This window comes from Nomascus leucogenys, chromosome 8, assembly GCF_006542625.1.
Source record: "Nomascus leucogenys isolate Asia chromosome 8, Asia_NLE_v1, whole genome shotgun sequence".
Lineage (NCBI taxonomy): Eukaryota > Metazoa > Chordata > Mammalia > Primates > Hylobatidae > Nomascus > Nomascus leucogenys.
In genome coordinates this window covers 42,704,668-42,775,829 of record NC_044388.1, presented here as the reverse complement: position 1 = coordinate 42,775,829, position 71,162 = coordinate 42,704,668, and the positions used below count along the sequence as shown (strand labels likewise).

At 46.3% G+C, this 71,162-nt stretch overlaps 1 protein-coding gene across 4 annotated transcripts; it reads left to right on the top strand.

The window, feature by feature from the left end:
• The first annotated feature begins 27,268 nt into the window (after window positions 1-27,268).
• Window positions 27,269-68,845, top strand: RAB11FIP1 (RAB11 family interacting protein 1). 4 transcript variants are annotated; one of them, XR_004031320.1, is made up of 7 exons: window positions 27,269-27,689; window positions 49,679-50,121; window positions 51,829-52,636; window positions 53,968-55,866; window positions 56,605-56,713; window positions 64,641-65,016; window positions 67,016-68,845. XR_004031320.1 is itself a non-coding variant. In XM_030817105.1 (6 exons), exons 1-6 carry the CDS (start codon window positions 27,319-27,321, stop codon window positions 64,857-64,859), a joined length of 3,849 nt encoding a protein of 1,282 aa, XP_030672965.1. In that variant the 5' UTR covers window positions 27,269-27,318; the 3' UTR covers window positions 64,860-68,845. The 4 variants fall into 4 exon arrangements, 3 of the variants coding, with proteins under 3 accessions (XP_030672965.1, XP_030672966.1, XP_030672967.1); XM_030817105.1 differs by having other exon boundaries at window positions 64,641-68,845; XM_030817106.1 differs by lacking the exon at window positions 53,968-55,866 and having other exon boundaries at window positions 64,641-68,845.
• The last annotated feature ends 2,317 nt before the right edge of the window (window positions 68,846-71,162 follow it).

Here is a 71,162-nt window from a genome sequence, read left to right as displayed (position 1 = left end):
TTGGGAGGCCCAGGCAGGTGGATCGCTTGAGGTCAGGAGTTTGAGACCAGCCTGGCCAACGTGGTGAAACCCCATTTCTAGTAAAAATACTAAAATTAGCCGGGCACCTATAATCTCAGCTACTAGTGAGGGTGAGACAACAGAATCACTTGAACCTGGGAGGAGGAGGTTGCAGTGAGCCAAGATTGCGCCACTGCACTCCAACCTGGGCAAAAGAGTGAGACATTGTCTCAAAAAACACAAAAAACCCACCCCCTGTCCCCCAAAAAACCAACAACGTACAAACGTGGCGAAAACCAGTAGCCTGGCAGCCACTAGAGGGGGCAAAATAGGGCTGAACGGGAGAAACTCCTTCAAGCCTCATTCCCAGAAAATTGTCATTATTTGTTTGATCTGCGTGGTGGTTCCCTGGAAGATCCCACTCATAAGGCTGTTTGACAAGAGCTAACTTGGTGCTAAGGCCTTTTCCCTGGGACATTCATCAGCAACACTGAGAGATAATGGTTTAACTTTGCAGCTGTCTAAGGCAGTGGATAACAGTTGGGCAAATGATAAGCTAACCAAAAAACTTAGCAAGAAGATGGGGAATGAAATACTGACAGGGGTTTCAAAAAGCTCAAAAATATTCCTGAGAACCTACAGGGCCACATGCATGTACAGGGTTATGCACATACCCAGGAAAGACCTAAAACGGCGCTAATCTCTCCCCTCTGGCTGACCTTGAGGCCCTGTGCAAGATGAAGTAAAGGATAAGGCAGAGTTGTCAGCTGCTCACCTGAATGATGAAGGCAGGCCTCCACATGCACACAGAGCCCCTTGGCAAAGACTGGGACACATTTTGGTTCCAAGCGCTTTAGAAAATCTCTAGTCAGTCATTAGCTGACCACTAAACTAACCAAGTAGAGACATTAGTGGCCATATATGACAAAGAATACAGACTTTATAAATTAGTTGAGAAAAGTCACTAAACAATAGCAAGCGGCAGTAATGACAATAAGCATGAGAGAATCTGATTTCTAGAGTGACCACATTGTATTACTTCAAATGTCCTCTTATAATAAAAATTATGAGAAGTACAAAGAAACAAAAAAGAATGGTCCATAAACAGAAAGAAACTCAACTAATAGAAACTGTCCCTAAGGATACTCAGATATTGCACTTACTACACAAATCAGCTATTTAAAATACATTGAAAGAGGCTGGGCATGGTGGCTCACACCTGTAATCCCAGCACTTTGGGAGGCCAAGTTAGATGGATCACTTGAGGCCAGGAGTTTGAGACCAGCCTGGCCAACATGTAAAACCCCATCTCTGCTAAAAATACAAAAATTAGCAAGGCGTGGTGGTGCACATCTGTGGTCCCAGCTACTCGGGAGGCTGAGGCAGGGGGATTGCTTGAACCCGGGAGGCAGAGGTTGCAGTAAGCCAAGCAAAACTATCTTTCAAAAATTAAGAAGAAATTAAGACATTCCCAGATAAACAAAAACAGAGTATTTGTCCCTAGCAAGTGTGTTTGTTCTACATAATAAAGGAAGTCCTTTGGGCTGAAACAAAAGGACTCTAGGCAGTAACTGGAATCCACATAAAGATCACTGGTAAAGGCAACAACACAGGTAAATAAAAAAGACATTATAAATATATTTTTGTTCACAATTCTCTTTTTTTCCTACCTTCTAGAGATAACATTTCAACTTTGCAGCTGTCTGAGGCAGTGGATAACAGCTGGGCAAACGATAAGCTTACCAGAAAATTTAGAGGAAAGCTGGGAAATGAAATTGCTTGTTTTTATTTAAAAAGCAACTTCATAGAACAATACTTATAAATCAGCATTGATTTATACACAGTATATAAAAATGCAATTTTTATGATAACAGCACAAAAGTTGGGGAAAGGAATGGAGCCATAGGCAGCTTTACTATAGGTTTACTATAGGACTAATGTTTTTCCATACAACTAAAATTAAAATGATGTATTAGTCATCTTGGCCTGCCAGAACAAAATGCCATAGAAGAGATGGCTTAAACAACAGAATTTTATTTTCTCACAATTCTGGATGGTGAAAGTCTGAAATCAGAGAGAGGGGCAGCATGATTGGATTCTGGTAAGAGCTCTCCTCTGGCTTGCAGATGGTTGCCCTCTCACTGTGTTCTCGTATGGGAGAGAGAGAGAGAGAGAGAAAGAAGGAGAGAGGGGGAGATAAGGCCATTCTTATGACCTCATTTAAACTTAATCACCTCTTAATCTGGGGATTAGGGCTTCAACATATGAATTTGGAAGTGGGGTGAGGACCCAATTAAGTCCATAGTAGATGGTATTAACTTGAACTAGATTTTTATAAATCAAGATGTAATTGTAATCCCCAGGGCAACCGATAAGAAAGTAATTTTTAAAATATAGTAAAATAAATGACAAGGGGCTGGACACAGTGGCTCATTCACTCACTTCTGTAATCCCAGCACTTTGGGAAGCTAAGATGAGAGAATCACTTGAGCCCAGGAATGCGAGACCATCCTGGACAACATGGTGAGACCTTGACCTTACAAAATAAATATGAAAAAAATTAGCTGAGTTTAGTGGTGCATGCCTGTAATCCCAGCTACTCAGGAGGCTAAGGCAGCAGGATTGCTTGAGCCCCGAAAGTCAAGGTTGCAGTGAGCTATGATCATGCCACTGCACTCCAGCCTGGGAGAGAAAGTGAGACCCTGTCTCAAAATATAAATAAAATAAAATAAAATAAAATAAAATAAAATAAAATAAAATAAAATAAATAAAAATGACAAGAGAATGAAAATGGCACACTAGAAAATGTCTACTTAACACAAAGGGGCCGGGCATGGTGGCTCATGCCTGTAATCCCAGCACTTTGGGAGGCTGAGGCAGGCAGATCACCTGAGGTCAGGAGTTCAAGACCAGCCTGGCCAACATGGTGAACCCCATCTCTACTAAAAATACAAAAAAAAAATTAGCCAGGCATGGTGGTGGGTGCCTGTAGTCCCAGCTACTTGGGAGGCTGAGGCAGGAGAATTGCTTGAACTCAGAAGGCAGAGGTTGCAGTGAGTTGAGATCACACCATTGTACTCCAGCCTAGGCAACAACAGCAAAACTCCACCTCAAAAAAACCCAAAAATACAAAAAAAGAAACCACAAAGGAAGCAGTAATAGAGGAATAGAGGAACAAAGAAGATATATAGAAAACAAATAACAAAATAGCACATGTAAATCTTAACTTATTGGCCAGGTGCAGCGACTCACATCTGTAATCCTAACACTTTGAGAGGCTGAGGTGGGCAGATCACTTGTGGTCAGGAGTTCGAGACCAGCCTGGCCAACATGGCAAAACCTTGTCTCTACTGAAAATACAAAAATTAGCTGGGCATGGTGGTGGACACCTATAATCCCAGCTACTCAGGATGCTGAGGCAAGAGAATCACTTGAACCTGGTGGGGAAGGGGTGGGTGGAGGTTGCAGTGAGCTGAGATCATGCCATGCATTCCAGCCTGGGTGAAAGAGTGAAACTCCATCTCAAAAAAAAAAATTATTCATAATTACATTAAATGTAAATGGATTAAAAACTCCATTTAAAAGGCAGAGATTTGCAGAGTAGATTTAAAACTATGATCCATGTATATCCTGTCTACAAGAGGCACAGTTTAGTTTCAAAGACACAAATAGGCTGAAATTAAAGAATGGAAAAAAGTATACATGCAAATACTTAAATCAAAATGGACATAATACCAGACATAATAGACTTCAGGACAAAAAATCAATACTAGATATAAATAATGGTCATTTAAAAAAGATAAGAGGGAATACATCCAAAATATTTAACAATTACAAACATATATGCACCTAACAACAAAGCCCTAAATTACATGAAGCAAAACTGTTGGGGTTGAAAAGAAGAATAAATAGTTCAGCAATAATAGTTGGAGACTTTTGATAGTCCAGTTTCAACAATGGGTAGAACAAAACAGAAGGTTAACAAGAAAATAGAAGACTTGGACAACATTATAAACAACCTAGACCTAAAACACATCTATAAACCACTCCACCCAACAACAGAAGTGCATGTGAACATTCTCCAGTATAGGCCATAAAACAAGCCTCAATAAATTTAGAAAGATTGAAATCATATATTCTCCAAGCACAGTGGAATGAAATTAGAAATCAATAACAGAAGGAACGTTGGGAGATTAATAAATACATGGAAATTAAACAGCATACTCCTAAATAACCAATGGGTCAAGGAAGAAATCACAAGAGAAATTGGAAAATTCTTTGAGATGAACAAATACGAAAATATAACATACCAAAACTTATGAGATAAAGTAAAAGCAGTGCTTAGAAGGAAATTTATAGCTGTAAATGTCTATTTTGAAAAAAATAAATATGATCTAGCAATTCCACTTCTGAGATACAATTCAGTCCATAGCAGTGTGGCTTATATCAGATGACATGAACTGAAGTAGATGGTAGATATGGAGGGGGGTGTTTTTGGGTTGTATATTCCTACATGGCTCTGCTAAACTAGGTGCCAGTTGTCTGTATTCACTTTCTTGCAGAAGAAATCACATGTAAGTTATGCTCAAACTGTTTCCTAACATATCAGTAGTGTTGGACAAATTCAGGTTTTCAAATCAAGCATTATAGCAGAACTGACTATACCACCAGGATTTTTTGTAGATATTGACAGCTGATTCTAGATTCATATGGAAAAGCAAAAGACCTAGAATAGCCAAAACTATCTTGAAAAAGAACAAAGTCAGAATACTAACATTACCTAATTTCAAGTCCTATAAAGCAACAGTAATCAAGATAGTGTGGTATAAACGTAGACAAACAGATCAGTGGAACAGAATAGAGTGTCCAGAAATAAACACATCTATATATGGACAACTGATTTTTGACAAAGATACAAAGGCAATGCAATGAGTAGTGCTGTAAAAATTGGATAAACACACGCAAAAAAGAAAGAAATTCAGAAAGGAAAAGAGAAAGAAAAGAGCTTTAATTCATACCTTGCACCATATATAAAATTTAATTAAAAACTGATCATAGACCTAAATGTAAAACATAAAATTATAACACTTCTAGAAGAAACGATAGGAGAAAACTTTCGTGACCCTGTGTTAGGCAAATATTTGTTAGCTACAACATCAAAGTATGATCCATGAAAGAAAAAAATAGATACATTTGATCTATTTTATCTATTTAATCAAAATTTAAAATTTCTGCTCATTGAAGTCATTGTTAAGGGAATAAAAAGATAAGCCACAGAGTGGAAGAAAATATTTGTAAATGATATGTCTAATAAAGGGCTTATATGCAGATTATATAAATAACTCTACAAACTCAGTAAAAAGAAAACAACACAATTTTCAAGTGGGCAAAAGATCTGAATAGACACTTCACTGAAAAAAGAAAAGATAAATGACTGGCAAATAAAGCATATGAAAAGCTGCTCAACATCAGTAGTCAATAGGGAAACAATTTTTTTTTTTTTTGAGACAGGGTCTCACTCTGTCACCCAGGCTGGAGTACAGTGGTGTTCTCTTGGCTCAGGCTTACTGCAACTTCCATCTCCTGGGCTCAAGGGATCCTCCCACCACCACGCCTGACTAATTTTTTCTTCATTTTTGGTGGAGACAGGGTCTTGCTGTTGCCCAGGCTGGTCTCAAACTCCTGGACTCAAGTGATCTGCCCGCCTTGGCCTCCCAAAGTGCTGAGATTACAGGTATGAGCCACCATGCCTGGCAGGAAATTAAAATTAAAAGACCAATCATACCAAGTGTTGGTGAGGAAGTGGAAGAACGGGAACTCTTATACACTGCTGCTGAGAATGTATAATGATGCAACCACTTTGGAAAACAGTTTGGCAGTTTCTTAAAGAGCTAAACATATACCTACCATATGATCCAGCTATTTCACTACTAGGTATTTACCCAAGAGAAAAGGAAATATATGCCTATACAGAGTCTTGTATATGAATGTTTATAGCAGTTTTATTTGTAATAGCCAATAACTGGAAACAACTAAAACATCCAACAGAGGAATGGATTTGACTAGGTTAACACATTGTGGTATATCTATAAATGGAACACTACTCAGCAACAAAGAGGAATAAAGTGTTGATACACATAGCAACATGAACGAATCACAAAATAATTATGCTGGATAAAAGAAGCCAGACAAGGCTGGGCAAGTGGCTCAAGCCTGTAATCCCAACACTTTGGGAGGCTGAAGTGAGAGGATTGCTTGAACTCAGGAGTTCAAGATCCGCCTGGGCAATATAGTGGGGTGGGGTGTTGGGGAGTGGGGCACCAAAGTGCAGTAGGCAACACCCCAGACCTGTCGTCAGGGAGGTTGGTCTTCAGGTGAATCCGCCTTTGAAAGTGTCTGGTGGCCAGGCACGGGGGCTCACGCCTGTAATCACAGTACTCTGGAAGGCCTAGGTGGGTGGATCATCTGAGGTCAGAAGTTCGAGAACAGCCTGGCCAACATGGCGAAACCCTGTCTCCACTTAAAAAAAAAAAAAAAAAAGTTCCTGGCAGTTCCAAGGTTCTCTCAGTGGGGCACACTGGGATTCCAGAGGGTTCCAGAAGATGCTGGGGACTTGTGTCCCCAGTTGGGCACTTGAGCCCAGCAGTTTGTGGGTGTGGCACTGGCCTTCCCCAGCATTTCTTGGGCTGGTGAGGTCTTCACATCCTGAACTCTCCCTTAGACACTTAAGTCAGCTGCCTTCAAGGGGCAGAATGCCTGGGCCCTCACACAGGGCCTGGCACTCAGAACAATAAATACTGAGTTCTGAGTGGGGGCGGGCCTCCCACGGCTGCCTGGGCTATCCCCTCTTTGAGACACACTCAGCACATCCCAGAGTTCCTGCAAAACTGGTCCCACACCACAGCACTGAAGCTGTCATGGGAACATGGAGAAGTGGATTACCCCATATGGGAAATTTAGTAAATCCCCACTAGACTCCCCTGATCTACCAGCAGCCTTGTTTTCCTCCTCTTCCTCTTGCTCGTTTCTGTTAGAATCTCTCACATCTCTTAATGGCCTTAAACAGATCAGCTCAGACCCCAAGCTTGTACCGTCCCTTCAGTATAATCCTGCCTTTAGAAGGCAGCTGGGAGAGCACGCCCTCTGGGGGTGTCACTTCCCCGGATACACAGCTGAGTGGCTTAGTTAGTATTCCTCCAATGAAAGTGGATTTCCTTTGTCAGTGGGAGTATATTCTGTGCTTAAGAAAAATTAGCATTTCTCCATTTTACTACAATTAAAAAGGATAGCCTAGTGGTTAGGAGACTGTGCTTTGGCCTGAAACAGACCTGAGTTCACATCTGTGTTCTGCATTGATCTGTGGAGCCTTGGGCAAGTTCTCTATTCTCACTAAGGCTCGGTTTTCTCCTCTGTAAGATGGGGATAAAAATCCCTACTTTAAGGCCGGGCATGGTGGCTCACGCCTGTAATCTCAGCACTTTGGGAGGCCGAGGTGGGCAGATCACCTGAGGTCAGGAGTTGAGACCAGCCTGACCAACGTGGTGAAACCCCATCTGTACTAAAAATACAAAAATTAGCTGGGTGTGGTGGTGGGCACCTGTAATCCCAGCTACTTGGCAGGCTGAGCCAGGAGAATCGCTTGAACCTGGGAGGCAGAGGCTGCAGTGAGCAGAGATGGCACCACTGCACTCCAGCCTGGGTGACACAGTGAGATTCCATTTCAAAAAAATAAAATAATTTAAAAAAATCCCTGCTTTTATGGGTTGTGGTGACGATGAATAAGATCATTTATGTAAAGAGCTTGGCACAGCTGGGCACAGTGGCTCACGCCTGTAATCCCAGCACTTTGGGAGGCCGGGGCTGGTGGATCACTTGAGGTTAGGGGTTTGAGAACAGCCTGGCCAACATAGTGAAACCCTGTCTCTACTAAAAATACAAAAATTAGTCAGGCATGGTGGTGCATGCCTGTAATCCCAGCTACTTGGGAGGCTGAGGCAGGAGAATCGCTTGAACCCAGGAGGTGGAGGTTGCAGTGAGCTGAGATTGCACCATTGCACTCCAGGCTGGGTGACAGCAAGACTCCATCTCAAAAACAACAACAACAAAAAAAAGAGCTTGGTACATGATAAGTGCTCAGTAAGAGTTATTATTAGCAGAAATCTTCCAGAATTTCCAAAAGGTTCATTCATCACTAAAGTCCCCGGGAGGGAACTCAAGAAGCCACCACAGCCACTGTGGGTCATGAAAGGTTGCTGTGTAGCCTCTTCATTTATCTGGCTCCCCAAGAATGTCTGCAGATGAGAATCCTTATCTCACGATCCCACTCAATCTTTCTTCCTAGCCCTTTGCTTAAATTTCCCTTTTGTGATGCCCCTATACTTTCTAATGTCCTCACTCTCTCCCTTCACAACCATGGGCACATACGAAGCAGGGGGTACCACTGGGCATCATGTGGTTCACAGCCCTCAATTGTTCAAGGAAGGAGCTAGATACATGGAAGTCCTGATGCCAGTCTCCAATGGTGGATGTCAGTGGCTCTTAACGTTTTCTGGCTCAGAGACCCTTTCAGAATCTGATGAAAGGTAGGGACTGTCTCTCTAGAAAGATATATATTCTCACATGCACACGAAACTTGCCTACAATCTCAGGGGCTCTTGGATGCAGGGACGCCCTTCCAATGCCACCTAAGTGTTCCCAAGGCCCAGGTAGCCCAGATGACACCTTCAGTACCTTCCCGGGCAGTGTCTCACAGAGCTTCAGCAACAGAAAAACAGACCTCAACTCTTTCCCTTTTTCCTGCCTTCCCTTTGTCAGGAGGTGCCAAGAGAAGGAAATAATAACTGCTCTAAGGGGGTCAGGGAGAGAAAGAAACAAAATCAGGCTGGGCAAGGTGGTTCACGCCTGTAATCCTAGCACTTTGGGAGGCTGAAAGGGGTGGATTACTTGAGTCCAGGAGCTTGAGACCAGCCTGGCCAACATGGTGAAACCCCGTCTCTACTAAAAATACAAAAATTAGCCAGGCGTGGCAGCGTGCCCCTGATACTCGGGAGGCTGAGATATGAGAATTGCTTGAACCCCACTGCTCTCCAGCTTGGGCGACAGAGCAAGACTCCATCTCAAAAAAAAAAAAAAAAAAAAAAAATCAGCCAGTACTTAAAGTCAGTCTGTGAGCAGTGAGAAATGACTAAGTGGACAGGAGCGTGCTTTGTGAGCTTCACCAAGATTCATGGTATCAATGAAAGATATATGGTGACCAAGAAGAACTCTGTGGATTGCATGAGAAATAGAGGTTGGAATGGGAGGAGCGGGAGAATGGCCTAGAAATGTTACTGGGGCTAAGAGGAAAAGAGCTCTGGAGATTGGTTACACAACATCAGTGTACATAACAATACTGAACTTAAATGTAAGACACTTAAATGCTAAGACAAAATCTCACTCTGCCACCGAGGCTGGAGTGCAGTGGCACGTTCACAGCTTACTGCATCCTCGACCTCCTGGGGTGAGCCCAGGCCAGGCTAATTTTTAAATTTTTTTTAGAGATGGGGTCTTGTTATGTTGCCTAGGCTGGTCTCGAACTCCTGGCCTCAAGTGATCCTCTTGCCTTGGTCTCTCAAAGTGCTGGGATTACAGGCGTGAGCCACTGTGCCTGGCCTTTACCATAATTTTTAGTTACTGGCCATCATGTCCTCTATGAGAATGTTTAGGGTCCACCCTGCCAGACCCTGGGCAGTTACCCATCCCTACCTTCTAGAAAGTGCAGAAGCTCAATGACAGACTTTGGTCTAGGGCGTGTTTTGTCAATGGCAAGTTAATGATGGTGGGATCATTGATGGTGCCAGTGGTGGAATTAGTGTAAAGCTATAGAAAATGGGTAAGTTTAATTGAAGGGCCATCGCTTCTCGGCCTTTTGGCTAAGATCAAGTGTAATTGAAGGGCCAGGCACAGTGGCTCACGCCTGTAATCTCAGAACTTTGGGAGGCTGAGGTCAGGAGTTCGAGACCAGCCTGGCCAACATAGTGAAACACTGTCTCTACTAAATATACAAAAATTAGCTGGGCGTGGTGGGATGTGCCTGTAATCCCAGCTACTCTGGAGGCTGAGGCAGGTGAACTGCTTTGAACCCAGGAGGCGGAGGTTGCAGTGAGCCGAGATCATGCCACTGCACTCCAGCCTGGGCAACAGAGTGAGACTTGTCTCAAAAAAAAAGAAAAAAGAAAAGAAAAAAAAGAAAAAAAGAAAAAGACAAAAAAAGTGAGTTTAATTGGAAGGGCAGGAGGAGGGAGCACAAAGCTGGCCTGCAGGTGTATTCTGCCCTCTGCCTTTCAGGAGAGTCTCACGGGCGCACCCTAATTGGGAACCTGGAAGGTTCACATGTGCATTGCTACTTTCCAGTTGCATGACTTCTGAGGCAGCAGGTGGTGCTGTTTAGCAAACTTGGGCGCCAAGAAGAGGAAACCTGGACTTTTAACTTGAGACGTCAGCCCCTGCACCCAAGTAACTCTCCCTTCCATTTGCCAGGGCAGAGGAAGGTATGGGAGGTGGGAGTCTTCTTCCTCTTTAAGCTCCTTAGAGCTCCTCTGCTGGCCCCAGGGAGGAGAGAGGGCTGAGATCTGTTTTCATGTGTGTTTCCCACGTGTGTTGGTATCCCAAACGTCTCTGGAATGCGGCTCAGGTGCAGCCTTTCTGGGAGGGGTGAGGAAATTCAAAGGCATCCTCACACAACTCTCCATCGACTGGGCTGACTCACCCTCTCCTCAGCTCAGGGTAGCTTCAACAGCTTTATGAGCTCCTCCTGACCCTAGGATTGCCTCCTTAGGAAGGTGGAATTGCTCTCAGGTTTCTGGGGCTCCACAGTAAAACAGACAAAACACTTGAAAAACCTCTCCTTACATGCATTTTTAAATTTCATATTTTAATCCAGTGAACTACACAGGTTCCAGAACTGTGGTGCTTTCTGTGTGGGTTAGAGCGTGGGATTAGGGAGGAGGTCTCCTTCTACCCTGGGGATCAGTATTTGATTGTTTCACTGGGCTTTGCCCCCAACAATGCTAGGATTCTGGGATGTGAAAACACAACACTGGTTTGGCAGCTTCAGCAAGTTTTAAAATCCCTGCACTCCAAAGCCCGTGGAACCTCACTGCACGCTGGTGTCACTCGTAGCATACCTCTGTATCCCTACCCTTGTTTTCCCTTGGCCTCACCTTTCTCATGGGTTCTAATTTATGTTGTTTAACTTCATTTATGTAGTGTTGTAAACAACCTTAAATCTTTTTTGAAACAGGGCAGGGTACAAATAAATAGAAAAACACAGCTCTAAAAGGTTAGATGTTTTGGTATTTGCTGAACCTTGTGCTGATGTAAGAAAATTACTACATCCCTCAGGGACTATAATATCTAGAAGCCTCCAAGACTGGTGGGAGAGGGATGAACTCCTTATGGGAAAAGGCAGCAGAATCAGATAGCCATGACTTTGGGCCCCTGGGATTCCCGATGTCTCCCCTGGGCTTTTTTCTAGGGTTGCTGCTGTTACCACCAAGTTTTCAGGTGGGGTGGAGTGGGATGCTTTAACCGTCTTGTCGTTATGGACTCATGAACTTTCCCTTGATGCTTTAGAAGCAGAGCTGCTAAAGCTCTAAACTCATAAGACTGAAACTTTATTTATTATTATTATTTATTTAGAGATGGGGCTTGCTCTGTCCCCCAGGCTGGAATGCAGTAGCATAATCATAGCTCACTGCAGCCTCCAAATCTTCAGTTCAAGCGATCCTCCTGTCTCAGCCTCCCGAGTAGCTGGGACCACAGGCATGTGCCACCATGTCTGGCTAATTTTTAAATTTTTTTTGTAGAGATGGGGTCTCGTGTTGTCCAGGCTGATCTCAAACTCCTGAGCTCAACTGATCCTCTTGCCTCGGCCTCCCAAAATGCTAAGATTACCAGCATGAGCCACTGTGGCTGGCTAGTTGATTCTAAAATGAATATGAAAATGCAAAAGTCCAGGTGGGGCGCAGTGGCCCATGCCTGTAATCCCAGAACTTTGGGAGTCTGAGGCGTTTGGATTGCTTGAACGCAGAAGTTTGAGACCAGCCTGGGTAACGTGGTGAAACTCTGTCTCTACCAAAAATATAAAAGATTAGCTGGGCGTGGTGGCACTCACCTGTAGTCCCAGCTACTCGGGAGGCTGAGACAGGGGGATTGCTTGAGTCCCGGAGGATGAGGTTGCAGTGAGCCGAGATTGTGCCACTCTACCCTGGACTGGGTGACAGAATGAGACCCTGTCTCGAAAAAAAAAAGAAAGAAAGAAAAAAGAAAAAAACGAAAAAAAGAAATGCAAAGGTCTAAGAATAGCTGGTAAATCTTAACAGAGGAAGTACAAAGCTGAAGACTTTACACTACTAGATATTAAGATGTGTCATGAAACTGTGGTAATTAAGACAGTATGGTATTGGTTCAGTAATAATGAAATAGACCAGGGAACAGAATAGAGTTCAGAAACATGATACTGATGAGCCAGTAGGGGAAAGCTGGGTCATTCAATAAATGGCACTGGGTCTATGGATATTGTAGGAGCTGAGGAAAAACTTTCCCTCTACCCTCTGAAAGTTCACTGAAAAATAAACTCACAAAATGCAGATTAGGAAGAGAAATGGCCTACAAATTTTTTAACGTGAACAGAAATCTTACCAAAATATAAGATCTCTAAGAAAAATATCATTGATGCTTTTATACTATCTTGAAGTTACAGAAAGAATAGGGGCTTGGATTCATGGCAAAATAGGTTATGGGAGGGAGAGAAGAGAGGACTGGCTAGCAAAGTTGTCTTGCTATATGGAGGTGATCTCACAGGTCGGAGCCTTCAGAAAGAATAGGTGGTAAATGTTTCTTTCAGACCTTTAATGGTGTCAGACTCTCAGTTCATCTTTCCTGGATCCAGGCAAGGGAGGATCTCAGAGAAAGCCTGGCTGCATCACGCAGATTCTCAACAGATGCAAATCTCCCCGATGAAAGACAGCTTGGGGCTGGGCGCCGTGGCTCATCCCTGTAATCCCAGCAGTTTGGGAGGTCTAGGCAGGCAGATCACTTGAGGTTAAGAGTTCGAGACCAGGGCCGGGCGCGGTGGCTCACACCTGTAATCCCAGCACTTTGGGAGGCCGAGGCGGGCAGATCACCTGAGGTCGGGAGTTCGAGACCAGCCTGACCAACATGGAGAAACCCTGTCTCTACTAAAAATACAAAATTAGCTGGGTGTGGTAGCACATGCCTGTAATCCCAGCTGCTCAGGAGGCTGAGGCAGGAGAATTGCTTGAAAACCCAGGAGGTGGAGGTTGCGGTGAGCCGAGATTGCACCATTGCACTCCAGCCTAGGCAACAAGAGTGAAACTCTGTCTCAAAAAAGAAAAAAAAAAAAAAAGAGTTCGAGACCAACCTGACCAACATGGTGAAACCTCATCTCTACTAAAAATACAAAAATTAGTCAGGTGTGGCGGAGGACGCCATAATCTCAGCCAGTCAGGATGCTGAGGCAGGGAAAATTGCTTGAATCTAGGAGGTGGGGGTTGCAGTGAGCCGAGATGGTGTCCCTGCACTCCAGCCCGGGCAACAGAGTGAAATTCCATCTCAAAAAAAAAAAAAAAAAAAGACAGCTTGGTAGGACTCCTTCTGTCCACAGGTCCTCTGAACAACCATCTCAAAATATGTCAAACTAGGCCAGATGTGGTGGCTCATGCTTGTAACTCCAATACTTTGGGAGGCTGAGGTGGGAAGACTGCTGGAGCCCATAGTGAGCTGTGATCTCATCTCTGCACTCCAGCCTGGAGGACAGAGAGAGATGCTGTCTCAGAAAAAATTTAAGGCTGGGCCCGGTAGCTTATGCCTGTAATCCCAACAGTTGGGGAGACCAAGGCGGGTGGATCACTTGAGGCCAGGAGTTTGAGACTAGCCTGGCCAGCATGGTGACACCCTGTCTCTACTAAAAATACAAAAATTAGGCCTGGCACAGTGGCTCATGCCTGTAATCCCAGCACTTTGGGTGGCCGAGGTTGGCGGATCACCTGAGGTCAGGTATTCATGACCAGCCTGGCCAATATGGTGAAACTCCATCTCTACTAAAAATACAAAAATTAGCCAGGTGTGGTGGCTCATGCCTGTAATCCCAGCTACTTGGGAGGCTGAGGCAGGAGAATCGCTTGAACCCAGGAGGCAGAGGTTGCAGTGAGCCAAGATTATGCCACTGCACTCCAGCATGGGCAATGACAAAAAAAGCGAGACTCCATCTCAAAAAAAAAAAATAATAATAATAATTAGCCGGGTGTGGTGGTGCACACCTGTACTCCCAGCTACTCAGGAGGTTGAAGTGGGAAAATCACTTGAACCTGGAAGGCAGGGGTTGCAGTGAGTGATGGTGCCACTGCACTCCAGCCTGGGTGACAGAGTGAAACTCCGTCTCAAAAGATTTTTTTAAGTGTCAAATTATATTTTGGAGTGAAATCTTTTGGGTTCCTTCAGTATTCATATGGGGCAAAATGAATCTTGATCCCAACAGATACTATATGGTAGGGAAAATTTTGTGCTTCAATGGAAAACTGCATTATCTATAGTACATTCTCTGGATTATCTGATTTTGATTCTATGGTAGCTATTTTACAGCTCTGTGTCTGGTAGACAATTGAAAGCAATGCAAAATTCATAAAAGCAAATTGTCTAGTGGGGGGACACTCCCTGCCCCCGCTCCAGAAAAACCAGCTTTGCCCCATTTGCATACTCATTTCAATATTTCTGGTCTCTAAATGCGTCTATTCTTTGGATTCACCTTTGAACTGGTTGTAACACCTTACTAGTTTTTCTTAATAATAAGTGAAATAAAATTTTAACATGTTTATTTTTATGTCTGTATGAAAGTTCATAATTTTATGTTTTTTAAAAAATTAATTTTTGGGTTGGGCGCAGTAGCTCATGCCTGTAATCCCAGCACTTTGGGAAGCCGAGGGGGGTGGATCACCTGAGGTCAGGAGTTTGAGACCAGCCTGGCCAACATGGCGAAACCCCGTCTCTACTAAAAATACAAAAATTAGCCAGGCGTGGTGGCTCATGCCTGTAATCCCAGCTACTCGGGAGGCTGAGACAGGAGAATTGCTTGAACCCAGGAGGCAGAGGTTGCAGTGAGGCGAGATGGAGCCACTGCGCTCCAACCTGGGTGACAGAGCAAGACTCCATCTCGAAAAAAAAAAAAAAATTAACTTTTGGCCAGGCACAGTGGTTCACGCTGTAATCCCAGAACTTTGGGAGGCCAAGGCAGGTGGCTCACTGGAGCTCAAGAGTTTGAGACTAACCTGGGCAACATGGAGAAACCCCACACCTACAAAAACTACAAAAATTAGCCAAGCATTGTGGCTCATGCCTATAGTCCCAGCTATTAACACTTCAGAGGCTGAGGTAGGAGGCTCACTTGAGCCTGGGAGGTTGAGGCTGCTGTGAGCCATGATCATGCAGCCTGGGTGACAGAGCAAGACCCTGCCTCAAAAAAAATTAACTTTGAATAATACAAAAAAGTAGGTGGATTGCTAATATAAAGGTGGAAGGCAAATCAAAATGCTTTTAGAAGACAATAAAGGAGAATATATTCATGACTTTGGGACAGCAATGATTTCTTAGAAAGGACTTAAAGCACTAACCATAAAAGAAAAGATTGATCATTTGGGTGTCATTAAAATTAAGACTGCTTTTCATCAAGAAACACCACTAAGAGAGTGAAAAGGCATGCCGCAGAGTGGGAGAGGATACTCGCATTACATTATAGACTTGCTATCTCTATCTTTGTAATGACATCTACAAATCAATACAAAGACAGAAGAAAAATGGGCCAAAGATATGAATAGGCCCATTATGAGAAAACCATATCCAAATGGTGAAAAACCTTAAGAAAAAGCATACAGCCTCATTAGTCACCAGGGAAATAAAAATTAAAACTATTGCACAGCCGCCAGAAGGGTGAAATACAAAAGACAATACTAAATGTCTTCGTCTGCTTGTGTTACTGTAAGGAGTACCCAAGGCTGGGTAATTTATAAAGAAAAGAGGTTCATTTGGCTGCTGGTTCTGCTGGCCATACAAGAAGCACGGCACCAACATCTACTTCTGATGAGGACCTCAGCCTGCTTCCACTCATGGCGGAAGGCAAACGGAAGCCTGCGTGTGCAGAGACCATAGGGTGAGAGAGAAAGCAAGAGAGAGAGGGGAGGTAGCAGTCTTTTTTGTTAATAACCAGCCCAGGCTGGACACGGTGGCTCATGCCTGTAATCCCAGCAATTTGGGAGGCGGAGGCGGGTGGGTCACTTGAGGCCAGCAGCTCAAAACCAGCCTGGCCAACATGGCGAATCCCCGTCTCTACTAAAAATACAAAAATTAGCTGGGCACAGTGGCAGGAGCCTGTAATCCCAGCTACTGGGGAGGCTGAGGCAGGAGGATTGCTTGAACCTGGGAGGCGGAGGTTGCAGTGAGCTGAGGTCGCGCCACTGCCCTCCAGCCTGGTTGACAGCGAGACTCTGTCTCAAAGAAAGACAAACAAACAAACAAACGAAACGGAAAAAAAAGCCAATCAGCCCTCACAGGAACTTACAGAGCCAGAACTTACTCACTACTTCCAAGACTGCACCAAGCTGTCTTGAGGTCTTGAGGGATCCGCCCCCATGACCCAAACACCTCCCATTAGGTCCCACCTCCCACACTGGGGATCACATTTCAACATGAGGTTTGGAGGGGTCAAATATTCAAACCATAGCACTGACAACGATGTGGAGAACCTGGATCTCAAACATTGGTGGGAGTATAAATTGCTATAACCTCTTTAGAAAATTGTTTAGCAATATCCCTTAGTGCTGAACATACACCCACCCTGTGATCCAGCAATTCCATTCTTGGGTGTGGGTGCACACTTAATGTCTATGCACTGAAAGACAGAAGAGAATTTAGAGCGATTTTATTCCCCATACCCCTGTATTCGCTTCCTGTGGCTGCTGTCACAAATTACCACTAACTTGGTGGCTTAAGACAACAGATGGCCGGGTGCAGTGGCTCACACCTGTAATCCCAGCACTTTGGGAGGCCAAGGCGGGAAGATCACCTGAAGTCAGGAGTTCGAGACCAACCTGGCCAACATGGTGAAACCTCCGTCTCTACTAAAAATACAAAAATCAGCTAGGAGTGGTGGCGGGTGCTTGTAATCCCAGCTACTTGGGAGGCTGAGGCAGGAGAATTGCTTGAACCTGGGAGACAGAGATTGCAGTGAACTGAGATTGTGCCACTGCACTGCAGCCTGGGTGACAAAGCGAGGCTCCATCTCAAAAAAAAAAAAAAAAAGGCAACAGATATTTATTTTCTCACTGTCAGTTCTGGAGGTCGAAAGTCCAGAATGAAGGTGTCAGCAGGGTTGAACTCTGTCCAGAGGCTCTAGGGAGGTGTTGTCACTCGTGTCCTCTGGCTTCCGGAGGCCTTGGGCATTCCTTAGTTTGTGGATGCATCAGTCTCATCTCTGCCTCCTCCTTCTCAGGCCTTTCTCCTCTTGTTTGTGTAGTGTTGCTCTGCCTTGTTCTGTTAGGACACTTGTCACTGGAGTGAGGGTCCTTCTGGATAATCCGAGATGATTGTGTCATATCAAAGGCCTTAATTTTATTACATTGGTGAAGACTCTTGTTTATATATATATATATATAAAATTTATTTTAGAAATAGGGTCTCACTATGTTGCCCAGGCTGGAGAGCAGTGGCTGTTCACAGGTGTAATCCCACTACTGATGAGCACACGAGTTTTGACCTGCTCCTTTTCCAACCTGGGATGGTTCACCCCTCCTTAGGCAACCTGGTGGTCCCATGCTTCCAGGAGCTCACCATATTGATGCTGAATTTAGTGCAGACACGAAATCAGCCTAGTGCACTACAGCCTAGAACTCCTGGGCTCACGCAATCTTTCAGCCTTAGACTCCTGAGTGGCTGGGACTACAGGTGCATACCACCATTCCCCATGAGACTCTTATTTCTAAACAAGGTAGCATTCACAGGTCTGAGGAATAAGACATGGACATATCTTCTGGAGAGCCATCGTTCAGTCCACTGCAGGCCCCAGACTACAAATAACTTGAATGTCTATCAGCTTTAGAATGGAAAATAAATTGTGGTATATTCATACTGTGGAATACTATAAACCAATATGAATGAAAAAATTACTGCTACAGGAACAGCATTAGTGAATCTCATAAACATAATGCTGATTGAAAGAAGCCAGACTGGCCAGGCGTGGTGGCTCACACCTGTAATCCCAGCAGTTTGGGAGGCTGAGGTGGGCGGATCACCTGAGGTCAGGAGTTCGAGACCAGCCTGGCCAACATGGTGAAACCCTGTCTCTACTAAAAATACAAAAATTAGCCAGTCATGGTAGTGTGTGCCTGTAATCCCAGCTACTCAGGAGGCTGAGGCAGGAGAATCGCTTGAACCCAGGAGGCGGAGGTTGCAGTGAGCCGAGATTGTGCCCTTGCACTCCAGCCTGGACGACAGAGCAAGACTCTGTCTCAAAAAAAAGCCAGACCCAAATGTCTGATAAATGTCTGATTCACTTATGTTTAAAAACAGCAAAACTAAGCAGGGTGAGGTGGCTCACACCTGTAATCCCAAGTACTTGGGAGGCTGAGGTGGGAGGATCACTTGAGCCCAGGAATTTGAGGCTGCAGTGAGCTATGATTGTGCCTCTGCACTCCAGCCTGGGTGACAAATGAGACCCTGTCTCTTAAAAAAAAAAAAAAAAAAAGCAAAACTAATGTATGAAGATAGAAATTAGGACAGGGGGCTGGGCCCAGTGGCTTACGCCTGTAATCCCAGCACTTTGGGAGGCCGAGGCAGGCGGATCACGAGGTCAGGAGATCGAGCCCATCCTGGCTAACACGGTGAAACCTCGTCTCTACTAAAAATACAAAAAATTAGCCAGGCGTGGTGGCGGGTGCCTGTAGTCCCAGCTACTTGGGAGGCTGAGGCAGGAGAATGGTGTGAACCCGGGAGGCGGAGCTTGCAGTGAGCCGAGATTGCGCGCCACTGCACTCCAGCCTGGGCGACAGAGTGAGACTCCATCTCAAAAAAAAAAAAAAAAAGAAAGAAAGAAAGAAAGAAATTAGGGCAAGGGTAACTTTTGGAGGGGAGGGGGACTGGGAAGGACTCACAGGCAGATTTCTGTAGGTGCTGATACTGTTTCTTTACCTGGGTGGCGAAAATTCACCAAACCAAACATTTTGGTACACTTTTTCTGCCTAGGATGGCTATAATACATTTTTCTTTTCATCCTCTTTCCTTTATTATAGCTATGATACATTTTAATGAAGTTTGTTTTTAAAAGTCTTGTTACTGGCTGGGTGCAGTGGCTCATGCCTGTAATCCCAGCACTTTGGGAGGCTGAGGTGGGCGGACCACCTGAAGTCAGGAGTTCGAGAGACCAGCCTGGCTAACATGGTGAAACCCTGTCTCTACTAAAAATACAAAAATTAGCCGGGTGTAGTGGTGTGCACCTATAATCCCAGCTACTCAGGAGGCTGAGGCAGGAGAATTGCTTGAACATGGGAGGTGAAGGTGGCAGTGAGCCAAGATCGCATCATTGCACTCCAGCCTGGGCAATAGAATGAATGAGACTCCATCTCAAAAAAAGAAAAAAAATTTTACTATACAGGTGTGAGCCACTATGCCTGACCTACAATGAACAGATACATTTTTAGCATCAGAAAAAAAAATATATATGTATATATACATATTGAGATGGAGTCTCACTCTGTTGCCCAGGCTGTAGTGGAGTGGTACAATCTCAGCTCACTTTAACCTCCACCTCCTGGGTTCAGGCGATCCTTTTGCCTCAGCCTCCTGAGTAGCTGGGATTACAGGCACCCACCATCACGCTGGGCTAATTTTTATATCTTTTTTAGTAGAGACAGGGTATTGCCATGTTGGCCAGGCTGGTCTCAAACTCCTGACCTTAAGTCATCCACCCTCCTCAGCCTCCCAAAGTGCTGAGATTACAGGCGTGCCCAGCCAAAAAATAATTTTTAAATTTAAAAATAGAGATGGGGGGGTCTCACTATGTTACCCAGGCTGGTCTTGAACCCCTGAGCTTAAGGGATCCTCCCACCTCAGCCTCCCAAAGTGCTAGGATCACATGCATGAGCCACTATGCCTGGCCTAAACCTTGTATTTTAGAAAGCTAATTATACAGGGTGTAGTGCTAAAGGTGGCAAGGATTGAATGGACAGATGCTGAAGCTTTGCAAGTTATTTGTGTCTGTTCTACTTAACTTGAACTGCCTTCTATTTACAAAGAATCAGGAGAACTAGAAATGGTGATACAAAGGTCAAGTACTGGCCTGGTACTGTGGCTCATGCCTGTAAGACACTGATTTGGGAGGCCCAGGTGGGAAGTCGGCTTGAGGCCAGGAGTTTGAGACTAGCCTGGGCAACACAGTGAGACCACATCTCTACAAAAAATAAAAAGTTAGCCAGGCATAGTGGCACACAGCTGTAGTCCCAGCTACTTGGGAGGTTGAGGCAGGAGGATCGCTTGAACCTAAGAGTTCAAGGTTGCAGTTAAGGTAGGAGAATAGGGAATTAGGGTAACTAAGGGTTAAGGCATAAGCAAAAGAACAACAGGTGCAGCCAGTTCTAGGCAAGATTGGGCAGCATCCAGGCCACATCCTTGCTCCTGTGATAACACTTCAGACTCCAATTGGTTGCGTGCCAATCCTTCATAGGGTGTAACCAATGGAGGCCTCTAAAGGGCACCTGGGGTGTTACCAAATTCTCTTATCTTAATAAAAACCCTAAAGAACATGGCAATCGGGGCTCTTGGGCCGCTTGCTAGAGCCTGCTCCCACTCTGTGGCATGCACTTTCACTTCAATAAATCTGCACTTTCATTGCTTTTTCCTTTTGTTGCTTTGTGTGTTTTGTTCAATTCTTTATTCAATGAGTCAAGAACCTGGACAACTCACAGTCAAGACTTCCCATCCGATAACACAGTGAGAGATGATTGCATCATTGCACTCCAGTTTGGGCAACAGAGTGAGACCTTGTCTCTAAAAACAAACTAACAAACAGAAAAACAAAACAAGAAACAAAGGTGAGGTGCCCATTTCCTGCTTTTGAGATGATTCCAAGTGAATAAAGCAAGTCCTGAATAAAGCATAAGAAATAAGCTAGGAAACAGAAGCAATCTGGCTAGGAGAGGCCTAAACGAAGGATTTGTGCAGTGGGAAGGGAAGGAAAGGGGTGCACATTTTCTACTACATTGTATTTGTGGGATCCAGGGGTCTTCTTTGAGGGGACCTGACAAATTGGAAAGACAATACCTTTGCATTATCTATAACATAAGCTTTGTTCAACAAAGCCATGCTCTTAACATGGTTGCAGGGGAAATAGTCACTTGCCTGTTGAGATCATTTCTGTCCAGTTTTCTGTCCATGCCGAAGGTTTGCATGTCATTTATGGGTCCTCTACTTACCTTGAACTGCCTTCTATTTGCAAGCAATCAGGAAAGCTAGAAATGGTAACACAGAGGTGCAGTACTGGCTGGCACGGTGGCTCGTGCCTACAAGCCACTGCTTTGGGAGGCGGAGGCAAGAGGATTGCTTGAGCTCAGGAATTCAAGACCAGCCTGGGCAATATAACAAGACTCTTGTCTCTACAATAAAATTTAAAAAATTAGTCAGGCATGGTGTTGTGTGCCTGTAGTCCCAGCTACTTGGGAGGCTGAGGCAGGAGGATTGCTTGAACCCAGGAGTTTGAGGCTGCAGTGAGCTGTGATTGCAGCACTGCGGGGAGTGCAGTGAGTCTCAGGACAATGTGTTCTGCCTTGGTGAAGGGGAGAAAACAGCCACCAAGGCGCCTGGGCCATGGTTTCGACCTCCACATTGCCACAGCTACTGGGGCAAGGGAAAGAGAACCTGAAGTCAGGCACTTTGACCTCCCTTCTTCTCACTGACCCCACAAGGCAGGAAGCCCTTGCTCCTCAAACCTACACCTGAAAGATGCCCACGGCCAACCAAGCGGGCAGGAGGCTGAGGCAGCTGGACACGGGGAAGCCCAACGGCTGTTTAGAGCCAGGTGAGTGAATCACCCTGTGTGGACGTTTTTCACCACACCCCAGAGTCTGAAGCAAAGCAGAAGGTCAAGGAGCCATTTCCAGCCCCTTTCTGCTCCTCCATGGGATAGCACAAGAGCCCACCTGGAGTCCCCAGGGATGGTTTCTGAGCTAGTGTCCCTGCAGCAGGGGGATCAGGGACACTGAAGGGCTCTGGGGCAGTGACTGTCAGGAGGGTTCTCTCCCTGGAACCCCTTTTCTCCTCTCCCCCAGCGTGGCCCCAGGGACTCTCTTATGGAAGAGGTGCTTCCTGCTGGCTTAGACACAGCCCTGCCTTCTCATCAGCTCTAACTGCACAGCTCGGCTGCCCAGGGCCATCCAGGTGGCTGGGAGTCCTGGCACTCTCTGCTCTGCTGCTTTTGAAGGAGGACAGGTGTTTCACCTGTCCAGTCTAACCTGCCAGGCTTGTCCACATGCTCAGGGCTGATTGAAACTCTTCCTCTTTCAGTCCGAGCTGGAGGCAGGGCAGGGTGGGAGGAAGGAGCAGCCTTCCTGTTCTGCCGCACCCTGGCTGCGGGAGGTATTTACAAACACTCCTGGAACTCAGTGACCCTGCGCGGGTTCAGCTGGCCAGCATAGCCTGGCCTTTGGGAGCGGGGAGGGGCGGCCACAGTGGAGTCTTCCCAGGGCTGGTGGGGAGCCAGGGGCCTGCAGGGTGCCCCCCCTGTCACTGCCCTTGCTGTTGTCCCTGTGCATCCCCAAGCCTGGATTCTGGGTCTGGAAAATTGGGAGAAGACAGAGGGTGACTCCTGGGCAGAGAGTCATGGGGACAATGTGCTTTGGGCTGGTGGAGGGGAAAAAACAGCCACCAAAGCAGCTGGAGGCAGCAAGGCAGCTCTACGGCACACCTGGTGCTGGGGCTCCCGCCTCTCCCTTCTCTGAAAAATTTCCAGTTCCTGCCTTGGGAAGCCCCTACTCCTTTGAGCTAACCCCTGCCAGTGGTCATTGTCTGATGAGAGTGGTCTGGATTTCTTCTGGGTGGTGAGGCAGCTGCGCCTGCCTCCAAACTACCACATTTGCTTTCACCAAAGTCTATTTGTGTCTCACAGAAACTCAAACACATGAGGTCACAGGTGCTTCCCCACCCTCTTTGTCCTCTAATCCTTTCCATGAGTGGAAGACATGCTTTGTTTCATACTCAGCTGGGGAGGCTGTCCAGCTAGGCTTTATGCCTTGTTCTCTTTATTGGGGGAGCAGCACTAAAAATGTGAGTGTTGGAGAGGAGAGGGAACTAGAGCTGAAAAACTTCCTCCCAGGCTGAGTTGTTTGTTTGTTTGTTTTTAAAGACAGGGTCCCACTCTGTTGCCGAGGCTGGAGTGCAGTGGGGCAATCATAGCTCACTGCAGCCTTGAACTCCTGGGCTCCAGCAATCCTCCCACCTCAGCCTCCCTAGTAGCTGGGACTACAGGTGGACGCCACCACACTCAGCTAATTTTTGAAGTTTGTTTTATAGAGACAGAATCTCAGTATGTTGCCCAGGCTGGTCTTGAACTCCTGGGCTCAAGTGATCCTCTAGCCTTGGCCTCTCAAAGTGTTGGGATTACACGTGTGAGACGCTGTGCCCCCCCTCCCCAGGTCAGTTTTGAACTGAAATCTATTACTTTGTTCAGCTGGTGTGTAGTAGAACATTGGACAGGTAGCATAATCAAGAGGAAAGTGTATACCCTCTTATTTAATTCGGTACCAACTTAGAAGAGACTCCAAGATGGGGAAGGGGTAGGCAGATTGGGGCAGAAGGCAGACAATCCCCAGGTGAAAATGAATGAAGGCATCTGGCTGTGACCTGCCTGCCAAGCTGTTGGCTGCTGGACTCCTTCTGCTCATACCTCCCTTGCAATTTGAGAACAGCCTAACCAGGTCATTGCTCAAAGTCCTCTGAAGTCCGGCTCCCCTGGTCTCACACTGTGGCATAAACTCCTTAGCCTGGTGTTCATGGTCTGAGCCCAGCCTGTCTTATTCCTGTCTTATTTCTACCACTCATTCTCAGTGGCCTCCTAAAGCATCCTACACTCCACCCACAATTGGGTATGTGAAACCTGGAAACGCCACGACTCTCTGGTCCCCATATCTTTGCGTAGGCTATTCTCCTGTTCTCTCCTGAAATGCTCTTCTCATATGTCTCCTCCTCTTTCTGTCAAATCTGATATATCCTTCAGGGCCCAGCTGAGCCCCTCCTTCACAAAAACCCACCAACTTACAGAAATCATTCTCTCCTCAAAACACCCAAAGCATCATAGTAATCAGGACTTCCTTTAGATGATGATGGAGTGCCTTGGAACTGAGTCTCATTCAGCTTTGTGCCCTTGGTAGCACCTGGCACATGCCTGGCACAAAGTAAGCGCTCAACAAATCGTAACAGGGTCTCGCTCTATTGCCCAGGCTGGAGTGCAGTGACATAATCATAGCTCACTGTAGCTTCAAACTCCTGGGCTCCAGTAATCCACTCACCTTAGCCTCCTGAGTAGCTGGGACTATAGGTGCGCACTACCATGCCTGGCTGATTATTGGTTTTATTTTTTATCTTTTTGTAGTAATGAGATCTTGCTGTGTTGCCCAGGCTGGTCTTGAAGTCCTGGCTTCAAGTGATCCTCCCACCTTGGCCTCCCAAAGCACTGGGATTACAGGTGTGAGTCACTGCATCTGGCCTCAAGAAGCCTTTATGGAAATTAACTGAGTCATAATGTTGAATGAGTATAATGGATCATCCAAAAGGGAAAATGGCACCAAAACAACACAGTTCTGTTAGGCTTTCTTGCCCCTTCTATGCCTGCTGGCTGCTTTCCCCCACTCCTCCCATCATCTTTCCAACGTGGCCGGGTGCAGTGGCTCACACCTGTAATCCCAGCATCTTGGGAGGTCGAGGTGGGCAGATCACTAGAGGTCAGGAGTTCGAGACCAGCCCGGCCAACATGGTGAAACCCCATTTCTACTAAAAATACAAAAAGTAGTAGGCATGGTGTCGTACGCCTGTAATCCTAGCTACTTGGGAGGCTGAGGTACAAGAATTGCTTGAACCTGGGAGGCAGAGGTTGCAGTGAGCCGAGATTGTGCCATTGCACTCCAGCCTGGGAGACAGAGCAAGACTCTGTCTCCAAAAAGAAAAAAAAGAAAAAAAAATATTTCCAACATACTAAACAGGCCTTTCCCACACTGCAGCTGCCCTCAGTTGCAAACCTGAGGCATACCTCTGTCTTCTAATTTCCTACATGGTAAAAGGAAACACTTGGTCCTCATGGTTGGCCGACTTAACCTGCAAACTCTTGAGTTCAATAGCACTTCCCGGGTACCTACTGTGCACCCAGGTTTGTGCTGGAGGCTGTGAAGGAGACAAGTTGAATAAGTCACTACCTGGTCCCTGCCCTTAGCAGGGCATGAGAAGTCAAACCTCAGAGAAATACGAGTGAACCCTTGCAGTGGGAGGTTGGCAAAGACAGTCAAGGGTACAACATAAAGGCCTGGAGGTAAAAAGTGTCTGGGCCACAGGTTTGTTTGTTCTGAAGATAGAGGAGAATGAGGTAGGGTGGGGACAAAAGGAGTGCCTTGAAATCTCTGTTGAGTCCGAAGGTAATGCGGTTGCTGGTGAGGCAGCCAGCAGGTTAGTGAAGCAATGTGCGGTGTGGACCAGAGGGAGGAGAGCCTGGAGATCGGAGGGACACGAGTAGCCATCCACGATTGGGGTTCTGTGGATCTGGAAGAATCAAGAGATGCATTGAACAGCTGATTGGGAGTCAGGAGACTGGGATCCCAGTCCCAGCTCTGCAGAGGGACCTTGGACATGTCACTCCTCTCTTCTGACTCTTTCCTTAACGGTAAAACTTTAAAACCTTCCAAGTGACCTTTCCAATCTGATGACTCAGTTGAACAGCTGAGCCTTTGAACTAGGACCTGTGAAATGAAGGGAAGCAGCCGATCTATTAGGCATTTGGAACAAGAAAGGGACTGCCTGGGAGCCCAGGGATAGAGGCAGGGAGAGACTAAAGAGGGCCTGGCAAGGGAGAAATGGGGAACTGCGGGCTGGGGGCCTGTCACTGTCCCGATGTTTGATTTGGCAATCCCATTTTCAGTTCCTCCTTTCTTCCCTTTTTCTAACTCAGCCTCACCTTATCTGGTGGGGGGAGGGCAAAATAGGATACTCCCACATTGAACTCATGCGCCCCAGGATACCTTCCCCTTTTCCGGCCCTCACAAGGTCCTCACCTTCCTCTGCAGCTGCCTTCCTCCAGAGCAAGGCTTTCCAGCGGGAGAAGTAGAAAGCACAGTGAATTGGGTGGGCATCTTCCTTAGCACCCTCCTAGTTACTAACTTTATTTTTTTGAGACAGGGTCTTGCTCTGTTGCCCAGGCTGGGAGTGCAGTGGCACGATCTCGGCTCACTGCACCTCGACCTCCTGGGCTCCAGAGATCCTCCAGACTCAGCCTCCCAAGTAGCTGGGACCACAGACGCTTGCCACCACTCCCATCTAATTATTTTTAATTTTTTTTGTAGAGACGGGAATCTGCCTATGTTGCCCAGGCTGGTCTTGAACTCCTGGGCTCAGGAGATCCTCCGGTCTTAGCCTCCCAACGTGCTGGTCATGGTTATTTACTGACAACTCACCACGAGCCAGGCACTGGGCCAAGAACTGTAATGCGTTATTATTATTTTTTACAGCAATCCTAGGAGGTGATTGTCAGGTGAAGAAATTGAGACTTGACGTTAGGTAATCCGCGCAAGGCCACGAATGGCGATGTGACCTTGGAAATGAGGTCTGACTTCCAAGTCAGTGCTTCGGCCAGCTCCTTCCCGCCGTGCGACCTTTGGCAGCCCGGGACCTCATCCGTCACCTAACGCTAACACCTCTCAGATCAGATTCTCGATGCGCCCGCCCCTGCGCACGTGATCCCCTGCCTGCCTGGCCGCGCCAGCCCCGCCTCCGGCGCCCGGGTGCCCGGAGCTGCCCGCGCTGCTGAGGCCGGCGGGGCGGGGCGGGGCGGGGCGGGGCGGGGCGCGGCGCGGCGCAGCAGGTGGAGCAGGCGGCTTGGGCAGGGGCGTGGCCTTGGCCATGAGGGGCGTGGCCTTGCGGGGGTGTGGCCGGAAGCCTTAAAGTGGCCTGGTCGCCGGGGCGGGCCGTAGAGGCCGCCAGTCGCGGCGATCTTCTCCTAGCATCTGGAGTGTTATCGTCACCATGTCCCTAATGGTCTCGGCTGGCCGGGGCCTGGGGGCCGTGTGGTCCCCAACCCACGTGCAGGTGACGGTGCTGCAGGCGCGGGGCCTGCGGGCCAAGGGCCCCGGGGGCACGAGCGACGCGTACGCGGTGATCCAGGTGGGCAAGGAGAAGTACGCCACCTCGGTGTCGGAGCGCAGCCTGGGTGCGCCCGTGTGGCGCGAGGAGGCCACCTTCGAGCTGCCGTCGCTGCTGTCCTCCGGGCCCGCGGCCGCCGCCACCCTGCAGCTCACCGTGCTGCACCGCGCGCTGCTCGGCCTCGACAAGTTCCTGGGCCGCGCCGAGGTGGACCTGCGGGATCTGCACCGCGACCAGGGCCGCAGGAAGACGCAGTGAGTGCGGGCGGGGAGGGGAGAGCCCGGCCTGGGGGCGCGGACCCCTCCAGCAGGGCGGTCTGGGCGCTGGACCCTTCGAGAGTAAGCCGGGCAGCAGCGGGGAAGGCCTTTCGGGACGGAGCCCTCGGCCGGTGCTGGTGTTCTCACCTGGCTTCCCCTTCTGCAGCTGTCCCGCCCAGCTCTCCCAGCTTTGGGTCTTTTTGGAAAAAGGGGCCGTATCTGGGGCGCTTTTTTTTAAGACAGAGTCTCTGCTGCCCGGGCTGGAGTGCAATGGCAATGGCACGATCTCGGCTCACTGCAACCTTCGCCTCACAGGTTCACGTGATTCTCCTGCCTCAGCCTCGCGAGTAGGTGGGATTACAAGCGCGCACCACAACGCTCGGCTTTTTTTTTTTTTTGAGACGGAGTCTCACTCTGTCGCTAGGCTGGAGTGCAGTGGCACGATCTCGGCTCACTGCAACCTCCGCCTCCTGGGTTCAAGCTATTCTCCTGCCTCAGCCTCCCGAGTAGCTGGGACTACAGGCGTGCGCCACCACGCTCGGTTAATTTTTGTATTTTTAGTAGAGACGGGGTTTCATCAGATTGGCCAGGATGGTCTTGAACTCCTGACCTCGTGATCCACCCACCTCGGCCTCCCAAAGTGCTGGGATTACACGCGTGAGCCACCGCGCCCGCCCCGCCCGGCTAATTTTTGTATTTTTAGTAGAGACGGGGTTTCACCGCATTGGCCAGGCTGGTCTCGAATTTCTGACTTCAGGTGATCCGCCCACCTCGGCCTTCCAAAGTGGTGGGATTACAGGCGTGAGCCACCGCGCCCGGCCTGGGGCGCTTTTGAATCTGCAGGACGCCCCTCAGCGTCTGGCACACAGTAAGCGCTAAGTGAATTTTAGATGAATTCCAACTATACGTGGGCAGGTGCCTTCTTCTTACTAGGGTGGTAGCCCGTGTTTGATACTCGCCTTCGCTTGGGTGGAAGGCCTCCTGGGTATTTCACTGAATAGAAGAACACTTCGAGCCGAGAATGACTAGGCCAGGGCGCAGGGCAGAGGAACTGGAGGCATGAAACCAGCTGACACCCCCACCCTAAAGGCTAACCCCGGGCGCAACGCCTTTACAATGCAGGGCGGGTGGAGGTTGGGGGAGGGGAATGGCGTTTGCCGGCTGTCACATGACTGCTAACCCCTTCCCCTACCTCGTACTTGCCTTGGGGGTTGGTGAGAGAATTTTCCCCTACAGAAAGAATGTTACAACAGTGTGGTGTGTGCCCTGGGCCCAATGTTAGTAAAGATTTCTCCGGGTTGGAAGGAGCCTGGGTGGGCCCTTGGCCCAGCAGAACTGGGCATTGTTTCCTTTTGGAGTTGGTAGAGTTCTTCTCTCTGGTCCTGATCCTGGTGGATGTCTGCTCACCTGTAGCTCCCAAAGATTGTGTCAAGGTATTTCACTTCCGCAGTAAAAACTGGGCAAAAACCATTCACTCCATGATATTACCGAATTATTTGTTTCACAGGTGTTCGGAAAGGGCAGTGATTCACCCAAAGGAACTTTTGATTATGTTCAGCTAGTGTACCAAAGCTAGCCTCGATTAGCTTAGCTGGTTACTTTGTTAGATCTTAAATATGCAGGCCAGTCAGTTAGCACCGAAAGCCTACAGTTTAGGAAGCACACTGATTTGCTTTGTGTGTTTTAGAGATACATAGCCTTTTAACTTTCCCTTGTGAGGGAGACAGGAAAAGCCAGAGGGTTTGTCCTCTGGAGGCTCCCTTTACTGTGGGGTGGGTTCCATTTCAGCATGTAGGCTTGCAAATGGAATATCTGATGATGCACTTACCTGGCTAAAGATGAATAGGCATTTTTGAACTCACATCAGATAAAACTAGCCTTGATGTGAGTGAGGATGGATGGGGTATCTCACAGCATCAATTTACAAGCCATAAGGTGAGCAGTGTTTTTGCTACGGAGGGGCTGCAGCAATGCTGATCTTCCATCTGATTAAATGACACTGGGGGTGGTGGGTTGGCTTCCCTTCCAGCTTCAAATGGGTGCTGTTGGCCATCCGTTGTCTTGCGCCATCCCAACATGTGTGTATTCACTTCCTTCTCTGCCACCTGTTTCTTATGTGGACATTTTATCCCCTTGAGAGGTAGATCACATCTCCCTGCCAGAGACGGAGATTCCAGAGTCCTGGGTCCAGTGCCCACAGCAGCCCTGACTCATTGTTGGGCTTCTCTGTCCCTAAACACCCAAGTTTCCCTATTTGTAAATAGAGCATGTTGCCAGACTTAATTGATGTTTGTAAGATGTTTCTGGGTTCCTGGATTAATAGGGCCAATGTATCCAAGAAGTGATTGAAAAGGTTCTGTAACTGCTTTGTGAGAGATTGAAACCTCCTTGAGCTCTCTTTTTTTCCGGAAGAGTTCAGTCTCTGCATCTTCATTTTTCTCATTTTATCCAATGTAACCCTAAACCTACACGATAACTCCCACCTATTATGGGAACCGATTACCACCTAGTCACAGTATTGACTTCCAGGAAAATGGTGCTTAGTTGATTTTTTTTTTCTTTCTTAAAATAACTGCAAAGGAAGGCTTCTTTGCATCTCTGTGGGTAGATGAAATTGCAAGCTTTCCACTTTCCATCTATAACTTTCTGGGACTTTCCAAGGTGCCAAGGGTGCTGTCTGATGCCCTGGTGCCCAAGATAGCTGAGATTTAAAGAATAAGATATGCATTGAATGGTGGAATTTTTTTTTTCTTTTTTGAGAGGGAGTCTCACTCTGTCCCCCAGGCTGGAGTGCAATGGGACGATCTCGGCTCACTGAAACCTCTGCCTCCTGGGTTCTAGCAATTCTCCTGACTCTAGCAATTCTCCTGCCTCAGCTTCCTGAGTAGCTGGGATTACAGGCGCCTGCCACCACGCCCGGCTAATTTTTGTATTTTTAGTAGAGATGGGGTTTCACCATGTTGGTCAGGCTGGTCTCGAACTCCTGGCCTCAGGTGATCCACCTGCCTCAGCCTCCCAAAGTGCTAGGATTATAGGTGTGAGCCACCATGCCCGGCGAAAGGTGGAATTTTAACAGAAGGAAATGAGCTGTGGTAGAAAAGTCATTTGAACTGGTTATTAATGGTTTGGCTCCACTTCAGACATAAAAACAAGAAACAAAAGCTAAAATCTTGGTCTATAGATAGTGTGTGTGTGTGTGCGTGCGTGTGTGTGTGTCTGTCTGTCTGTCTGTCTGTCTTTGTCTTAATCTCTAGCAAAGAAGAGTTGCTGCAGCAGAGTATGACTTTTGTCTTGGGTCCAGAAGCTGAAACTCAAGGAGTTAAGAGCTAACTGTGCAAATATTTCCATTTGTTTTCTTGATAAGGCCCCAGTGTCATTTATTTAGAGCCAAGATGTGATGACATATACTCTTAAAACACCAGAGGCTAACATATAAATAGGATATATCTAGTAGGGAAGAATGTGTGGCCCATTAGGAAAAATCGAAATGAATTGACTTTGCACTTACACATCTGTTAAGGATCTGGGGTCTTAGTGGGTCTCAGATACATGGGAATCAGTTAAGTACTGTTACTACAAAACAGACATGAATCTAAGAGGTAGAATCGGGTGACCATTATGAGGGATTCTCTGCACAACTCTCTAGTCTCATGTAGTTTGGGATCCTAGACTGATAGAAACCTTTTTAGGAGGCTAGATGTGGTGGTTCCTACCTGTAATCCTAGCACTTTGGGAGGCCGAGGCAGGAGGATCACTTGAGCTCAGGAGTTCGAGACCAGCCTGGGTAACGTGAGACCCAAACTCTATCCAAAAAAAAAAAAATATACATATATATATATAATATATATTAAACTTGCAGTTCTTCCAAGTATCTAACCCTTTATAATACCTAAGTCCTTTCATATGCAACCAAATTCCCTCTTGAGTTTTAATAGATATAAGAACATGGCCCTTCATCACTCACACTCTCTCTTCATGTGGGGAGGACTATCGCAATATTAAGTTTCATGGTGTTTAATTACACAACAGCCCTCTAGTCACCAGGCTGCATAAATATTTGTTTTAATCTATACTTAAGAAATTATTATTTTATATATATATATATCCGGGCATGTTGGCAGGCACCTGTAGTCCCAGCTATTCTGGAGGCTGAGGTGAGAAGATCATTTGAGCTCAAGAGTTAAAGGTTAGGGTGAACTGTGATCAGGCTACTGCACTCCAGCCTGGGCAACAGAGTGAAAGCCTGTCTCCAAATATACATACATATATATACACACACACACATATACATATATATATATGGCTAGGCGTAGTGGTTCACGCCTGTAATCCCAGCACTTTAGGAGGCCAAGGCGGGTGGATCACCTGAGGTTAGGAGTTCAAGACCAGTCTGGTCAATATGGTAAAACCCTGTCTCTACTAAAAACACCAAAAATTAGCTGGACGTGGTGGCGGGTGCCTGGGTGGGTACCTGTAATCCCAGCTACGCGGGAGGCTGAGGTAGGAGAAATGCTTGAACCCAGGAGATAGAGGTTGCAGTGAGCTGAGATCGAGCCACTGCACTCTAGCCTGGGCGACAAGAATGAAACTCCATCTCAAAATATGTGTGTGTGTATATATATATACATATATATATAAATCAAAATGAAAAACCTTCTTAGGATACTAAGAGCAACAAACTTTAGGGAAATAATTTCTTAAGTATAGATTAAAACAAATATTTATGCAGCCTGGTGACTAGAAGGCTGTTGTGTAACTAAACACCATGAAACTTAATATTGCGATAGTCCTCCCCACATGAAGAGAGAGTGTGAGTGATGAAGGGCCATGTTCTTATATCTATTAAAACTCAAGAGGGAATTTGGTTGCGTATGAAAGGACTTAGGTATTATAAAGGGTTAGATACTTGGAAGAACTGCAAGTTTAATAAGATGCTGAAATAAGTTGCCAACAGAAATGTGGGTTATTAAAAAAAAAAAAGCAAGAGCTAGATAGTTGTTTTTCTGGGAGAGTTGGATGCAGAAAAACGACATAGATGACCATAGAGGTCCATAATTCACAAATTATAAGCAATGGGTGTTTGTTTTTATACCTTTAGGTTTCCTAAGAACATTTAGATTTTGCTTAATAGGTTGGAAAATTCGAGTAATATTATTACTGATTACATTTTTCTTTTCTTGGGATTTCCCTTAAAGATAATATTGAGCCTTACTGGAAATCTCCCCAGGTCTTACGAAGCCACAGTCCCCTCCCACTCTAGTGTAGGAAACTGAGATAGCTCAGTGCTCAAGCCTGAATTCTCTGTAGGTTCTAGAATAAACAGCCCTAAACTGCTTATAACAAAGGAATGAAATGACTAAAAAGGATGAGAGTCCTTCAGAGTTGTTCTGGTGACATGGAAGATATTCCCTCATGGTTTTTTTTGATGGTATTTTTTATGATTTCATCTGTAAGACATTCAGTTAGTATGGAGAAAGTTCTACCTGCTTTTTTTCCATCTTCTTGTTTCTAAAGTTTATCCTTTTTTTTTTTTTTTTTAGAGACAGGGTCTCATTCTTTCCCAGGCTGGAGTGTAGTAACATGATCACAGCTCACTGCAGTCTCAACTTCCTGGGTTCAAGCAATCCTCCCCGATCAGCTTCCCGAGTAGCTGGGACTACAGGGGTGTGCCACCACACCAAGCTAATTTATTTTTTGTTTTTGTTTTTGTAGAGATGGTTCTCTCACTATGTTACAGGCTGTGCTTGAACTCCGGGGCTCAAGCAATCCTCCTGCTGTAGCCTCCTGAAGTGCTGGGATCACAGGTGTGCGCCACCTTGCGCAGCCTCATCCATTCTTGTAGTCAATATTTTTTAATGCCTACTATGTGCCAGGTGCTGGATATACAGTGTAAACAATGGTGAAGAAAACAGGGATGATCCCTGCTTTCAGGAAGCCCAGAGCCTTGTAGGGGAGTAGGCATTAAACGAATGAACATGTAATCTCAGCACTTTGGGAGGCCGAGGCAGGCGGATCACGAGGTCAGGAAATCGAGACCATGGTGAAACCCCGTCTCTACTAAGAACACAAAAAAAATTAGCCGGGCGTGGTGGCGGGCGCCTGTAGTCCCAGCTACTCGGAGAGGCTGAGGCAGGAGAATGGCGTGAACCCGGGAGGCGGAGCTTGCAGTGAGCCGAGATTGCGCCACTGCACTCCAGCCTGGGCGACAGAGCGAGACTCTGTCTCAAAAAAAAAAAAAAAAGAAATAATCATATATTGTGGTGAGTACTGTGGAGAAAGAGGATGGTATTATAGAAGAAAAGGGCAGGAAGGACATGATTTAAAGAAGGAGATTACAGGTAGCCTCTCTGAGGCAGAGAGCTGAAGAAAGAAGAGGAATTTTTCTAGTGAGGAGTGGAGGAAGGGGGCCTGGTGGAGGAGTAGCAGCCTGTGCAAAGGCCCTGAGGCAGGAATACCTGGGAAGTGGGGGAGTGCTTGTGTAAGATGAGGCTGAAAAGGAAGTCGGGGCTTTACTTAGGAGGAATGGGAAGCCACTGAATGTTAAAATTAAAAGCAGTGGGGGCCGGGCGCGGTGGCTCACACCTATAATCCCAGTACTTTGGTAGGCCAAGGTGGGTGGATCACCTGAGGTCAGGAGTTCGAGACCAGCCTGGCCCAACGTGGGCTCTACTAAAAATACAAAAATTAGCCGGCTGTGGTGGCGGGCGCCTGTAATCCCAGCTACTCAGGAGGCTGAGGCAGGAGAATTGTTTGAACCTGGGAGGCAGAGGTTGCAGTGAGCTGAGACTGCGCCATTGCACTCCAGCCTGGGCAACAGGAGCAAAACTCTGTCTCAAAATAAATAAATAAATATAAATAAAAGTAGTGGGTTGATACGGTCCAATTTATTTGTCAGAGATCACCATGGCTCTTGGGTAGAGAATGGATTTGAAGCTGGCCTGACCTAGAATTGGACAGACAAAATGGGAGGCTGTTGCAGTAATCTAGATGGTGGATGGTGGTGGCTTGGACTAGAATGATGTCCAAGCCACCTGTGGAGGTGGACAGAGGTGGGTGGATTTAAGAAATATCTTGGAGGTTCAACTGACCTGACATGTGATGGATTGGATATGGTAGGGTGAGAGGGAAAGGAAGTCATAAGAATGAACACATAAAATCAGGAGAGCTTGGTGTTGAAAGTGAACCAGGAAGTGGCAGCTGCTTTCTTTCCCTTACAGCCACTGTGATACCCGGGTGAGGTCACCATTACAAAGACAGCTTTGGGCTGTGACACCTGTGAGTGGAGATTTCTGTTGGAGTGAATTACTAGGAAATGCCATTGAAACCAGGGCGTGTGTGTATGTGTCTGCAAGTGATTACCCACTCAGTACCGCCAAGTCTTTGTCTTGTAACAGCAGAGCTGCTGTGATCTCATTGATTTGCTGTCACACAGCAGATGAAGTCACTGCTTTAAAGGATATAGGACTAAGAAAAGGAGAACATAATATATAACATTAGTAAAGTTAGACCCATAAATGAAAAAAATATTCTCAAGTAAGTGAACCAGTTAAATGTTTTTTGCATTATGAACTGTAAGCATAGAAAAGAGTCTTGTGCCTTTTTCATTTTACTTAAACTGCCTTTGGTTACAAAGACTTCTATTGTATTTCTGTAACTCCCATCAGAGGAAGGTTTTTATAAATAGTATCTGATATGTCATTTTAATTGTAGTTATTAACTAAAAAATGTTATAATTACATTACAAGCAATCCACATGCTTATTAAAATGCCATCAACTCTAACATGTATTTGCTGACATTACTCTTCCTCTCCCTTAACAATAGTCTTACACATCCATTAAGATACTATGGTTTTCATTGCTATACGCCCTGGAAAATTGTGCTTCTTACCCTATACTTTCGAAGGAGGGACAGCTAGCTCTGGCTTAGCTCCAGAAGGATTAAGAAGCTCTAGCCTTGAATAGAGAGAGTGATGGGAGGTCATTTTAGGCCTTATCTTCATCTCAGAGCACTTCCTAGGTGGCGTTTGGTTCTGGGTCTGGCACAGATCTCTAGACCTAAGGGTCTCTGGATTCCAACAAAATTAACTCCCAGACCCTTGTATTGGCAAAGAGAGAGGTTCCGCTCTCCATAAGGTGTGCTGGTTCAGATCTCATGCCCCAGCTGGCTCAGGAGGAGACCAAGCCTGACTTTGCCCTGTTTTCCTCTGGGGCAGGGACCACGTCTGTCGTGTCCTTTGCTGTGTGACCCAGTGTAGGGGCTCAATAAATGCATTTGCGAGGGAGGCAGTGGTTGTGGTTCCTGTAGGCACAGGGCAGGCAGTAGATTGCCTGGGTGAACGTGGAGAAGCATTTAATCTTATGTTTTAGCCGGGTAGATTACAGACTGGGGATGTCTGAAGTATGAAATCAAAGCTCTGCTTCTTTCGGTTTCCCAGTTTGGGGTATGGCTTTGTGGTCAGTGCCCTTTTCTTTCTTTTCTTTTTTTTTTTTGTCAGAATTTTGCTCTTGTTGCCCAGGCTGGAGTGCAATGCCACAATCTTAGCTCACTGCAACCTCCGCCTCCCAGGTTCAAGCAATGATTCTCCTTCCTCAGCCTCCTGAATACCCTTTTCTTCTTGAAGAAGCAGGTTACCTTCTGCGACTTGCTAGCTAATGATGCCTTTGGCAAAGGAGGCAGTTTTCACCGCTAATGAGACAGAATTCCTCTCCTGCAGGGAGACGCTTGTTGATAATCTGTTAGAGGAAAATCAAGGGCTTTAGTCTCCAGGGTGTTCCTGGGGGACACATTTAGGAATGTGCCTGTGGAGAGACAAAAGGCAATGGTAATTAAGTATCTTTTCCTGAATGCTGGCCTTTGAATGGAGTAGAGGGAAGGCATTTATAAGAAATCCCCCAAAAATATTTCTAGAGGTGTGACTGCCACACACACTTCACTTTTTAAAAAGGATGTGGCTAGCGTCTAGGTAGAACAATTAAGGCCTCTAGAAAGCCTGGTCTAAAGAGATCTCTGGTTATTATAAAAGAATGGGCATCCTGTGTGAAATACAGTAGCAGCCGGCTGGGGCCCCAGATGTTTCTTCAGTCTGCTCCTTTCCCATGCAGAGAACTGTGCCATGTGGTTCACTAAAATAGAACTTTTCATTTGTACTAATCATTTGTTATTAAAACATGATTTAGAAATGCTTTTGGTGAGGCCAGGCTCATGCCTGTACAGAATCCCAGCACTTTGGGAGGCCGAGGTGGGTGGATCACTTGAGGTCAGGAGTTCGAGACCAGCCTGGCCAACATGGTGAAACCTTGTTTCTACTAAAAATACAAAAAATTAGCCAGGTATGGTGGCGGGCACCTGTTATCCTAGCTACTCAGGAGGCTGAGGCAGAAGAATCACTTGAACCTGGGAGGCGGAGCTTGCAGTGAGCCGAAATCCTGCCACTGCACTCCAGCCTGGGTGACTCTAGTCTCAAAGAAAAAAAAAAAAAGAAATGCTTTTGGCGTAATTATTTTCCCTTCCTTTGGACTTACCTTGCTTATGGAATAAATCACAGATACTCTGCTTCCTTGCCAGGAACTCTCATAGCAAGAAGTGTGGGAGTTTATGTGGTGAGGAAGGGCTGAGTGTTCTCCGATGTCAGTCATGCTGAAGTTTGTTTTCTTTTGTCCTGGTTAAGGGGTGGTGAACCAAACTATTGCATTTTATTTTTCCATTCTTAAAGTCTCTGTGTGTGAGGACCCCATGGTTGCCACAAGACAGTATTCTTTGACAGAATAAATAAATGCATCAGTGGCATTTACATTTGAGCAAGAGGTTGGATACTGGATTTGATGGTAGAATATTAACATGTGTGGCTTTTTGGGATAGGATCGAGCTTTGTAAAGAATTGGTAAGTCATGATGGTGGGTGTGGTAGATGTAAATGTTTAAAAATGAGTTGATTTTTCTAATTCTTAGAGAATTGTTAAAATAAAGATGCTTGGCATTTCCTTTAGTCTTCACCTACAAGAAATTTAGTATTGCTCTCCACTTAGAAAACGTATCTTGATTCATAGACTTAATTATGTCATCTTGGCCTATTTCTGAGAGTTCGAGAGCCCTGTTTCTTGTCTCTTTCTTTTCTGTGTAGAAACCCTGAAGGGGTCCATGAGGATCATGACATCTCTCAATAAATTGCAGAAAGTAAAGCCGGGTGCGGTGGCTCATGCCTGTAATCCCAGCACTTTGGGAGGCCGAGGCGGGTGGATCACGAGGTCAGGAGATCGAGACCATCTTGGCTAACACGGTGAAAACCCGCCTCTACTAAAAATACAAAAATTTAGCCGGGCACGGTGGTAGGCGCCTGTAATCCCAGCTACTCAGGAGGCTGAGGCAGGAGAATGGTGTGAATCCAGGAGGTGGAGCTTGCAGTGAGCCGAGATAGCGCTACTGCAGTCCGGCCTGGGTGAAAGAGCGAGATTCCGTCTCAAAAAAAAAAAAAAAAAGTTGCAGAAAGTTTACACTGAGGGGCTGGGTTCAGTGGTGGCTCATTCCTGTAATCGCAGTACTCTGAGAGGATCACTTGAATGCAGGAGTTTATAACCAGCTTAAGCAACATGATGAGACCCCGTCTCTACAAAAAATAAAACCTTAGCAGGGTGTGGTGGTGCACGTCTGTAATCCTAGCTACTCGGTATGCTGAGGTGGGAGGATTGCTTGAGCCTGGGAAGTTGAGACTGCAGTGAGCCATGATGGCATCACTGCAGTCCAGCTTGGGCAACAGAGCCTGTCTGAAAAAAATAAAAACAAATACCTTTTTTTTTTTAAAGAAAGTACACACTGATCATGGTTTGTTAAAAATTTTATATATTTTTTAAGTTTGGAAATGTAGCTAGGTGCAGTTGCTCACGCCTGTAATCCTAGCACTTTGGGAGGCCAAGGGGGGCGGATCACCTGAGGTCAGGAGTTTGAGACCAGCCTGGCCAGCATGGTGAAACTCCGTCTCTACTAAAGATACAAAAATTAGCCGGGTGTAGTGGTGGGTGCCTGTAATCCCAGCTACTCAGGAGGCTGAGGCAGGAGAATCACTTGAACCCAGGAGGCAGAGGCTGCAGTGAGCTGAGATTGCGCCACTGCACTCCAGCCTGGGCGACACAGTGAGACTCTGTCTCAAAAAAATAGATAAACAGATATATAATTTTGGAAATTATGTAATACAAACCAATTTTGGAAGTGAGTAATTTCTGTTCCCTTCAAATGCAAACCATTGTTATTTATATTTGGTCGATAAGTTAGGGTGGTTAGTAATACAGTGTGTCGAAACTGTTAAAATCCTAAGTTCCCTTTTGAGAATCATCTGAATGGGTAGATAAACTATGGCGTATACCCACTTCACGGAATATCATTTAGCCATTCAAAATTATAAGTTTGACGATTATAAGCCAATAATGTATAATGCACTACAAAGAAAATTGCATATGTACAGCTAAGTAGGAATTATAGCTAAGACTTATGGCCAGGTACTGTTCTAAGCACTTTGCATACATTAAACCATTTAATCTTCCTAACATTCTTATGAAGTGGGTGTTCCTAACCCTGTTTCAGAAGAGGATCTTGTCCCACAGAGAGGTTAAATATCTTGTCTAAGGTTTCTCAGCTACTAGTTGTTAAAATGTATGGGAAAAAGACTTCAAGAAGATTTACAAAAAGGCAGTCGTCAGATTAGCATGGGACTAAGTCAATTTTTGCTTTTTTTTTTTTTGAGATGGCGTCTCCCTCCGTCACCCAGGCTGAGTGCCGTGGCGCGATCTTGGCTCACTGCAACCTCCGTTTCCCAGGTTCAAGCAATTCTCATGCCTCAGCCTCCCGAGTAGCTGGGATTACAGGTGCGCACCACCACACCAGGCTCATTTTTGTATTTTTAGTAGAGGCGGGGTTTCACCATGTTGGCCAGGCTGGTCTCGAACTCCTGACCTCAAGTGATCTGCCCGCCTCAGCCTCCCAATGTGCTGGGATTACTAGGCGTGAGCCTCCGTGTCTGGCTGTCATTTACCAGTTCTTAGAATTCAGTTTGGTGGCTACAAACAGCCTTTCCATGCTGCTGGAGTGGCTGTTTTGGGAATTAAGGTCAAAAAAACGAGCCATGACCTATTTGCTACTCTTATGATTTACCAGTTTTTCCAAGTAGCTGACAATGGGCAGAGGGCAAGGTCTAGGGAGGCAAGGTTGGCTGATGGATAATAATTCTGTGTTCAGAGTTAGGTTATGATGACTAGCTACCTTCTTCAATACCAGCGCTCGTTAAACTGCATAGTTTCTGGAAGGTACACAGCACAAACATTTTATAGGTCATAAACATTTCTGTCTGTTTGCTGTGCATTGCTTCTAGGTGACCAGAAGAAGAGACTGGACGTCTTATCCATATGCAATCACTCCTTTTCAGATCCTTTTTAAAAGATGTTCTCAACTGCTAACCACATGATTTGCAGCCTGATTTTTTATTTCCTGGGGAAGACAGTTCATGGACTGCTTTTAAAATTTCTTCATCTAAGAAAGGTTAAGTGTGTCCTCTGTCCCACACTAGGTCAGGGGTGGTTCTGTTCTTCCTGCTTCTTTCCTCACTCGAGACCATCATCCCCTGTGTCATGATGCCTGGTTAACATGGAGATGACTCATGCTGTAAGTCAGGATTGGGATTTTTGTATAGCCAAGGAAGTAGGCAGTCCTCACCGAACCCGGAGTCCAAACTGGATATAGAAACAATGATCCCTTGAAATTAACACTGACACATGTAAAGTGTTGAGGTAACCCAGAGAGCTGGTGGTCCTCCTTGCCTGGCCTTTCCTGGAGACTCCTGTGTTTAATACGGGGATGCAGTATTTATTCACTTGCTGAACGGTCCCTAGATAGGTGGTTCTGATAGCCTGTTGGGGCTTAAATGACCTGAAACCTTATTTGTACGTGAGTCATTTGTGATGAAATTGTGTACTTCAGCAGGAGTTTTACCTGTAATTAATTTCTCTCATGCCTGAAAGTTAGAAAGTTGGAAGCAGCTGCCCCAGTGTAACAAATGCTTTGTGATCTTGGGTGAGCTTGTTTCCCATCCCATTGCAGGGTAAGCTTTTTAGTCCTCTTCATTCTCTGTATTTCCAGCGTCTGGCATGTAAAAACGTTGGAACTGAATCTCCGAAGGCATCATTTCTCTGCATATGTCTGCTCTCTGGAATGTTCTAAAGGGAAAAAACATGTTTATTTCAGCTGCAGAAAGATTATTTTTGAGACATCCCAGTCAGTCCTTTACCAGCGTAATCGTGAATATCTGCAGGGCTGCACGGGAAGGCTTTTCATTTCCCTATAGCAAGAGCCATGCTGCCCTGACCCTGCCACATTCCGACAGAAGGCCCCCTGGGATCAGCTCTGGGTATGTTTGGGAAGCCACTCCATGTTCTGAGGCACACCAGCCCTGAGGATAGGGCATGGTTGAATGGTCTTAGCTGTTCCAAGAGGACTGAAAAGCCCAAGAGATTTCACAGTATGGATGCAGGCACGGGCTTCCCAGCGGGCCACTCAGGAGGTGGGCTGGTGCCCTGCACCCCGCTCTTGTGTGTGGGCACAGGCTCATGTTTTTTTCTGCACTGTATTTAGTTCATTCTTTTTCTGTGTTCCCTTATTTTTCTTCATAAAACATCTTTTTGAAAGTGTAGAAAACTTAAATGACTTTTTGTATACTTTTATCTGTGCCTTGTCTTGTGTTTGACCAAAAAAAATAAAATCTCCAAAAACAAAAACTGCAGGGTAGCCTATTTGGATAATACACAGTTTTGCTTGTCTGTGGCGAGACCACCATTTGGGAGGGTGTATAAACTGATAATAGTGGTTGTCTGTGGTACGGAGACTGAGGGGTATGGGATCAGGAGGGGTGAGAAGATGGAATTTTTCATCCTATACCATTTTGTCTGATTTGAATTTTTACCCAATGCCTGTTATTACTTAAAAATATAGGCTGGGGGCTGGGCCTGGTGGCTCACGCCTGTAATCCCAGCACTTTGGGAGGCCAAGGTAGACGGATCATCTGAAGTTAGGAGTTCAAGACCAGCCTGGCCATCATGGTGAAACCCCGTCTCTACTGAAAATACAAAACTTAGCCGGGTGTGGTAGCACACGCCTGTAATCCTGGCTACTCAGGAGGCTGAGACAGGAGAATTGCTTGAATCTGGGAGGCAGAGGTTGCAGTGAGCCGAGATCGTGCCATTGCACTCCAGCCTGTGTAACAGAGTGAGACTCCATCTCAAAAAAAAAAAAAAAAATTAAAAAATATAGGCCGAGTGCAATGGCTCACACCTGTAACCCCAGCACTATGAGAGACTGAGGTGAGAGGATTCTGTGTGGCCAGGAGTTTAAGACCAGCCTGGGCAGCATAGCAAGACCCTATCTCTAAAACAAAACAAAAGACTAGCTGGCATAGTGGTTCACACCTGTAATCCCGGCACTTTGGGAGGCTAAGGCAGGCAGATCACTTGAGGTCAGGAGTTCAAGACCAGCCTGGCCAACATGATGAAACCCTGTCTCTACTAAAAATACAAAAATTAGCTGGGCATGATGGTACATGCCTGTAATACCAACTACTATGGAGGCTGAGGCATGAGAATTGCTTGAACCCCGAAAGTGGAGGTTGCAGTGAGCCGAGATCATGCCACTGCACTCCAGCCTGGGCAACAGAACAAGACTGTCTCAACAACAACAACAACTAGTTGGGTGTGGTGACACATGCTTTTAGTCCCAGCTCCTCAAGAGGCTGAGGTGGGAGGATGGCTTGAGCCTAGAACTTCAAAGCTGCTGTGAGCTATGAATGTACTGTACTCCAGCCTGGACAACAGAGCAAGACCCCGTCTCAAAATATATATGTGTGTGTATATAGTTTATAGAAATTTTATTTTATTTTATTTTTTTTGAGATGGAGTCTCACTCTGTCGCCCGGGCTGGAATGCAGTGGTGCGATCTTGGCTCACTGCAAGCTCCGCCTCCTGGGTTCACGCCATTCTCCTGCCTCAGCCTCCTGAGTAGCTGGGACTACAGGTGCCCGCCACCACGCCCGGCTAATTTTTTGTATTTTTAGTGGAGATGGGGTTTCACCGTGTTAGCCAGGATGGTCTCGATCTCCTGACATCATGATCCACCCGCCTCGGCCTCCCAAAGTGCTGGGATTACAGGCGTGAGCCACCGAGCCCGGCAGTTCATAGAAATTTTATGTTGGCCGGGCGTGGTAGCTCATGCCTGTATTCCCAGCACTTTGGGAGGCCGAAGCGAGTGGATCATGAGGTCAGGAGTTCGAGACCAGCCTGGCCAAGATGGTGAAACCTTGTCTCTACTAAAAATGCAAAAATTAGCCAGATGCAGTGGCATGCACCTGTACTCCCAGCTACTCAGGAGGCCGAGGCAGGAGAATCGCTTGAACCTGGGTGGCGGAGGTTGCAGTGAGCTGAGATCGTGCCACGGCACTCCAGACTGGGCAATAGATAATAGAGTGAGACTCTGTCTCAAAAAAAAAAAAAAAAATTATGTCACTTTCTACATATCCAGAGATCCTTTTAATTCTTGCAGGACTGAGTTTAATGATAAGCAATAATAATTTGCTTATTCAAGGGATCATTTGATTTTTACTTTTGATAGGTGGCAAGATTTTTTCAGAATATGGGCTTAAAAATAAACTTGTCACGTTGGGATTATGGCTCTCTTTTTCTGCCCTTTGGACTAGGGAAATGGACCCAACCCTGATTTCTGAGATAATTCAAGCTTTCCGGGCCTACGTGAAAGATAATACTGGAACACACCCACGCCGCCATCACATGCTGTGTTGCTAGGCTGGGACTTTATTATTTATGAGCTACTTCTGTGAGGTGCAGGAATTAAGTGAACTGAAAAACACATGGGCAATAACACTTAGAAACTGAGTTGATCTTAAACATAAAAATCCACAGATGTGTTCTTCTGGTTTGGGATTTCTTAGGGCAAGATATTCAAGCACTGTGGTTTTCACTGTCTTATCAAAGTATGCTTCTATCAAACATCCCTTGCTTAAACTGTTTTTGAATTTGAGGATAATATTGCTAGTAAAAGAAACAATTATTGGCTGGGCACAGTGGCTCACGCCTGTAATCCCAACATTTTGGGAGGCTGAGGCAGGCGGATCACCTGAGGTCAGGAGTTTGAGACCAGCCTGGCCAACATAAAATTAGTTGGGCATAGCTGCTCACGCCTGTAATCCCAGCTACTCAGCAAGCTGAGGCAGGAGAATTGGTTGAACCCAAGAGGAGGAGGTTGCAGTGAGCTGAGATCACGTCACTGCACTCCAGCCTGGGCGACAGAACGAGACTCAGTCTCTAAAACAAACAAAAACAAAAACAAAAAAATCTAGAAAAAAAAAGAAACAATTCTTGTTTTCCTTTCCAGCTTTAATACATCGAGCACAGATTTGTAAATTCTGCCCCTTTGCCTGGGCTGTTTCCCTGCTGGCCTATGATTCAGCCTGTTTCATATCCTTCAATAGCCCCGTGGCTGGTGCCTGGCTACCTGGTGTTTGGTTTTAGGTTTGCTTGTGAAATTAAGCAGCAAGAACAGTTGGTGATGTTTTTATTTGCACTTCCTAATGGTGTTGGAAGTTTCCAAAGCAAATCCCACTTTAGGACCCAGGGATTGGACCTGAGGATCAGGTAATAATTGGTCCCGAGGGAGGATTCTGGAATCGGTTGTAGTTTTGCTCAAAAACCATTAGGAAGTGCAAACAAAACCTCACTGATACTTTTGGAAAGGCAAGGCTGGCCCTTGGAATTGTCAACTGGCTGTGTTACAGGAAAGGAGTCCTGATCCAGACCCCAAAAGAGGGTGTTTGGATCTCCTGCAAGAAAGAATTCAGGGCAAGTCTGCAGTGCAAAGTAAAAGCAAGCTATTAAGAAAGTAAAGTATTGAAGATACAGCTACTCCATAGAGTAGGACGTTCCCGAAAGCAAGAGGAGGAACGCATCCACTCTAGGCACTATGCTTATTTATACACAGGATAAAAAGATCATTGAGAGATGTGCCCTACTACAAGGGTTTGTGATAAAGGATTAATTTTCTCAATTACTATATTTTGTGAGAATCAATATTATTATCTTCAAAGCAAAATTAGGATTGCCTTTGTTCTCCAGATTTTGGGATATTGGAATACTCCCAAGTCCGGGTCTGTTTGGTAAACATTATCCATCTGTTCCCTTACCCATAAACATCTAGAGGCTAGGAATACCTAACTTTCTGGGAATGCAGCGCAGCAAGTCCCAGCCTCATTTTCCTAGCCCTCACTCAAGACGGAGTTGCTCTGGTTTGAATGCCTCTGACAGCTGCTTTGGAGGCCTGTCACATTTTTGCATCCCTGTGGAGGGCTAATAGAAGGGGCTATGTGGAAGAGCTGTGGAGAAACCCCTGCCTGATGCTCCTGCCCTGGGCGGGGAGGTGAAGCATGCTGCCCGCCTGCGGTTGGCGAGGTCATCGAAACCTCCTCAGTCAGCGTTCAGCAACTTCTCCTTTTCAGGTGCCTGCAACTGGTATTTACAAAAGCTAAACACCCTTCATCACCAAGGCTACCATTTACCACATGACTGTCAGAAGAGAAAAATATAAATAATCCTCTCAAAATCAAAGTGACAAATATGCAAACGATTCCAGGCCAGGCCCTGCTGGCAAGGGTGACATTGTCTATAAAGACCTTGCATTTTCCACTTGAGCCCAGGAGTCCAGGGCTGCAGTGAGCTATGATCGCACCACTGCACTCCAGCCTGGGCAACAGAGTGAGACCCTGTTGCAAAAAATAAAAAATAAAAAAAGACCTTGCATCTTGCAACACGCACCACTCCCCGCCTGCCCAGCTCTGGATTGAGGTTATAAAAACCATAAAAGATTTGTCTCCTAAGGGTCCAAAATTATAGCTCATATAATTTTATCCTCTCTTTGCTGTATTTTGTGAATTCATTTTAAGTTCTTCTTGATGACTTTGTATACTGGCCTTTAAGTAATCTCAACGATTTATGACTGATGGCAAGCTATGTTAGTTTCCTTCCTTTCATCTTTGGACATTTAAATGAGAAGCTTAAATGTTTCTCAAAAAGAATTTAAATTTGAACCCTCATTTCTCTATGTTACAAAAGATGGCCCATCCAAGATAAATTAGGAGAGAATTTAAAGCAGGAGTCTTGGTGTAGGGGAAAGAATAGAAGAAAGAATAGGGGAAACTGATTTGGAATCCTAGCTGTACCCCATAGTGGTTGCAAGACCTTGTGCCAATTTTCAGACCTCTGAGCTTCAATTTCTTCATCCATAAAATGGGTATAATATCTACTCCGTGTCATTCTTGTGAGGCTGAAATGAGGATATCTCTGTGCGTATGCAGTGTCAGGTATGCCACAGGTGCTGTTTAGGTGTTAGGTTTTGACTTTCCCCTGTGCGTTTCCTCTAAGTGTAGAAGGAGCCTTAGCAGTGGGGGCAGGGATCTGCCCTGTGAGCGAGCCACCAGCCATGGCTGAAGGTGAAAGAGGAAGTTGTGCTCATTTGGGCAAAACCATCATTTCCTTTAAGTCCACTACCCTCAGCTCTTAAATAGGTCACCGAAAAGAACTTCAGAATGTGAGTTCTCAGTTTGTGAGGGTGACCTGGTGGACAGCTCGCTATAGACCAGGTATTTGGAGTTATTTGTCCCATTGTATGGTCTTGCTACAAACTGGGCTCATATATATATATATTTTTTTTAAAGAGATAGGATCTCACTCTGTTGCGCAGACTGGAGTGCAGTGGTGCAATCATAGATCTTACTACAGCCTTGAACTCCTGGGTTCAAGTGATCCTCCTGCCTCAACCTCCCAAGTAGCTGGGACTATTAAGTACGCACCACTGTACCCAGGTAATTAACAAATATATTTTTAGCCACGCTTGGTGGCTTATACCTGTAATCCCAGCACTTTGGGAGGCGAAGGTGGGTGGATCACTTGAGGTCAGGAGTTTGAGACCAGCCTGTCTAACATGATGAAACCCTGTCTCTACTAAAAATACAAAGAATAGCTGGGCATTGTGGCATACACCTGTAGTCCCAGCTACTCGGGAGGCTGAGGCAGGAGAATCACTTGAACCCGGGAGGCGGAGGTTGCAGTGAGCCGAGATCGCGCCATTGCACTCCAGCCTGGGGGACAGAGTGAGACTCTGTCTCAAAAAACAAAAAATTTTTTTTTAGAGAATGAGATCTTGCCTTGTTGCCTATGCTGGTCTCAAACTCCTGGATCCAACCAATCCTCCTGTCTCAGACTCCCAAAGCACTGGGATTACAGGTGTGAGCCACTGTAGCCGACCTGGCTCACATTCTTACAGTTCACCAAAGGTATAGGGCTCCTAAATGGAAAATGAATGCCATGAGATCTCCTTTTTCTGAAGCTTGTCTCTCAGTGGAGTTGGACTGGTATAATGTCATTTTTCACATCTTGAAGTGGGTTGCAAATGACCAAGTGTAATTCTTGGATAGTGTTTGAAATGTTCCTTTTTCTGATTATTAAGCTAGGGAAGAAGGCTTCCTTTCCAACTAACCATTTTTTTTTATTGTGGTAAAATATACATAACATTAAATTTACCATTTTAACCTTTTTTTTTTTTTTTTTTTTTTTTTTTTGAGACAGAGTCTCACTCTGTCACCCAGGCTGGAGTGCAGTGGTGCGATCTTGGCTCACTGCAAACTCCCCCTCCTGGGTTCAAGCGATTCTCTTGCCTCAGCCTCTAGAGTAGCTGAAATTACAGGCATGTGGCACAACACCCGGCTATTTTTTGTATTTTTAGTAGAGATGGGGTTTCACCATGTTGGTCAGGCTGGTCACAAACTCCTGACCTCAAGTGATCTGCCCGCCTTGGCCTCCCAAAGTGCTGGGATTACGGGCGTGAGCCACTGCGCCTGGCCCCATTTTAACCATTTTTAAGTGTGCAGTTCAATGTCATTAAGAATATTCACATTGTTGTGTGACCATCACCGCCATCCATCTCCAGAACTTTTTCATTTTCCGCAGCTGAAGCTCTATGCCCATCAAACATTAACTCCTCATTCTCTCCTTCCCCTCCTCCGGCAATCACCATTCTACTTTCTAACTGGATGAATTTCACTAACCCAGGAACCTCACATAAGTGGACTAATACAGCGTTTGTCATTTTCGAACTGAGTGATTTCACTCTTTTTTTTTTTTTTTTTTTTTGAGATGGAGTCTGGCTCTGTCGCCTAGGCTGGAGTGCTGGAGTGCAGTGGCATGATCTTGGCTCACTGCAACTTCCGCCTCCCGGGTTCAAGCAATTCTCCTGCTTCAGCCTCCTGCATAGCTGGGATTACAGGCGCTCGCCATGATGCCCGGCTAATTTTTGTATTTTTAGTAGAGACGGGGTTTCGCCATGTTGGCCAGGCTGGTCTCGAGCTCCTGACCTCAGGTGATCTGCCTGCCTCGGCCTCCCAAAGTGCTGGTATCACAGGCGTGAGCCACTGTGCCTAGCCTGATTTCACTCTTTTAAAAAATTTTTTATTTTTATTTATTTATTTTTAGAAACAGAGTCTCGCTTTGTCACCCAGACTAGAGTGCAGTGGTGCAATTATAGCTCACTGCAGCCTCGAATTCCTAGGCCCATGTTGAGTTGCTGGGAGTATAGGTGCACACCACCATGCCAGCACATTTTTAAATTTTTTATGGAGATGGAGTCTTGCAATATTGCCCAGGCTGGTCTTGAACTCCTGGCCTCAAGTGATCCTCCTGCCTCAGGCTCCCAAAGCTCTGGGATTACAGGTGTGAGCCACCATGCCCAACCCCCTCCCCACCTTTTTTTTTTTTAAATTCTGTGTTGTATTATTATTATTTTTTTACTCCCTGGCAGGGACCATTCCTTACTACAAACTTGATTTTCTCTGAGATTTAATTATACATCATTTGCACGCTACCCTTCTTAGCTGTTTGTGTATGATCTTTGCTTTTTTTTTTGTTTGTTTGTTTTTGAGATGGAGTCTCGCTCTGTTGTCCAGGCTGGAGGGCAGTGGTGCGATCTTGGCTCACTGCAACCTCCGCCTTCTGGGTTCAAGTGATTCTCCTGCCACAGCCTTCTGAGTAGCTGGGACTACAGGTGCCCGCCATCACACCCGGCTAATTTTTTATATTTTTAGTAGAGATGGGGTTTCACCATATTGGCCAGGCTGGTCTCGAACTCCTGACCTTGTGATCCACCCGCCTCAGCCTCCCAAAGTGCTGGGATTACAGGTGTGAGCCACCGCGCCGGCCCTGGTCTTTGCATTTTTACCCTACTGAAGGAAAACATCACTCATCGGAAGTGATTCCATGGAATATTTTTTTTTTTCTTTATTTTTAGAATGAGGTCTTCATTGAATCAGGATTTGAGGTGATTATATGCTAAGCACAACACTGGATCCTATCTTTGTCTAGCGCATATCTTCTCAAAAATAAAAGTGCAAAATAAAAAACAAAACAAAAGAAATAAAAGTGCAAATTCTGCTCTCAGCCAGGCGCAGTGGCTTACGCCTGTAATCCCAACATTTTGGGGGGCTGAGGCGGGCGGATCATCTGAGGTCAGGAGTTCGAGTCCAGCCTTGCTAACATGGTGAATCCCCGTCTCTACTAAAAATACAAAAATTCGCCGGATGTGGATGTAGTGATGCGCTCCTGTAATCTCAGCTACTCAGGAGGCTGAGGCAGGAGAATCACTTGAACCCAGGAGGCAGAGGCTGCAGTGAGCCGAGATGGCAGCATTGCACTCCAGCCTGGGTGACAGAGCAAGACTCTGTGTCAAAAAAAAAAAAAAAAAAAAAAAAAAATTCTGCTCTCTTCTACCACTTCCCGAAGAGAATGTATGCATTGAAGAGGCTGCTGGTAGCAGAGAGGAGAGGCCAGTTCATGGGGATTGTGAACATTGTTGCAGTTGCTTCCATTCAAAGGTAACTCTGCAGCCTTTCTCCTTTCAGGTGGTATAAGTTGAAATCCAAACCAGGAAAGAAGGACAAGGAGCGAGGAGAAATTGAGGTTGACATCCAGTTTATGAGAAACAACATGACTGCCAGCATGTTTGACCTTTCTGTGAAAGACAAGTCTCGGAATCCATTTGGAAAACTGAAAGACAAGATCAAGGGGAAGAATAAGGACAGCGGGTCAGACACCGCCTCCGCCATCATCCCTAGCACGACACCTTTGGTCGACAGTGATGATGAGTCTGTGGGCAAAGACAAGAAAAAGAAATCAAAGATCAAGACCTTACTTTCCAAGTCGAATTTGCAGAAGACGCCTCTTTCCCAGTCCATGTCTGTCCTGCCGACTTCAAAGCCAGAAAAAGTGCTGCTTCGTCCCGGAGACTTTCAGTCCCAGTGGGATGAAGATGACAATGAGGATGAGTCCTCCTCGGCCTCGGATGGTGAGTTTCTGCCTCTTCCTGCTTGACCTCTCTTCTTCCACTTACCATGCTTCGTTCTGAGAGAGAAGAAACAGACAAATCTCAAGAGAAAGAGTTTAATTCAATTCCTCAGTTACAAAATCATGGTGGTGGGGGTGATGATAGTGGTGGTTAAGATGCTCTCTCTAAGGCCAGGCGTGGTGGCTCATGCCTGTAATCCCAGCACTTTGGGAGGCCGAGGCAGGCAGATCGCTTGAGCCCAGGAGTTTGAGACCAGCCTGGGCAACATGGTGAAACCCTGTCTCTACAAAAAATATAAAAATTAGCCAGATGTGATGACACACTCCTGTAGCCCCAGCTACGCAGGAGGCTAGGCTGGGAGGATTGCTTGAGCTCAGGAAGTAGAGGCTGCAGTAAGCTGTGATCGTGCCACTGCACTCCAGCCTGGGTGACAGAGTGAGACTCTGTCTCAAAAAAAAAAAAAAAATGCCCTCTCTGCTTCTTTTTTTAAAATATTTTTTGTTTGTTTGTTTTAGAGACAGGGTCTTGCGGAGTGCAGTGGCGCGATCATAGCTTACTGCAGCCTCCAACTCCTGGGCTCAAGGAATCCTCCCACCTGGGCCTTCTGAGGAGCTGGGACTAAAGGTGTGCACCATCACACCTAATTAAAAAAAATTTTTTTTTAAGAGATGAGGTCTCACTATGTTGCCCAGGCTGGTCTGAAACTCCTGGCTTCAAGTGATCCTCCTGCCTCAGCCCCTCAAAGGGCTGGTATGACCAGCGTGAACCACTGCCCACGGCTGAGATGCCCTCTCTATTTCTAAGCCCTCTGGTTTATTTCTTTCTTTCTTTCTTTTGAGATGGAGTCTTGCTCTGTCACCCAGGCTGGAGTGCAGTGGCGTGATCTCGGCTCTCTGCAACTTCCACCTCCTGGGTTTAAGTGATTCTCCTTCCTCAGTCTCCCAAATAGCTTGGATTACAGGTGCCCGCCACCACACCCGGTGAATTTTTGTATTTTTAGTAGAGTTGGGGTTTCACCATGTTGGCCAGGCTGGTTTTGAACTTCTGACCTTAAGTGATCCACCTGCCTTGGCCTCCTGAAGTGCTGGGATTATACCCTCTGGTTTCTAAGAATGTATAAATTCCTTTTCCAGAGTTCCTGGCTCTATAAATGATGCCCACTAGTACAAGCTTTTAGAGCTAACAGAATGAGTGTCTTGCAAGTTTTTTTTTTTTTTAAGGGTAAAACCATGGAACCTGATAGTAATTCTGATATTTCATTAATTCATCAGGTAGTTATTGAGTTCCTGTGATGTGCTTAAGCCTCGTGGGATATAGCCTTATCAGAAGCCAAGGAATCTGGTTCCTTTAGCTCTGAGTTAATTATGTATTTTGAACTTCAATTTCAATGTCTGAATCCCTCCCATTGGCCGGATTCTGCTACTCTACCAAGAGTGCTGCCCTTTTCATTGGTTTAATCCAGAGTTTCTCAACCTCAGCACTGTGGACAGTTTGGACTAGACAGGCCTTTGTTGTGAGGGGCTGTGCTATACATTGTAAGATGTTCAGTATCATCTTTGTCCTCTACCTGCTGGATACTAATAGCAGCACGCCCCCTCTAAGTTGTGACAACCAGAAATGTATCCAGACGTTGACAGATGCCCCTACACTGCAAACCACCCATTTAACATCTTATCCCCTTTCTGTTCTTTGTTTTTCTTCCCAAAGTCATGTCTCACAAGAGAACAGCGAGTACGGATCTTAAGCAACTGAACCAGGTCAACTTTACCCTTCCCAAGAAGGAAGGACTTTCCTTTCTTGGCGGCCTTCGGTCTAAGAATGATGTCCTTTCCCGCTCTAATGTCTGCATCAATGGGAACCATGTTTACCTGGAGCAGCCAGAAGCCAAGGGTGAGACCAAGGACAGCAGCCCGTCCTCCTCCCCATCCCCCAAGGGCTTCAGAAAGAAGCATTTGTTCTCTTCTACGGAGAACCTGGCGGCTGGGTCTTGGAAGGAGCCTGCTGAAGGAGGTGGGCTGTCTTCTGACAGACAGCTCTCTGAATCTTTCACCAAAGACTCCTTGAAGTCTATGACCCTGCCATCCTACCGACCTGCCCCACTGGTCAGTGGGGACCTCAGAGAAAACACGGCCCCCGCAAACTCGGAGGCCACAAAAGAAGCCAAGGAGAGCAAGAAGCCAGAGAGCAGGAGGTCCTCTTTGCTGTCTCTGATGACGGGGAAGAAGGATGTGGCTAAGGGCAGTGAAGGTGAAAACCCTCTCACAGTCCCAGGGAGGGAGAAGGAAGGCATGCTGATGGGGGTTAAGCCGGGGGAGGACGCGTTGGGGCCTGCTAAAGACCTTGTGAGAAGATCCGAGAAAGATACTGCAGCTGTTGTCTCCAGACAGGGCAGCTCCCTGAACCCCTTTGAAGATGTGCAGATCACAGAACCAGAAGCTGAGCCAGAGTCCAAGTCTGAACCGAAACCTCCAATTTCCTCTCCGAGGGCTCCCCAAACCAGAGCTGTCAAGCCCCGGTGAGTTTTGGCTCTTCTCGTGCAGGGCATTTCTGCCTCGCCATTGGTGGTTTTCAGGCTTACGTTAGACCAGCTCTTGCTGGTTCCATGATATCATAGTACCCGTATATGCCAAAGGTTTGCTGGTCTAAATTATTTTTTTAACCAGTCCCTACTGCCAGCTTGGCCTGCCCTGTACAAATTGCAGTGATGTTTCCTAGCTCAGAGCTACTGCCCAGCAGGCATGGTCTGTCCTTTCAGTCAGCTTATCAGATCTCAGTGGAATGCAGTGGTTTGTAGCAGATTGTGAGTGTTGCAAGTTGGGAATACTGAGTTTGGGTTGTAGTGTATGCAGAACCTGTGTTTTCAAAGTTCTTATCTCACATTTCCCTTTGAGCCAGATGTTATCCTGCCTCCTTGCCTTTTGGCATTGGTTTCTGGTATGAGAGACCCTCGGCCCTCTCTCAAGTGACAGTAACGGTTCTCTGTGTCCACTCTGCCCCTTGTTGTAAGAGCCGGCGTGAGCCTTGGGGACTGGCCTTGGGGACTTCTGCTTTTTGGTGTGACTCACGTTCACACTGACAATATTTCTGTGGTCTGGGGAGTGAGTTTTTTTTTTTAGAGATTCTGCTTACTTTGATATGCACACACACACACATACACACACATACAAACTGTTCCTCTTAAACTTATCTGTGCCTGTTGCTTTGTGTTACATCTTTAACCACTTTAAACCTTTTAGGTGCATTTTGTCCTGTAATAATCAAATGCTCGGACCTTGTGTTAATCACCACAAGAAACCGGAGGCTATTGCTTTACTGGGATCTTTTCATTTCTATTGCAACAGACTTTTGTGTGACAGATTTGCTTGGTTATAAAAGTGTCTATTGTGTATGCTAAGTGTCAGTGTTCCTTTTTTTTTTTTTTTTTTGAGACAGTCTCCCTCTATCGCCCAGGCTGGAGTGCAGTGGCACGATCTCAACTCACTGCAACCTGCACCTCCCAGGTTCAAGCAGTTCTCCTGCCTCAGCCTCCCGAGTAGCTGGGACTGTAGGTGCACACCACCACACCTGGCTAATTTTTGTATTTTTCAGTAGAGATGAGGTTTCACCACGTTGGCTGGGCTGGTCTTGAACTGACTTCAGGTGATCCGCCCGCCTCAGCCTCCCACAGTGCTGGGATTACAGGCGTGAGCCACCGCGTCCAGCTAGTGTTCCTTTTTTAACTTCTTAAGGTACTGCCCCATGTGTAAAGACGTTCTCCCCTGGTGAATGACTTGTTTTTGTGTATTTTCTTTGTCTCTCATGATGCATCTGCACTGACCTGCAGATTTCATTTTGTCCTTTTTGCAGACTGGAAGTGTCTCCGGAGGCGCAACCCACAGCCAGGCTTCCTTCCCCCACTGACTCCCCTTCCTCTCTTCCTCCTCTCCCTTCTAGTTCTGGCCAGGCACCTGTCCCCTCTGAATTGGGACTTGGTGCAGACACACAGTCCTCTGAGAGTCCTTCTGTCTTCTCCTCTCTCTTATCTCCCATAGCAGCTCCCATTTCCACATCCACTCCAATTGAAAGCTGGCCTCTCGTAGACAGGGGCCAGGCCAAGTCTGAAGAACCACCCTTGCTCCCTAAGGCAGAGTTGCAAACTGAGAGTTTAACACCGGTTCCAAATTCTGGTTCTTCTGCCCTGGGATCACTTTTCAAACAGCCATCCATTCCAGCAAATAAAGGGACAGAAGATTCTCTGATGGGCAGGACCCGTGAGACAGGCACAGAGAAGAACACCAGCAGCCTTGAGTTGGAGGAGTCTCTCCCAGAGCAGCCTGAAACAGGGCGACAAGAGGAAGAACTTCCGAGATTCCCCCGCAAAAAACAAGACTGTAGCCCATCATTTGGAGAGGCCCAGGAAGTACCATCTGCCCTTTCACTCAGCAGTGATGGAGCTGCGAGCCCCGTTGGGGAGCTTGTGGCAGGAGGAGACAGAGACTTGGAGAGTCAGGCTGGGTCTCTTGTGGAGAGCAAAGCTAGGGATGCAGTTGAAGAAGTGGCGCCCCCTCTTCCCATGGGAGAATCGGTGCCTTCCATTGATTCCACGATGCAGAAGCTGGAAGAGATGGGTCTGAACCTCCGCGAGGGCCAGAAGAAAACCAAGAAGCGTATGTCATTTTCTGAGCAGCTCTTCACGGAAGAGGCGGTGGAGAGGGCCACCCCGCTGGTGGAAGGACACAGCAGTTGTCCGCAGGAGCTGACCGCTGCATGGGCTGTTGCTGGAAACGCATCTGATGGAGAGCCTCCTGAGTCTCCCCATGCAGAGGACTCAGAAAGGGAATCGGTGACCACACCTGGGCCAGCGACGTGCGGTGCGCCAGCCTCCCCAGCGGATCACCTTCTCCTCCCCTCCCAGGAGAGTTTCTCCGAAGGCCCCACGAGTGAAGCAAGCTCAGCGAAAGACACTCCACTCTTTAGGATGGAGGGAGAGGATGCCCTTGTGACTCAGTATCAGAGCAAAGCTAGTGACCACGAAGGTTTATTGTCTGACCCCTTGAGTGACCTTCAGTTGGCCTCAGATTTTAAATCTCCAATCATGGCTGATCTAAACTTAAGCCTTCCTTCCATTCCTGAAGTTGCATCAGATGATGAAAGAATAGATCAGGTTGAAGATGACGGAGATCAGGTTGAAGATGATGGAGAGACAGCAGAGTCATCAACTCTGGACATAGGAGCTTCGTCCTTGGGCTTGGTAGTCTCCTGTCCTGAGAGGGGAAAGGGGCCCAGTGGCGAGGCAGATAGGTTGGCACTGGGGGAGGACCTGTGTGATTTCAGGCTGCAAGCACCCCAGGCATCTGTGACAGCTCCTTCAGAGCAGACCACAGAGTTCGGAATTCACAAACCACATCTCGGCAAGAGCTCAAGCTTGGATAAACAGCTGCCAGGCCCCAGTGGTGGCAAGGAAGAAAAACCGATGGGAAATGGGAGTCCAAGCCCGCCTCCTGGCACATCCCTGGACAATCCTGTACCCAGCCCCTCCCCTTCTGAGATCTTTCCTGCCACACACTCTTTCCCCAGCTCTGCACATTCTGACACTCACCACACCAGCACAGCAGAATCTCAAAAAAAAGCCACAGCAGAGGGCTCCGCTGGTAGAGTTGAAAATTTTGGCAAGAGGAAGCCACTCCTCCAGGCCTGGGTCTCACCCTCGGAGACACATCCAGTCTCAGCTCAGCCAGGCGCTGGAACTGGGTCAGCCAAGCACAGGTGAGAGATGGGGGAGATCATCTATGTAAATGTGAGCAATGTCCCCCTTTGCTTCCTACCTGCAGAGGTTACGGCTTTCTAACCACACAGACGTCTGATGTGACAACCCTCCTGTCACTCTCCTGCTGGTAGGGCTGCCCCTTGTGGTGGTAATACCTCAAGACACTGCTGCGTTTATAGCAAGAACATAATAGTAGTCTGTAAATATAGCCTAGGAATTGTTCTGCACAGCCTCTCACATTGCAGAAACGCAATGCCACCAGTATCTTAACAGTCTCAGAACTAACTGGCATTGAGTGGTAGTAGTATCTAGCAGTGTCAAAAACTGCTTCAAGCACTACCCAACGTGAAGCTTGTATGTTTGTTTTGAGCTGTCTTTACTGTGGAGGGACGGAAGCCTCTGCAGAGTTTTACAGTGAATGCCTAGGCTCTAGTTGACTTCAAAAAATAAGACATTGCCTTTAATGTTCTGATGTTTGTAACAAGACCAAGGGTCCCGTGAAGACATCAGGACATCTGGACAAGGACATGCTTTACTGGCTTGCATGTGGCAGCCCTGTCCTGACTGCTTTTGTTTCCACAGGAACTGAGACATTGGAGTGAGTTGGCCCAGAGATGAGGGCAGCATGTGACCCACCTGCCCCTTGTCTGGCTTACTGGCTGCCATCTTTGCAGTGGGCAGTTGCTCAGTTTTGCCATGACCGGAGGGTCTAAAGATCCTTTTCCCCTTCTCTTTAGACTTCATCCTGTGAAGCCAATGAATGCAACGGCCACCAAGATTGCTAACTCCAGCTTGGGAACTGCCACCATCATCAGTGAGAACTTGAACAACGAGGCCATGATGAAGGTATGTCCTCTGAGAAGCTGGTGCGTTCGTTAGGAATTGACAAAACACCCATTTCCATAGTCACCATCGTATACCTCTCCCTGGGCAGCCGGTGGTGCCAGGAGCACTTAGTCATACATCTTGAGTCTTTGAGTAAACTTTGGAAGCCCCCAGACATTCCATTGGATAATTACTTTATTCCCTTATACTTGTTTAGTTATTGTTAATTTTTTTTTTTTTTTGTCTCAAGCAACATGATTGACACTGGCCCTTCTTTTTTAAAAAAATTATTTAAAAATTTTCCTTCTTAATGGAGATGGGATCTTGCTATGTTGCCTAGGCTGGTCTTGAAATCCTAGGCTCAAGTGATCCTCCCACCTTGGCCTCCTGAAGTGCTGGGATTATAGGCGTGAGCTACCACACCCAGCCTGGTGCCTCTTTTTAAGGAGAAGAAAATGTCACCCACAGTCTGGCCCATTCAGGTCAGGTATTTTCTTTTTCCCTCATGTTTCCTTTCCTTTGGCAAGAATGTAAAATTCTGATAATTGCAATCATTGCATAGATATACTTTTTTTTTTTTTTTTTTTTTTTTTTTTGAGGCGGAGTCTTGCTCTGCCGCCCAGGCTGGAGTGCAGTGGCGCGATCTCGGCTCACTGCAAGCTCCGCCTCCCGGGTTCACGCCATTCTCCTGCCTCAGCCTCTCCGAGTAGCTGGGACCACAGGCGCCTGCCACCACGCCCGGCTGATTTTTTTATATTTTTAGTAGAGACAGGGTTTCACCGTGGTCTCGATCTCCTGACCTCGTGATCCGCCCGCCTCGGCCTCCCAAAGTGCTGGGATTACAAGCGTGAGCCACCGCGCCCGGCCGCATAGATACACTTTTTTGATAACTTTATTTTGAAATAATTTCAAATGTTAAAAAAAAAGTTGCAAGAACAGTACAAAGAACTCCTACAAACCCTTCCTCCCAGTTCTCTAGTGGTTAACATCTGACCACATTTGCCCATCAGTCTCATCCTCTCTGCTTCCTCTCCCCCACCTTCTCTCTTTCTGGATATACACACGCAGGTGTATGCATAATTTTTTTTTTAATCATTTGGAAGTAAGTTGTGTACCTCACGTTCCTTTTAACCCTAAATACTTAACTATATAATTCCTAACAGTAAGGACTTATTAAAATCCTTTAATTACTATGTAATTTCCTAACAGTAAGGATTTATTAAAATCAGGGAACTTTTTTTTTTTTTTGGAGATGGCGTCTCACTCTGTCACCCAGGCTGGAGTGCAGTGGTGCAATCTCGGCTCACTGCAACCTCCCCCTCCTGGGTTTAAGTGATTCTCCTGCCTCAGCCTCCCAAGTAGCTGGGACTATAGATGCACACCACCACGCCTGGCTAATTTTTGTATTTTTAGTAGAGACAGGGTTTTGCTACGTTGGCCACGCTCATCTCGAACTCCTGACCTCAGGCGATCCACCTGCCTTGGCCCCTCAAAGTGCTGGGATTACAGGGATGAGCCCCTGTGCCTGGCCTACCTCATGCTCCTTTTACCCCTAAATACTCCTAACAGTAAGGACATTCATCAAAATCAGGAAATTTTTTTTTGATACAGGATCTCACTCTGTTGCCCAAGCTGGAGCAGAGTGGCATGATCACGGCTCATCATAGTCTTGACCTCCTGGGCCCAGTCAATCCTCCCACCTCAGCCTCCCAAGTAGCTGGGACTACAGGCGAGCGCCACCATGCCCAGCTAATTTATGTATTTTTTGTAGAGATGGGGTTTCATCATGTTGCTCAGGCTGGTCTTGAACTCCTGGGCTCAAGTGATCCACCTGCTTCGGGCTCCCAAAGTGCTGGGATACAGGTGTGAGGAGGCAAGATGCACAGCCTGTTTTCTGTTTTTCAGTATGAATTAATATCATAGTCAACAACTTCCTATATGGAATTTTTTCTTCTCTTTAGATTATTTCCTTAAGGTAAATTTCCAGGAAGTATCTTGCTCATTTGGAGGGTCTCTAAAAGTATGGGCTAATATTAAAAAACAACTCCCCACAAAACAAAACCAGCCTCCCAGATGAACTCTGCCTAGGATTGTCTTCATCGTGCTCTTTCTGGTTCTAGAATCTGAAGGATTTAGAATATTGCCTTGCTGCAAATCCCTGGTCTTCAACTCATTATCTGGACTAGAAGAGAATGATTTACTGAGGGACTGGTGACCTTTAGTGGGCAAAGATATATTGTATTTCAAATATGTAGAGAGGGACTTCCCAACTGACACTGGGAACTGCAGTCTATAGAAAAAAACTTTGTTTTTATTTTAGTTTAGAGGAGCTAAAATTTCATTCCATCATAGATTTTACAGTCCCATGGACTCTGGATATTGAATAGTTTTCTTTTTTGGGTTTTTTTTTGAGATGGAGTTTTGCTCTTGTTGCCTAGGATGGAGTGCAGTGGCACCATCTTGGCTCACCGCAACCTCCACCTCCCGGGTTCAGGTGATTCTCCCCCCTCAGCCTCCAGAGTAGCTGGGATTACAGGCGCCCGCCACCATGCCTAGCTAATTTTTGTATTTTTAGTAGAGACAGGGTTTTGCCATGTTAGCCAGGCTGGTCTCGAACTCATGACCTCAGGTGATCCCCCCGCCTCAGCCTCCAAAAGTGCTGGGATTACAGACGTGAGCCACCGCACCAGCCTTGTTTTGTTTTTTAATGGTGATGGGGTCTTGCTCTGTTGCCTAGGCTGGCGGGCAATGGCTATTCACAGGTGCAATCATAGCTCTTCGCAGCCTCGAACTCCTGGGCTCAAGTGATTCTCCTACCTCAGCCTCCCAAGTAGCCGGGACTACAGATGTGCCACCATGCTTAGCTGAAAGTGTTTTTCAAGTGCTGGGTACTTGTTATTCCCTCTGGCTTCACTGCATGTCTACCAGTAAGAGCTGGGATAAAGGTTCACAGGACGCTGGAGGTCCAAGTTTTTGGTAAAAGAAGCGAAGTAATCATAACTGATGATTGCTGAAAACAAGATAGCATCTTCTTGCTGTCTTGCCCCACTTTTTTCTTTCCTTCCTTCCTTCCTTCCTTCCTTCCTTCCTTCCTTCCTTCCTTCCTTCCTTCATTCCTTCCTTCCGTCCTTCCTTCATTCTTTCCCTCCCTCCCTCCCTTCCTTCCTTTTTTTTGATGGATTTTCGCTCTGGTTGATCAGGCTGGAGTGCAATGGTGCGGTATCAGCTCACTGCAACCTCCACCTCCCAGGTTCAAGCAATTCTTATGCCTCAGCCTCCCAACTAGCTGGGATTACAGGCATGCACCACAACACCCAGCTGATTTTTTTGTATTTTTATTAGAGACGGGGTTCTACCATGTCGGTCAGGCTGGTCTTGAACTCCTGACCTCAGGTGATCCACCCGCCTTGGCCTCCCAAAGTGTTGGGATTACAGGTGTGAGCCACTGCGCCCGGACCCCACTCTTTCTTTGTAGGACACATTGACAGGGCAGGTGGTAAGCAATTGTCTCAAGATTATCAGCCACAGCCAGAATTGTGTACCTACTACATTTCAGCCCTAGCCTAAAAATGTACAATATGTCAACCAGCTTGCCTGGCTTCTGTGTGTTGCAGATAGATGAGGCAGCACTTGTTTTCCTGGAATTAATGATATTTATCAGGAAATGAGATAAAAGGACAGCATAAAGGGACATCAATGAAAATTAAGAGTCATTCGGCCGGGCGCGGTGGCTCACGCTTGTAATCCCAGCACTTTGGGAGGCTGAGGCGGGCGGATCACGAGGTCAGGAGATCGAGACCACGGTGCAACCCCGTCCCTACTGAAAATACAAAAAATTAGCCGGGCGTGGTGGTGGGCACCTGTAGTCCCAGCTACTCGGAGAGGCTGAGGCAGAAGAATGGCATGAACCCGGGAGGCAGAGCTTGCAGTGAGCCGAGATTGCGCCACTGCACTCCAGCCTGGGTGACAGAGCGAGACTCCATCTCAAAAAAAAAAAAGAGTCATTCAGCAGCTTCCCATCCGTCTTCCTTTTACTGTGGAATGCAGTGTGGCTCCAAAGAGAAACAAACACCTTGTTTCTGGGAAGTTAGCAAGACCTTTGGCTCCCATTTTATTTCCTCTTCAAAGCTCATTTAATTCAAGGGCTTATCTACTGGCCCAAGAGAATAACTTAGCTCAAAACAAAGGCAACTGACCCTGGAGGCTCTGCTATTGGCCTGCCACGTGATAGATGCTTTGTGTTAAGGCACAAGACAGTATTTATAAAGATACCTACTCTTTGGAATGTTGCAAAGTAAGAGAGGTTTAAGGGAAAGAAATTGCATAGCTAAAGTTATGAAATGCTAGGTGGATCATTACTACAGTGATTTTTTTTTTCTTTTCTTGGTTGTTGTTACAGGGCCTCCATCCTTTACAGATGATTTATAACTGGGAGTGTATTATTTACCCAGGTGGCTTTAACATTTCCGTTTTAAAATAGTAAAGCCAACTAGATCCAAAAATCATCTGTGATATGGAAAAAGTTGGATGCACATTTGAGTGTATGTCATTATCACAACTATGTAAAAGGAAAAGTCCAGGGTAAGAATCCTGGTGAGAAATACATGACAATGGGCACCGTTCTTTCTTGCATTTGTGGGTATTTTCTCTGTGCTTCTTCTTCTCCAAGGCCATTACTCACTTTTTATGATGCTGGCTTATTTTACAATTTTTTTTTTTTGAGACAGGGTCTCGCACTGTTGCCCATGCTGGAGTGCAGTGGCACGATCTTGGCTCACTGCAACCTCTGCCTCCCGGGTTCAAGTGATTCTCCTGCCTCAGCCTCCCCAGTAGCTGGGACTACAGGTGCCCGCCACCATGCCTGGATAATTTTTTGTATTTTTAGTAGAGACGAGGTTTCACCATGTTGGCCAGGTTGGTCTCGAACTCCTGACCTCATGATCCACCCGCTTCAGCCTCCCAAAGTGCTGGGATTACAGATGTGAGCCACCATGCCTGGCCCTGTTTTATAATTTTTAAATATCGCAAAACTAGGCTCTTCTAATGATTTTAAAGTCCTTTATATCCTTTTTCCCTTTGAATTACAGAATCCAAATTAAATAGCTGTTTGACGGTTCGTATGAAGTACCTTAAGTGTGCACACATTTTCAATTCTAGGCATTTATCTTAAGGAAGTACTTAGAGATATGGCCAAAGATTTATGTTCATGCATTTTGATAAAAATGTTATATATAATTGTACAAATTGAAAACAACATAAATAATCCAGCAATAGAGGAATAGTTAAAATATAATGAGATTTTAAGCATCCATTAGAAAAGCAGGTTTTGCTAAAATGTTATGATGGAAAAAATGCTTACTAAATAGTAAAAAGCTGTAAAACTATTATTTTATATGAGGCTGACATTATAAAACATATCATCAAGAACCCCAGGAAGACTGGGCTCGGTGGCTCACGCCTGTAATCCCAGCACTTTGGGAGGCTGAAGCGGGCGGATCACTTGAGGTCAGGAGTTCAAGGCCAGCCTGGCCAACATGGTGGAACCCTGTCTCTACTAAAAATACAAAAATTAGCTGGATGTGGTGGCAGATGCCTGTAATCCCAGCTGCTCAAGAGACTGAGGCAAGAGAAGCACTTGAAACCTGGGAGACAGAGGTTGCAGTGAGCTGAGATTGTGTCACTGCACTCCAGCCTGGGCATCACAGTGAGACTCTGTCTCAAAAAAAGAAATTAAAAAAGAATCCCAGGAAAAATAAAGAGACCCAAATGTTAGGTGTTGGAATTAATTAAATGACACCCTACAGGTGTCAGCCTCTGCATCCCTCTCTCTTTCAAACTCCATGTAGGGTATCTTATGTATTGAGACTTTAAAAAAAATAAATAAATAAGATCCTTATATGACAGAGGTATAATCTGAAATCCCTTGAGGACGCATTCTTTGCCATTATTTACAAAGGTGCCTCTTTTTTCTTGATATAAAATGTAAGGCTGGGTGTGGTGGCTCATGCCTGTAATCACAGCACTTTGGGAGGCCAAGGTGGGAGGATCACTTGAGCTTGGGTATGAGACCAGTCCAGGCAACATAGTGAGACCCCGTCTCTATGGAGAAAAAAATAAAAATAAAAAATAAAGGCATCAAGTACATTCACATTGTTGTGCAACCAATCGCTAGGGCTCTTTTTCAGTCTTGCAACTTTTCAATGAAATATTGTTTTGGAAGTCACATCTACAGTGACTGAGGTCCAGAGGAGGTGCACTGTGAATGCATGCCTTCAAAGTTTTAAAAAACAAAGATTAGGGGAGAAGCAGGTTTTGAAAAAGCAGTCCAGTGTCTCACCTCTGAATGTGCAGCCTGTGTGGGGTTGAACCCGCTCTGTCTATGGAAACGGTGGTGTTGTGTCTAAGTTAGTACCGCCATCATCGTGCTTTTGTTCCTGGCCAGGATGGGAGGGCTGGGATCCCTCCTTTGACTTCTGGCTCGTGTCCAGGCAGTTTGCATCACTGACTGAACTGGGGCTCCTATCATGTCACTGAGGAGCGAGTGTTGATTCTTGGAGAAGGTAGTCTCTTGGCCTTCCTGGTAGGCAGTGAAACCGTTAGATCCTCAGGGCAATAAAGCTATTCCTGCCTCAGAGCTCTGCCAGCAAAATCATCTTGATTCTTTAAACATGTAAATCTCAGGCTACAGATTTCAGGAAAAGTCACTTTTTTTTCCTTACTAGGGACTTGCACAGCATGTGACTTTTCATTTAAGCTTTACCTTGCGTCTCCTCCTGGTTCAGGCTGCTTGGGCTTGCAGGGGCCCCAGATCATAAATGCTGATAAAGCACAGTGACTCCGCAGGGTGTGTGCTGTCCTCGGGAGTGGAACACTCAGCTCTGGGACAGGCCGCTGTGTACCCAAGGGCGTGCCTAGATGGCCACGGGTGAGGACGGGGCATGGTGGCACCTGGCTCTGACTCCGCATATTTCTTGATTATGAAGTGATGTGAAGTGGGGTCCCTGGGTGTCCTCTGCATCCACCTGCTCAATGAGTCCTTCTGAGTGCAGCTTTGGCAGGAGCAGACAGTCTGGGCTGAACCTTGACTTGCTGCCCTGGAAGGAGAGCCCTTGCCCCCTGCACCTGCTGTCACAGCTGTGCCTTCCTGGGCCCCCTCTGGCTTGGGGGTCGTCTCCAGCTCTGCACTGGTGTTTGGTTGTGTGAGCTCCTAGTGTTCCCAGAGGAGTGAGCAGTCATTTGGAGAACTGAGTCCTCCCATGATGGCATTGCTTAAAATCCAAACCCAGAGTCAAGTCCAGAGGTCCTCGACCTGTGAGGCAAGTATGGTTTTTACATTTTTAAAAGTTCATACAACAAAATAAAACAAAGCATAACAAACCAAAAAACCAAGGAAGAACATGTTAACAAAGGCTGGCTGTGGCCCACAAAGGCTCAAATATGGGCTATCTGGCCCTTTCCATAAGACTTCATCAATCAACAACCTGTTTTCACTGTAAATTGAAAACAGATTTCCCTGGCTGGGCACGGTGGCTCACGCCTGTAATCCCAGCACTTTGGGAGGCTGAGGCAGGCGGATCACCTGGGGTCAGGAGTTCAAGACCAGCCTGGCCAACATGGTGAAACCTCGTGCCTACTAAAAAAATACAAAAATTAGTCAGGCATGGTGGCGCACGCCTATAGTTCTAGCTACTCAGGAGGCTGAGGTGGGAGAATCACTTGAACCCAGGAGGTGGAGGTTGCAGTGAGCCGAGATCGCGCCACTGCACTCCAGGCTGGGTGACAGAGTGAAACTCAGTCTCAAAAAAAAAAAAAAAAGAACGAAAGAAAATGGATTCCCAAGAGACCCAGATCACTAGTCACTTTTTCCTCCTTTGTACTTCTTTTAGGTTTTAGATTTCTGTGCTGATTTTATAACTCCTTTTTCCCAACTTTTACCTCCTCTCCAAAGAAATACAGCCCCTCGGACCCTGCATTTGCGTACGCACAGCTGACCCATGATGAGCTGATCCAACTGGTCCTCAAACAGAAGGAAACGATAAGCAAGAAGGAGTTCCAGGTCCGCGAGCTGGAAGACTACATTGACAACCTGCTTGTCAGAGTCATGGAAGAAACCCCCAATATCCTCCGCATCCCGACTCAGGTTGGCAAAAAAGCAGGAAAGATGTAAATCAGCAAAGAAAAACACCGCGATGTTTCTGTGACTTCACTTTCACCTGCTCCAGGGGTCAAGGACTTGCCCTGCCTGATAACCAGCCAGCAGGCTCCGAATCACCATCTCCCTCATGTGTTATCCGGCAAGAGTGAATTCTACCAATGGAAGCCAGGTTAATGACTACAATTAATCTTTTACTGTACATTCCCAAGGCTTTAGTTTTAAATGCCACTGTGCCTTTAACTAGGTTGTAAATATTTTATGCCCACCAGAGATGTGGTCATAAGATCTGATCCTGAGCTAGAGATTCAGATGGCACAGGAAGTATTCATGTATTTTAACACCGGGGTTTTCTTTCTTTCATACTGAGATTTTTTTCAGTATGTATCCTCCAGCTCTTAAAGCTTACCTGAGAAAGCTTTAAATGAGAAAAGGACCATGCGATTGGTGCTGTGTTACATACACATACTTTCTTGGCCTTTGAGTAGCTCAGGTGTGGCTTTTGGCTGCAGATGTTAAATTTTGATACCATGTAAACCTACCCAGCTTCTCAGACTTGGGTCTTGTTTTTTGATGGGGGCAGAGGTGTTTAGAGAAAGCCTCTGAATGTGCCTTTCAGATTTTGAACAAGCGGCCTTTTCTAAACATCAGCTTCTACTACTCTCTAGCCTTAAAATATCTTCTGCTTAGATCCAGGGCCCTTCTACTGGAGACAGGAAAAGTAGAATTCAGGAATTAAAAGAATTCCTCTTTATTCAATTTGAGGAACTTGGTGAAAGCCCCTCCTCTTATGACAGCCAGGTTCCTGCTGGCTGGACCAGCCTATCCAGCGCTTTGCTAGGGGATTGGGTGGCCCAAGCACTCGCTAATACAGTTCTCCAGGTGTGGAATGATGTCAATAGGATTGCTTGGCCTTTTCCCCCTGTGCCTTTGCTCGGTGCCGTGGTTTCCTCAGCAACACTCCTTGTGAGGGGCAGAGACAGGGTCCACCAACTCCCCAAGATGATGAAGCCCCTTCAGGCCAGGCGCGGTGGCTCATGCCTGTAATCCCAGCACTTTGCGAGGCCGAGGAGGGTGGATCACTTGAGGTCAGGAGTTCGAGACCAGCCTGACCAACATGGCGAAACCCCGTCTCTACTAAAAATACAAAAATTAGCTTGGCATGGTGGTGCGTGCCTGTAATCCTAGCTACTCGGGAGGTTGAGGCAGGAGAATTGCTTGAACTTGGGAGATGGAGGCTGCAGTGAGCCAAGATCGTGCCACTGCACTCCAGCCTGGGGAAGAGTTTTTTTAAGACTCTTAAAAAAAGAGCCTGGGCAATTTTTTTAAGACTACATCTTAAAAAGAAAATAAAAAGAAAAAAAGAAGCCCCTTCACTGTACAGGGGACGGGAGACCATGGATTGGACCCCAAAGGGATTGAACTGCGTCTGCATGTCTGTCCGTTGAAAACTTCCTCTCCCTGCCCAAAAGGAAACCCAAATTATTTGTGGGATACTGGGGAAATTGTAATGAAGGGCTTAATGTAGTTAATAAAAGTTAAAAGTCAGTAGAAAACAGAGATGCCTCAGCCTTCAAATGGTTGCTTTTTTTCCATTTTCCCTCATGAATAGACTCACTAGCATTTTACCCCCTTGTTATAAAACTATGCAGAGCAAGAAGATGATACTTATTTTTGAATTTGTATTTTTAAAACTAGATTTATAGACTTTTTTTTTTTTTTTTTTTTTTTTTTTTTTTTTTTTAACTAGGACACTTGCCTCCTTCTTAGCTAAAAGCACCAGTTGAGATTTTTCAGGTAATTTTGTTGTTACTCACTTAAGACTGGAATTAGAATGTTTCTGGTATTGCTCATTTTTTTCCCTGGCTATGATAGAATCTCATCTAATCTTGACATCTCTCCTAGGGGAAGAATATCACAGGCTAATAGCGTGGGCGGGGGGTGAAGATGATAGCAGTTATTAAATCAGGAATCTCTTTTATGTATGTCCTTGTTACATGGAGGTTAAGAGGCAAAATCATTGGCAGTGCAATCCCTTTCCAGGATTTCGTTTGCTGTGGCATTGGTTATATCAGAGCACTTTAATCTGAAGGATGATACTGTAACTTGATTTATCTAATTAGCTTTTAATTATCTACGGCTATTTTATTTTATTTAATTCTCTCCTACAGTACTGGGACCACTGTCAACTTCTCAGATGACTTGTATTTTTGTAGTGCTATGAAATTTATTTACATACTTATAAAGAAAACTGTATATTCACTTGAACTCTGAAAATGTACATGTATGGCTGGACGCGGTGGCTCACGCCTGTAATCCCAGCACTTTGGGAGGCTGAGGCGGGTGAATCACTTGATTGAGGTCGGGAGTTCGAGACCAGCCTGGCCAACATGGCAAAACCCCATCTCTACTAAGAAATACAGAAATTAGCTGGGTGTGGTGGCAGACAGCTGTAATCTCAGCTGCTCGGGAGGCTGAGGCACAAGAATCGCTTGAGCCAGGGAGGCGGACGTTGCAGTGAGCTGAGATCACATCATTGCACTCCAGCATGGGCAACAGGCGAGACTCTGTATCAAAAAAAAAAAAAAAAAAAAAAAAGAAAGAAAGAAAGAAAGAAAATGTACATGTATATATTTGTCCTGCATTATGTTTTTTACTTGATATAAATGTATTTTTACTGTGATAGCCCAAGTGCACTGGGGGGTAGGTGTGCTCTGCGTGGTTCTTCTTCCATTGGAGAGCTGGTGTAGAGATCTGCAGTGTTCACGAGGATGTTGGTTTGGAGATGTCTGCTGCTAGGACCTGGGGTGTGTGACTCAGTTCATATGAGAGGGACATCTGGGTGGAGGAGTGAATTCCTGTGCTCTGAAATGCCACTTGGGAGCTCTGGACAATGAAGGAGAATTGACTCAAGGGTGCCTGGCTTCTGCTGCTGCTGGGAAAAAATTCAGTTTATAGCATTCCTGCACTTCCCAAAGTAGATAACCTGGAGGTCATTCAGTTAACAACTGTCCCTGAGGACTCAGTTTTGGGGGAGGGGTTATCTGGGAGAAGCTTTAGCCTGTTCTGAGCCATTAGGAGACATTAGTGAATTGGAGCACTGGAGAATCCTACAAATGGACTATGTCTCAGAAGAGCTGGGACCTCCTTCCAGCTGCTGCAGATGCTGACAGGCCCTGGGAGGCTGCTGTGCTCTGGAGAAGCCGGAGCAGCTCATTTCTTGGCCTTGACTGGCTGCCTCAGAAAGAGCAGTCAGGACTTGAGGGAAGCATCATTCTATACCCGTAAACTGCAGCTGGAGGTCAGCTTTTTGAAATGTCTAGCCTTTGCCCAATTGTTTCAGATCATCTCATTCCTCAGGCTTTGGCAGGTATCCTGCCCTCCATCTTATTCCAGCGTGTTCACCTCATCAAGGCAGCAGAGTGGATGAAGGAGCAAGTCTGCCCTTTGCCATACTGAACAGCTGTGGGCCCGATTGGTGAGGGCTCTGCACATGCCTGTATGAAGGAGATACAGGTGTGTGTGCACATGCCTGTATGAAGAAGATACAGGCGTGTGCTTCTCAGTTTTGCTGACAGTGGGAGCTCAACGGGACAGAGGGAGGAAGGTCCATGATGCTCATCCACATACTGTAGAGAGAGGCAATTTAATGTTAAATGACACACCATCCTCCCTCCCTGGGTCCCTTCTCCCAGTCAACTTTTTTTCTTTTTCTAGAACTACTAATTATCTCTCGTGGCTGAAAAATTAATTGCCTCAGGTGGAGAACTTAATTCCTAGTATCCACCAAACTTAACTCCGCGGTGTCTCCGTATCTACTGTGTGAGCTATTTAACTGATGCCCCCTTCCTCCAACTGAAGGATCGCCCAACGTTTTTGGATTATAGAATTATTATTTCCTGCTTTCTTTCTTTGGGACTTTTGAATTTCTTTGCTTTCGTTTTTAAGAAGTAACCCAACATTTCCTACAACACTAAATAAAATGGTACTTACCTTTCAAAGATTTGTGTCTGTAGTTTGGTATGGGTGCAATAAAAATTTATTCTGTCTTCCTAGAAAACCTCTCTTGGTGGGGGTGGGGGGATGACCAGTGTTTCTCATCCCACGAGGGTCTCTCACTGGGATTTGTGCTGCTGCCACCTTGCCTGGTGCCCAGGAGTCCCAAGGCCCTTTTTCTCAAAGGGGACGGACATGTCTGGTCCCTTCGGATGCACCCTTCATCTTGGCCTGAGGAACTATGGTACTGGCCAGAGAAACTTGAGTTGGAACGTGCTGCCCCCTTTTCCTTTGCAGCCGGTACCCTTGGCTGAGCATATGGACAGGGTCTTTCCTCAGTTCCCACCCCTACCACACACACAGGTTCCCACAGAGCGATGTCTTCACTTTGGGGGCATGAGTTGAATTCAGGCTGGGCTCAACTGCCCCATCTGGGAACCAGGTCCTTGTTCGATTGACTTAGTTGGTCCATGTGTGAATAGAGGGTATTAGGGATGCACAGGAGTCTCCTGGAGCTCATCTCTCCAAACCCCGGGCCTTCCCGAGGAGGTGAGAGGTGTGCCTGCCCTGCAAGCAGTGCACGTGGTCCACACTCCAAGGTCCCAGACCTCTTGGAATGGAGGCGATGCTTTTGCTCTTAGAGATGAGTCACACTGTAGAGAGACAGAGGCAGGCGGTGCCTGTGAGACTCCTGGGCTGGGATCCGGGAGCTTCCCTGAAGGCCTCCCTGGTTTTGGTGGAGAGGCCTGCTGATTCCAAGTGGACATCGATTGCCATGTGTAGTGACATGAAGACACTTAATAATAAATTTTATTTTATTTATTAAATCTCTTAATAAAACAACCCTCTAAATGGAAGGTCTTCAAGGAAGGAAAGTTTAATTACACAAATGACCCCAACTTTTCTCTCTCAGATTTATTCCCCTTGCTTTGGAGTTCTTTCTGTTTGGTTCCTGCTGTTGTCACCAAACCCAGCCCTCGGGGCCAGGCTATTGAATTTTTCAAATTCCAGCCCAAGGAGGGAGACACAAACATCTTTTCTTTTGAGTCCCCTTAGCCCAGCAGCTAGTAATGGAAAGCTTAAAAAAAAAAAACAAAAACAGGCCTGGCACAGTGGCTCACTCCTGTAATCCCAGCAGTTTGGGAGGCTGAGGCGGATGGATCACCGGAGGTCAGGAGTTAAAGACCAGCCTGGCCAACATGGTGAAACCCCGTCTGTACTAAAAATACAAAAGTTAGCCGGGCATGGTGGTGGATGACTGTAATCCCAGCTACTTGGGAGGCTGAGGCAGGAGAATCGCTTGAACCCAGGAGGCAGAGCTTGCAGTGAGCCAAGATCACGCCATTGCATGCCAGCCTGGGTGACAGAGCGAGACTCTGCCTCAAAAAAAAAAAAAAAAAAAAAAAAAAAAAAAAAAAAAAAAGAAAATAAGGGAAATAATTATAGGATATATGAACAACATAAAAGGTGAACTTTCCCAAATCCAGAATTCTGAGTCGAAGTCAAGCCCCAAAGGTCTAGAGGCGCCCAGCCACTTGGCTAGGTGGCCCCAGTTGTTCTTAGGTGAACTGAATTCCCTTGTGCTCCATTCTGGAGGAGCAATAGACGCTGTTCCCCTCCTCCACTCCCGTCTGCTCACTCACTCTAGATTTTTCTTTTTTTGAGATGAAGTCTCTTGTCGCCCAGGCTGGTATGTAATGTTGCAATCTCAGCTCACTGCAACCCCTGCCTCCCAGGTTCAAGCGAATCTCCTATTTCAGTCTCCTGAGTGGCTGGAATTACAGGCACCCGCCACCACGCCTGGCTAATTTTTCCATTTTTAGTAGAGATGGGGTTTCACCACGTTGGCCAGGCTGGTCTCGAACTCCTGACCTCAGGCAATCCACCCGCCTCTGCCTCCCAAAGTGCTGGGATTACAAGCATGAGCCGCTGCTCCCGGCCCTCACTCTAGATTTTTCTAAGTAACAGCATAACATGTTTGTTCTTGGAAAAGAAAAAAGTCCTAAATTTCCCCACTACCAAGAGGTAACCACTGTAGTTTTGACTTGTCTCAGGATTTTTCCTCTCATATAAATAGCCACACTTTACAAGGAAGATAGGATCACACCTTCTGTACTGTTTTGAACGTATCTCCATGACTTGGTAGCTGGCAGCTATGTGTGTTCTGTGACAAGGACTGATAGGATTCCCAGGAGAACCTTTCCTGGCTAACAATTCCCCTTGGCAAAAGAAAAAAAAAAAAAAAAAAAAGCTGCAGCAGTCACAAAGATAATCTAGGTCCCTTCCGGCCCAGGCTATAATCGTAGCCGCCTGTGGATCAGA

What these genes read in the sequence shown, in the direction of transcription:
- RAB11FIP1 (XM_030817105.1), top strand. Translation starts at nt 27,319, where the DNA reads ATGTCCCTAATGGTCTCGGCTGGCCGGGGCCTGGGGGCCGTGTGGTCC. An exon ending in ACCAGAGCTGTCAAGCCCCG is followed by an intron (nt 52,637 to 53,967) that starts GTGAGTTTTGGC and finishes TCCTTTTTGCAG; the next exon opens with ACTGGAAGTGTCTCCGGAGG. An exon ending in ACTGGGTCAGCCAAGCACAG is followed by an intron (nt 55,867 to 56,604) that starts GTGAGAGATGGG and finishes CCTTCTCTTTAG; the next exon opens with ACTTCATCCTGTGAAGCCAA.